This window comes from Triticum aestivum, chromosome 3B, assembly GCF_018294505.1.
Source record: "Triticum aestivum cultivar Chinese Spring chromosome 3B, IWGSC CS RefSeq v2.1, whole genome shotgun sequence".
NCBI classification, from domain to species: Eukaryota; Viridiplantae; Streptophyta; class Magnoliopsida; order Poales; family Poaceae; genus Triticum; species Triticum aestivum.
Genome location: NC_057801.1, coordinates 154,473,909 through 154,544,699, shown reverse-complemented (window position 1 = coordinate 154,544,699; position 70,791 = coordinate 154,473,909). Strand labels below are relative to the sequence as shown.

Here is a 70,791-nt window from a genome sequence, read left to right as displayed (position 1 = left end):
GGTGCGCCCTACCCCCCCAGGCGTGCCCCTGACCCTCGTGGTCCACCCCTAAGGCGGTTGACGCTCTCCTTCTGGTGCAAGAAAGCTAATTTTACAAGGAAGATCTGAGCGAAAGATTCACCCCAATCGGAGGTACGGATCTCCAGATATAAAAGAAACGGTGAAGGGGTAGAATCTGCCAACGTAGAAACAGAGAGATAGATCCAATCTCGGAGGGGCTCTCGCCCCTCCCAAGCCATGGGAGCCAAGGACCGGAGGGGAAACCCTTCTCCCATCTAGGGAGAAGGCCAAGGAAGAAGAAGAAGGGGGGCCCTCTCCCCCTTGCTTCTGGTGGCGCCGGAACGCCGCCGGGGGCCATCATCATCACCGTGATCTTCACCAACACCGCCGTCATCTTCACCAACATCTCCATCACCTTCCCCCATCTCTATGCAGCGGTGTAACCTCTCTCTTACCCGCTGTAATCTCTACTTAAACATGGTGCTCAACGCTATATATTATTTCCCAATGATGTATGGCTGTCCTATGATGTTTGAGTAGATCTATTTTGTCCTAATGGCTATTTGATGATCGTGATTGGTTTGAGTTGTATGTTTTATTATTGGTGCTGTACTATGGTGCCCTTCGTGTCGCGCAAGCGTGTGGGATCCCCGCTGTAGGGTGTTGCAATACATTCATGATTCGCTTATAGTGGGTTGGTGAGTGACTGAAACACAAACCCGAGTAAGAGGGATTGTTGCGTATGGAATAAAGGGGACTTGATGCTTTAATGCTATGGTTGGGTTTTACCTTAGTGAATCTTTAGTAGTTGCAGATGCTTGCTAGAGTTCCAATCATAAGTGCATATGATCCAAGTAGAGAAAGTATGTTAGCTTATGCCTCTCCCTCAAATAAAATTGCAATAATGATTACCGGTCTAGTTATCGATTGTCTAGGGACAAATAACTTTCTCGTGACAACAAGCTCTTTACTTTTACTAATTTAGTTGTGTCTTTATCTGAACAGCCCCTAGTTTATGTTTACGCTTCTTTATTATCTTGCAAACCTATCCTATCACACCTACAAAGTACTTCTAGTTTCATACTTGTTCTAGGTAAAGCAAACGTCAAGCGTGTGTAGAGTTGTATCGGCGGTCGATAGAACTTGAGGGAATATTTATTCTACCTTTAGCTCCTCGTTGGGTTCGACACTCTTACTTATCAAAAACTGTTGCGATCCCCTATACTTGTGGGTTATCAGATTCACGGTCCTCAAGTGTAACAAGTCTTCAGATCATGCGGACAGAAAGACTTCGGTGATGCCAAACACTCTTTGGGCTCTGGGTGGTTTGGGCTTTGTCCTCGCAAGGATTCTCTCTCGAAAGCTTCGGCGGTGTGTTGCTCTCTTACGACAAAAGCCGTGTACTAACTCTGAGCAGCCACCAGTTTATGGTGTAGGGGGTGGGCTATTTATAGCCACGGGGCAACCCGACCGGATTTGTCCGAAATAACCCTGGGTCACTAAGGAACTGACACGTGTCGCAACGGTCAGATTTCAAACACACGCGGCAACTTGACTTGGGCTACAAGTAAATCTGACTTATCCGTTATAGGATAAGATTTGCTCTCATTGTCTTTGCTCGAAGACATAGGATTTTGTTGAGCATCACTTCAGTCACTCTGACTTTGTTCACTTGGACCCCACTGAATAGTGCGGTGGTTCCTATGACTCAACAAAGAAGAAAAGGAAACAATGAAACAACTAAGTCTTCATGCTCCATAGTCTTCACTCAATGTCTTCTCGTGTCATAGTCTTCAATGTGAATATCTTCACAGACCACCATTGTCTTCAATTGTCTTCACACATTTTTGGGGGTCATCTCCGATAGGTAAACCGAATAAAGGAGGGACTACTACCTGTGTTATCCTGCAATACTCACAAACACATTAGTCCCTCAACCAGGTTTGTCGTCAATACTCCAAAACCAACTAGGGGTGGCACTAGATGCATTTACAATCTCCCCCTTTTTGGTGATTGATGACAAACTGGTTGAAGTTTTCAATAGGGATAAAAGTATGTGAAATTGTAAGGATTAAGATATTGTCTTCATAGATGGCAAAAAGGCTCCCCCTGAAGATGTGCATACAAATGTTTTGCGTTGGAATGCAAATGCACATGGCAGGTTGTACTTGTGGAGATCCTCTTCACCATATGAAGACAATACATTATGCATGAACAGATATATAGGAATAATGACATGCACAATGAAAAATGGACGTCTGCGGAATGAGTTCATGTGGGATTTATCATCGCATATGCGGAATTTATCGTCGCATCACACAGAATAGCAGAAAAAGTAGCAGACGACCATCAAGTTTAAGTGTTACAACTCAAAGAACCAAATGTAGCAAAAAGAGAGTTGTAAGCACTAGGCAAAAGTATAGCAACCACCCATCAGGACCCGCTTGAAGACTATCAACCTATGCTTCTCCCCCTTTTGTCAGTAAGGACCAAAAAGGTTTGAAGACATAGGTTATACTCGTTCCCATGAGGAGTAGGTGAAGCAGCTGGGTCATTGTTGAGGTTTGGTGGTGCAGAAGAACTCGGTGCAGTGTTGATACGCGCTGATGTCGGCGGTGGTGAAGTAGCATCATCGACTTCATCAATAACTCTGGCGTTTACTGCGGCTGCGGACGAAGAGTACTCTGAATCTTCAAGAGACGGGGTTCGACATAAAACAACATTCCAGGGAGGAGTGGAGTCAAACTTGAATCTTTCGTTGAAGCCATCGTCTTGAAAATCACTATCGGTGTCAAAACCGGCGGATCTCGGGTAGGGGGTCCCGAACTGTGCGTCTAGGCGGATGGTAACAGGAGACAAGGGACAAGATGTTTTACCCAGGTTCGGGCCCTCTTGATGGAGGTAAAACCCTACGTCCTGCTTGATTAATATTGATGATGTGTGTTACATGAGTGGATCTACCACAAGATCAAGGAGGCTAAACCCTAGAAGCTAGCCTATGGTATGATTGTTGTTCGTCCTATGGACTAAAGCCATCCGGTTTATATAGACACCGGGGAGGGCTAGGGTTACACAGAGTCGGTTACAATGGTAGGAAATCTACATATCCGTATCGCCAAGCTTGCCTTCCACGCCAAGGAAAGTCCCATCCGGACACGGGACGAAGTCTTCAATCTTGTATCTTCATAGTCTTGGAGTCCGGCCGATGATGATAGTTCGGCTATCCGGACACCTCCTAGTCCGGAACTCCCTCAGTAGCCCCTGAACCAGGCTTCAATGACGATGTGTCCGGCGCGCATGTTGTCTTCGGCATTGCAAGGCGGGTTCTTCCTCCGAATAATTTATAGAAGATTGTGAACACCAGGATAGTGTCCGGCTCTGCAAAATAAATTCCACATACCACCGTAGAGAGAATAATATTACACAAGTTCAATCTGCTGACGTATTTGTGGCGTGACGTCACACCATTACCAAGCCTTTACTCAAATTGTTTTTATTGTTCCACCTCCGCGCGTTTAGCGAGGCGGTTTCCTTGGCACGTCTTGTCGAAGCAGAGATCGTGTTCCCCTTATTCCGGGATTCCCATCAATACGGACGTGGGTAACCCAACCGCGCCATTGATTGTGACGCTTGGGAGATAAGCGAGTTTTACCAGGCCGGTGGGGACACATGTTTTTGTCCGCCCATATAAGGGGATAAAGATCCAACCCTTTTACCTGCGCCTTCTTCCTCCTTGGCTTATCCATCTCCGCGAACTCGAGCTCCAGCGCCCAAGTCCGCACTTCTCACCTCAACCTTCTCCAACTATGTCCGGAGCGGGAGGCAAGTGGATGGCCTCCTCCGTCACGGAGGGGCAGATCCAGAAGCTGCGCGACGCCGGATATTTGTCCAGCGACATCGCGCATCGGCTCCCCGACGAGGGAGAGCTCATCCCCACCCCCAGGCCCCATGAGAGGGTAGTATTTCTTCCCCATTTCCTCCGCGGACTGGGCTTCCCACTTCATCCCTTTGTCCGGGGGCTCATGTTCTACTACGGCCTAGATTTCCATGATCTGGCCCCGAATTTCATCCTCAACATCTCGGCGTTTATCGTCGTGTGCGAGGCCTTCCTCTGCATCCAGCCCCACTTCGGCTTGTGGCTCAAGACCTTCAGTGTCAAGCCGAAGGTTGTGAAGGGCAGCCAAGCGGAGTGCGGAGGCGCCATGGTGGGCAGGATGTCCCACGTTACGTGGCTGGAGGGCACTTTCGTGGAAACCATTAAGGGGTGGCAATCGGGGTGGTTCTACATCACCGAGCCGCGTGACCCTGATTGGGCAGCGGCCCCCGAATTCAGATCCGGCATCCCTACACGGCTCACCTCCTGGAAAGAGAGTGGCCGGATCTGGGGGGATTCGGAGGAGCTGACCGGACTCCAAGCCTGTATCCAGAAGCTGGTGGACAAGAAGCTCAAGCTTGTCAACGTAGTCCAGGTCATGCTCATCCGCCGGATTCTCCCGTGCCAACGACGGGGCTTCAACATGTGGGAGTTCGATCCGGCGCAGCACCAGACCTGAGCGGGCTCTTCGACACTACGTACGAAGATGTCTGGAAGGTGCTGTTCAAGGGCGCCGAGGCTCCCGCATCCGCTACCGAAGATCGCGGATTCCGCTCGCAGCGTCCAGCTGACGAGGTAAGTGATTTTGCCACTTGTTTTCCATAGTTTGACTCTATGCGGGATCTAAACTCCCTTTACCTTTGACAGGACTGGCTGGCGAAGGCCGAACGGACTATCTGTCCGGCCCCATTGCCAGAGGACCCAGCGGACGCCCGCCTAACGGGGCTGCTGGCTCCGGCACCCCACGTGGTGCCGGAGAAGAAGGCCAAGAAGAAGGCCACGGGGACTCGGAAGAGTTCCCGTTTTCAGGTGCTATCGGATGATGAATCCGAGGCCGACTCCTCCCACCAAGGCGAGGAGGAGAAGAAGAAAGCCTCTCCCCCAGCGGGGGGAGGGAAGAAAAGGAAGGCCTCCCCAACAAGGGAGGCCGAGGGGTCCAAGAAGGGAAAAACTCTTCCCCCGGACTGCTCCGCCAACGCCAGTGACGACGACGAGGACTGGCCTCCAAGGGCCAAGCCCCTGGCGAGATCGTAAGTATCCGGACTCCCGAATAACTTCAAGGTTTTTCCTTTTCGCCACATAATGTCTTTTTAATGCCGCATACAACCCTGCAGTCCGCCCAAGGATGATCTTCCCGCTTCGTCGAGCGGGTCCTTAGGTGCGTCGGATATGGATTCCCTTCCGACTGCCTCCACCCCCCGCGCCGCGGACGATGCCGAGGTGGGATCCCAGGAAGGGACCCACCAGGAGGCGGAGGCCCCGGAGGTGTCACAGGACAACCTCCCGGACTTTGCACCGGACTCAGCCCCGGAACCCACAGTGGCTCCGGAGTCCGGCGGGCGACCCCTTCGCAAGAAGGGCAAGACCGTGACGCCGGCTGCCTCCGTCCAACCGGAGGTGCCGGATAATTTGCTGGAGGCGCTCAACGGCGCCTCCATCGAAGAGGAACACCGCACTGTTATGAGTGCGGTGATTCAGAAGGTGCAGCTCGCCAAGAGCGGGCTGACCGAAGCCTGCAGGAGCCTTCTAACAGGCTTTGAGGTAAGAATTTCAATATGTATAAAATGGTACCGCATAGAAAGTAGCCCCTGATGCTCGGTTCAGTGTTCGGAAAGAAAAGCCGGACTGAGGATCTTAAAAAGATATATGCAGGAGTCATAAAAAATATGTCAATATGGGATTGCAGGCTGCGCTGCTGACCTCTGCCGCACTGACTGCGGAGGTCAATACTTTGAAGGAAAACCTCGAGCGGTCCGAGAACGAGCTCGGCCGTGCCAAGAAGCAGCTCGAGGACAAGGAAGGTGAGTAACACCTTATTAAAATTGTACCTTACAGAAAAGGATTTTGGTTGCAAAAAGAATGACAAGGATAGCGTGGGTATTGCAGGGGCCACTAACGAGGTGGCGACCCTGAAAGAGGCGGTGGCCGCGGCCGAACACAATGCGGCCGCGGAGCGCACCGAGCGAGAGAAGCAGGAGGCGCGGGTGGCGGAGGTACAGCAAGAGCTCCAGGATCTCGTGAAAAAACATGAGAGCCTGGAGCGTGACTCGAAGACTCGAGAGTCTGAGCTTGCAACGGCTCTTGAGAGTGCCAAAGCCGCTAAGGCCGAAGCCTACAAGGCCCTCCAGGAGATTGAGGCGGTGAAGAAAATAGCAGCGGGTAAGGCATTTTTCATGCAAAGTAAGCATGTGAGTGTTAATTACCTGTTGCTTACCCGAATTCGGAGCTCTCCAGGAGCGTTCGCAGATCTTCCTCGCAGCGTGTCCGATGCTGCCGCATTCTACCGGGCCGAGGAGGGGAGCTCGACGGAGAAGGTCTTCTGGTCTCAGTATGCTGAGGCCGGACATCCGGTGCCCCTTAGCGACCAGCTGAAGCAGCTGGTCGAGCTCCACAAGGCGGCCGAACAGGCCATGAAGGGCCTCATAGTTCGGCTGTGGCCTAAGGAGGCCATGCCTGGGAGCTACTTCGGCCTGGTGCGGCGGCTGGTGGATGCGTGCCCGTGGGTTGAAGTCATCAAGCACTCCGCCTGTATTGAGGGTGCCCGTCGGGCCCTTGCCCGCGCAAAGGTGCACTGGGGCAAGATGGATGCCCAGAAGCTTGTGACGGACCCGCCACCAGAGGGCAAGGAGCATCGCACGCCCGAGATGTATTATAAGAGTGTGCTGAAGGGCGCCCGCACTATTGCGGGGGAGTGCTCCAAAGATGTAATTTTTGAGTAGACTCGCATTTTGTTATCCTGTGCGCTGAAAACTTAGTTCATATGCGCTAAGCAACGCTTGTTAATTTAAAATATTACCTTCTGTGCGGCTGTTTATCAAATCTGAGAGATGGCAAGTCGTCGGCTTCAGCCCCCATGCCACGAGTGCTGGGGTGTTCGGGATAAACTTGAGCACTCTTGTTCCCATTTTTGGGTCCATCTAGGGAGGCGCTCAACACAGCGAACAAGGCAACCGGACTTATAATGCTTGAACACTCTCACTTAGCCATAGAATTCTATAATTTTAAATTTCGGCGAAGCCCCTAGTCTTCGGAAGGCCGAATTTGGGGCGCTATCCACGCCTGGGCCGGACAAGATCCGGCTCCTCGCTCTAAGCGGCATAAGTCTTTAAGGACTCGCAAAAACCTCTCGAACAGCGACCGGCTCTCGCCTCATCATGACGGTCAGTTTTAGCTTTCTCCACTGAGGCGTTAACCCAGCTCAACTGGGGCGCAATCGCAGTGGTTCTCCCAGTGCTACCTTAGCCGATACAACGGAACGTAAGGTACCAAAACATGGGAGCCGGGCAAACCCAACTATTGACCCAAGACATGATTCGGAGCCGATGCATATAATGCTATAAGTTCGGGGTGCCGCACTTGTGAAAGTGTTCGGACTTATCACACCATGATGCGGGAACATAAGCCCCTGGTGTGTTTTAGCCGTACCAAAGTGTACGGATGCGACATGTCGTAAATGAACATATGTATGAAAAAGAAATGCAATTATAAGCAAAAAGGTGCTGCATTGTTTTATTCAATAAGTGCTGCTATGAATGCAGAACGATACAAATAGTGCGATAAGCAAGGGATGGGACTGTTAAACATATCCCCCTCCAGGGGTAGGCTGCGGATTGGTGTATAAAAATGCTCGTAATGGAGACCACCTGTATATTCGTTGTAGCCTTTATCCTTCCCTGGCTGTTGCATCGTGAGTTCGGCAGGTCTGCTGCCGGACAGGGCCTCTGACGAACGGAGTCCTGTGGGTAAAAAATAAAAGGTAAAAAGAAAAAAAGAACGACACACTTGAGAGCCCCTGGTGTGGTTGAGCCGCAGTCTGGGCTTATTGTGGTCGTGCCCCTCTCCCCATGCCCATGGTATCTTCAGAGCGTAATGGTGTACGCGAAGGACCTGTTTGGACGTTTTGCAGGGGCTGGGGTTGGGGCCGCACTGCTACGCGTGCTCGGAACGTGCCAGGTGGTCTTGTTGTAGGTTACTCCGGGCGCGCTTAGCTATGTCCGGCCGCTTAACGGCCGGACTCGAGAATTGCCTTAAGAGGCTGCATTGTACTTCTGCCGCGAGAGCCGCTGTATGTTCCTCCGTTCGGAGAGAACGTTCAGTGTTTCCGTTGACCGTGATGACTCCTCTAGGGCCTGGCATCTTGAGCTTGAGGTATGCGTAGTGCGGCACCGCGTTGAACTTTGCAAACGCGGTACGTCCGAGCAAGGCATGATAGCCGCTGCGGAACGGGACTATGTCGAAGATTAACTCCTCGCTTCGGAAGTTATCCGGGGATCCGAAGACCACTTCCAGTGTAACTGAGCCTGTACAATTGGCTTCTACACCTGGTATGACGCCTTTAAAGGTCGTCTTGGTAGGTTTAATCCTTGAGGGGTCTATGCCCATTTTGCGCACTGTATCCTGATAAAGCAGGTTCAGGCTGCTGCCGCCGTCCATCAGGACTCTGGTGAGGTGAAATCCATCGACGATTGGGTCTAAGACCAATGCGGCGAATCCGCCGTGGCGGATGCTGGTGGGGTGGTCCCTTCGGTCAAAAGTGATCGGGCAGGAGGACCATGGATTGAACTTCGGGGCGACTGGCTCCATCGCGTATACATCCCTGAGTGCACGCTTCCGCTCCCTTTTGGGTATGTGCGTTGCGTATATCATGTTCACCGTCCGCACCTGTGGGGGGAAACCCTTCTGTCCTCTATTGTTCGGCGGTCGGGTCTCTTCCTCGTCATCGCTATGCAGCCCCTTGTCATTGTTTTCGGCAATTAACTTGCCTGCCTGCTTGAATACCCAACAGTCCCTATTGGTGTGGTTAGCTGGCTTTTCGGGGGTGCCGTGTATCTGGCACAAGCGGTCGAGTATTCGGTCCAAATTGGACGGACCCGGAGCAGTTCTTTTGAATGGCTTTTTCCGCTGACCGGGTTTGGAGCCTCTGAATCCGGCATTGACTGCCGTATCCTCACTATTGTCGCCGTTGATGCGACATTTGCTTTTGTTACGACGCGACCTGCCATTCCGGTCCTTGAAATCCGGACTGCCAGAATTTTTGCTGAGGTTGTTGCTGCGTGCTAGCCAGCTGTCCTCATCCGCGCAAAAGCGGGTCATGAGTGATGTAAGGGCTGCCATGGATTTCAGCTTTTCCTGTCCCAGGTGCCGGGCAAGCCACTCGTCGCGGATGTTATGCTTGAAGGCTGCGAGGGCCTCCGCATCCGGACAGTCGACGATTTGGTTTTTCTTGGTTAAGAACCGTGTCCAGAATTGTCTGGCCGATTCGTCTGGCTGCTGAATTATGTGGCTTAGGTCATCAGCGTCTGGTGGTCGCACATACGTGCCTTGGAAGTTATCGAGGAATGCGGCTTCCAGGTCTTCCCAACTACCAATTGACTCTGCTGGCAAGCTGTTAAGCCAATGCCGGGCTGGTCCTTTAAGCTTGAGGGGGAGATATTTGATGGCGTGAAGATCGTCACCGCGGGCCATGTGGATGTGAAGAAGATAGTCTTCGATCCAAACCGCGGGGTCTGTTGTGCCATCGTAAGATTCGATATTCACGGGTTTAAACCCTTCGGGGATTTGATGATCCATTACTTCATCTGTGAAGCATAGTGGGTGTGCGGCGCCTCTGTACTGGGCGATATCACGACGGAGCTCAAAAGAGCTTTGTCTATTTTGTTCGGCCCGGCCGGACTTACTGTGTCCGGCGCGACGGTTGTCGTCACGTACCGTGGGGCGCCCACGCGATCCATAGATCGATCTTGATTGTCTTGCCTTATCCTCCAATATATCTCGCAAGTCCGGAGCGTTCCCCTGTGGTCTTGTGCTTTTCGAGCGGTGCCAGGGTACGGGTCTAGTGAAGGGCCTAGAGGCCTCTCTGTCGCGACCACGGGGTGGTCGGTCAGCCGTATTGTCTCCTGGTGATGCGGGTTCATACGCTTCCTCCTCTAATCGGGGGAGCAGCTTGCGTTTAGGGTAGCTTTTGGAGGGGCGTTCGAGCTCATGCTCTTCGGCCGCGAGGACTTCAGTCCATCTGTCGGCTAGCAGATCTTGATCAGCTCTAAGCTGTTGCTGCTTTTTCTTGAGGCTGTTCGCCGTGGCCATAAGCCTGCGTTTAAAACGCTCTTGTTCGACGGGATCCTCAGGCACGACGAATTCATCGTCGTCGAGGCTTGCTTCGTCTCCGGAGGGAGGCATATAATCCTCTACCTCTTCTTCTGCCGCTCTCTCATGAGGGCTGGCGTCTCCATCCTCCTGCGCTGGATCTTGCTGGAGTGGGTTGTCTTCGGCACTGTCCGGTGTATTGTTATCTCCGGTGCCGGAATCTTCATTCTTGCTGTGGCGGGATTTAGAGCGGCGCCGCTGACGCCGGCGCTTGGGCTGTTTCTTGGAGGGGTCATCCTCCTCTGTTCCTTCGCCATTCCCATCCTTTGGGATATCCACCATGTATATGTCATATGATGAGGTGGCTTTCCAGTGCCCGGTAGGCGCTGGTTCTTGTTCGTCTCCGGCATCGTCGTCCATACCGTCGATGTCTTCGGAGTCGTAGTCTAGCATGTCGGTTAGATCGTCGACAGCGGCTACCAAGTGGGTGGTGGGTGGGCTTTGAATTTCTTCGTCGTCCGCATCCCAACCGTCCTGACCGCAGTCCGGCCAGGGCTCTCCTGATAACGAGAGATCTTTAGCGAACTCAAGATGTCGCCAAAAGGTGAGTGTTGAAAGATGTCCGCTGCGGTGAACTCCATGATCGGCGCCCAATCGGATTCGATCGGAGGGGGCGCGGGAGGTTCGGAGTCCGGCAAGGAGTCCGGCGCCTCGGAGTCACGAGCTTTATGAGGGACAAGGTCAGTGTTTGGCTCTATCGCCGTAGAGGTTGCAGCCCTCGAGGCGGTGTCTAGCCATCCGTCCTCGATCTGCGCAGCCGGCTCCGAATTGAAGATCGGAGCGAGTTCGAGTGCGGCCTCCAGGGTACTGTCCGGCTGCAGAGCTAAATCATGCTCGCCGTGACAGTGCGGCACGCTCGGCTGTGGCTCGAATCCATCGAGGATCAAGTCCCCGCGGATGTCAGCCGTGAAGTTCAAACTTCCAAATCTGACCTGACGGCCAGGGGCGTAGCTTTCGATCTGCTCCAGATGGCCAAGCGAATTGGCCCGCAGTGCAAAGCCGCCGAATACGAAGATCTGTCCGGGGAGAAAGGTCTCACCCTGGACTGCGTCATTGATGACGGTCGAAGAAGCCATCGAGCCTATCGGTGACGACATAGAGGAACTCTCAATGAAAGCACCAATGTCGGTGTCAAAACCGGCGGATCTCGGGTAGGGGGTCCCGAACTGTGCGTCTAGGCGGATGGTAACAGGAGACAAGGGACACGATGTTTTACCCAGGTTCGGGCCCTCTTGATGGAGGTAAAACCCTACGTCCTGCTTGATTAATATTGATGATGTGTGTTACAAGAGTGGATCTACCACGAGATCAAGGAGGCTAAACCCTAGAAGCTAGCCTATGGTATGATTGTTGTTCATCCTACGGACTAAAGCCATCCGGTTTATATAGACACCGGAGAGGGCTAGGGTTACACAGAGTCGGTTACAATGGTAGGAAATCTACATATCCGTATCACCAAGCTTGCCTTCCACGCCAAGGAAAGTCCCATCCGGACACGGGACGAAGTCTTCAATCTTGTATCTTCATAGTCTTGGAGTCCGGCCGATGATGATAGTTCGGCTATCCGGACACCCCCTAGTCCGGAACTCCCTTAATCACCTTCAGCACTGAGCAGTGTCACTCCCTTCCAAGTCCTCCGACAGGTTTCGTGAGAGACAAAGGCGTTCTTGGTGGCAAGATTGCGAATGCGATTTATATTCACCAAGAGGCTTTGCATTTGCCTCTTCTGCCAGTCATGATGCTTATCTTGCTTCTGATGCAAAGCCACAAGAATCTCACGGTCATTGAGCACACGGGATCGTTTGCGAGTTCTTGGAGCAATGGTGCTTTCTGTGGCTTCAGTACATGGACGGCGAGTGTTGCCGGCCAGTGGATAAACACGAGAAGCAACCTGAACACCTTCAACATGCTGGGAAAAGCTCTGATGATCTATATTGTGAAGATATAGGGCTTCCTTGGCAGGCTCTGGAAAAATAGCTTCAATGGACATATCCACCTCTGGTAAAAATATGAGATGGTTACGAGCAGAGGGTTGATAGTCAATTGTAGAGTGGAGCTTGATCAGACGCATGATCCAAGGAGCATAGAACTTCAGACCAAAAATGTCAGACCCAGATGCAGCAAACTAGCGAATGAAGAAATCTTGAGTATTGAAGCTTTTGCCATTCAGAATGTAGAAGACCAATGTCTTCATAGCACCTTCAAGCTTTGCTGAGGAGGAATGCCCCTTGATCGGCCATAGAGTTCACTGAATGATATGATAGATAGTGCGGGGCAGATACTCTAGGTCTTCAACAAGGAATTCCTTGGGATACTCAGCATCCGAGGGCAGTGGCTTCATCATACTGAGCATCTGGCTCATGTTGGGCTCAGGCTTCTGAAAGATACTCTCCAATGCATCGCGGTGAAGCTGACAACCAGGTTCATACAGTTCGCCTGGAGTGGAGAGGCCGGTAAGCTCAATGAGATCAAAGGCTTTGGCTTCATGATGAACATTGCCTGTCATCCACTCAAGGACCCATGTCGTTGTATCCCTGTTGTAGTCGCAAATGTGAAGGGTTGCATAGAATTGCAGGAGAAGCTCTTCATTCCAATGTTCCTTGTCAGTGACAAACTCTAGAAGACCAGCATCACGAAAGCAGTCGAGGGCTTCTTCAAGGCAGGGCAGACCAGCAATGGATTCAGTGTCCAGATGCATATGAGGAAATATGCGCTCCTGATTGTATAGAATGCAGGAGTAGTAGATGCACTGCTGGTAGCTCCAGAACTGATCTGATGAGATTCTTGGCTTGGAGTATGGGTTCTTGCCAGAGTAGAAAAAGGTGTTGTGTGCAATGAAGCCGTTGACATTGAATGAGCCTGGCACCGATGCAGTACCTGGGAACCTTGGCAGCCTTGGTTTTGGCTTCTAAACCTGAGGCCTGTGCTCCACATGATAGTCAAATTGAGGTCCAGGAGCAGGAGGAGGGATCAGAATTGGCCATCTTACAGGAACAAGCTCGCCTTGGTAGAATGCATGCTCAATTTTGTGGGGCCTTGGAGGTGGAACAGGAGCAGTGGCATTTGCAGAGGCTTCAGGCTGCACAATCGTTGCAGGTGCAGCATTGGCTTCATTCACATTGACAACTTGAGGCTCCACATTGTCTTCAGTCATGATAACGTCATTGGCTTCAGGGACGGTGTTGGTGGCCGCCTCAGTATTCTCAACCTACACTTGAGTAGCTGGAGGGTCGGGCACAAATACATTCTCCTCGAGAATGACTTCTTGGTTGGCAGGGGGAGGAACAACAAGCTCTTCTTGTCTTTCTCCGGCTGATGCAGCTGGAATCTCTTCAGAAGCATTAGCTTCGGATGCAGGAACCGCCACAGAAGGATTGTCTTCAGGAAACACTTGACGTGCCACTAAGCTGGATTGGTGTGAATCCTCTTCTGTGATGGTTGTCATGGAGATCGATGGCTTCTGGCCTTTGCGAAGCCGTTGGTACACGGGTGACGCTTTCGGGGATGGTGAGGTCTCCATGTAATTGTCGTCATTGACAATTGGACTGGGGCCTTGCGGTGGTGAAGGACGGGGCGTACTTGGTGAGTCTTGAATTGGGGTTGCTGGTTGGGGGCGATCAGCCCATGAGGCATCTTGTGAGTTTGGCGTCAGAGGGCGACCAATACTAATGGTTTCGTTGTTCGTGCGAACAGGCGATGATACCGTGTGGCGCTGGATCTGAGGAAGGACTTCATCATCTCCTACATTGTCTTGGTGACCAATGTCTTCAGTCGCGATGGGGTCAATGACTGGAACCTCTGGAGCTTCAGGAGCCTCTGTGAAAGCAGGCTCATGAACAATCAATCGATGCTCTTGATTTGCAGATGGAGGGGGAGCAAAAGCAATGGGTTCAACAACAAGGGACTCTTTGGGAGCAGCCCGATCTCTCTTCTTGGTCTTCCTCTTCTTGAGGGGTGGTGCATCATCTGTGGTGTTCTTGGTTTTGCGCTTTCTGGCTTTGGCTTCAGCTACCTTGGTTTTCTGCTTATCTGAAGCCACTATGGAGACCTTAGGCTTTGAGCCTGTCATGCTGGCAGGGATGACAATGTGAGGTTCTTCCTGCTGTGGAGCTGCAGTCTGGGCCACATTGTGCTTCTTCTTTTGTTTGGCGGCCATCTTGGGGTCAATGCCAGGGCGCCCAAGAGCCTTGCGCTTTTCAGCTTCATTGTAAGCCTGAACACACTTAGCAGCAAGAGTTTTCATGCTCTCTCTTGAGCCTTTGGCTTCCTCATGTTTCTTGCGAAATGCCTCCTTGAGGTCATTGAGCATCACCTTGAATTTTTGGACATCAACCACACTCGGCTTGGCGACATGCTTCTTGAACTGTTCCTTTTCAAAGTCAATCTTGTGCTTCAGTTCAACGATTCGCTGAGCCAGATCCAGCTCAGGAGCAATGGCGCCTTGGAAGGAGACGCTGATGCCAATGGGGAGTTGAAGATCATCAAAGCTGACATCTTGATTGTCAAACCATTCATCAATGAAAGTGTGCAGGATGTTCACATCGAAGAGGGGCAGATCATTGAAGATCTCCGCCTCTTGCTTGCTCTTGATCAGCTGCTCAAGGGCATCATTGCCAAATTCCTCATCTGAAGACAAATCAATGGCTTCAGATTCGTTCCTTACAACGGCAGCAGGTGTAAGTGCTTGACTCTGTCGATGAACAGGTTTCTTGTTTGGCTTCTCATGCCTCTTGGAGATGCGAGAGAGATCTTCAAAGGTGTTACTGGGAGCAGGAGGAGCAGTTGCCAATGGCTTCACACGCGAAGCTTTTGGAGCAGCAGATGACTTTGAAGCTTTAGTCTTCTTTTGCTTCTGCAGCTTTGGAGTAGGAGCTGGAGCTTCATCTGTGTCAGCATCATCATCAGAATGATCCACCTTGGCACCTTGGACAGTTATGTGGGTGATGAGGCCATCAAGGTTGTAGAAGGGGGCCGATCATGTTCTGATTGGCTTCGCGGGTGCCATCATCCCGATGTGAGGAAGGACCAGGGTTGAAGTCAAGCCCTAGAGATTTCTTGTTCTCTGCAGCTGAGTCTTTGGTGAACTGGTAGTTGCGCTTGAACAGATGATCTTCACGGCACCACAGCAGAGAAGAAGGATCAACATTCTCTAGCTGCGGTCCGCGAATCATGCACGGATAGAATTCTCGTTGGAGGGCTTCAGAAAGGGACTGGGGTTGAAGATTTTTGTACACAATATCTCCCCAGGGTCCCTTGATGGCATTTTTCTCTACATATTCTTCAGTGACGAAGCGGTATTTGAACCACTCTTCTGCCAAATATATTTGAATCCACTAGATTCGATTCTTGCGACCAGTATAGGTTTCCTCAGGATCAGTCTTGTACAGCTCGTGCAAATCTGGAGGTAAATCCTTGGAAGTGTTACCACGGTGCTGTCTGCCTCCCTTTCATGCTAACTTTTCAGTTGCCATGAAGTTTAAGCTGAAGGGCTTCAGTACGTGCAATGGCTTCAAACGGCTGGTCAGACAAGAACTGGCTTCTTGTGAGTTGATGTGACTCTGCAAGAATTCTGCAAACGAATGCAGACTATGAGAACCAAGGGATTCTCCCACGGACATGTACCCGTGACAGCATTAGAGGTGCGAGGGAAGGGGAAGAGGTCATATGCATTCTCAGAAGATTTTGAAGATAAATCAGTTTGAAGACATTGACCTCACAATGCGAAGACATTCACTTATTTAATGAGAGTTGGTTCCAGAGTTGTACAAATCCAAGAATAAGTACAAGTGAGGAATCTAACTTGTAAAGAAGCATAAGTGAATAGACTAGGCAGAATATGAGATGCAGGATGAGACAGATTCAAGTTTGAAGATCTAGAAACCACTTTTGGTAAAAACGGATGAATCTATCAGATCAAAAAGTCAGTAAAAGTAAACTTTAATTACCACACGAAGAACTGCTAGACGGAGCGAAGATGGAGGCCGAGCAGTTCAATCTCCCATGCCCTAACTTGGCGATGGAAGACACCTACGGCGACGGCTGAGAAGACGAGGTCCGCAGCCGGCGTGAGGACGGCGTCGAGGAAGTCACGGCAGCTAAGCGCTTCGTCGTCAGTGTCGTCGAGAGTTAGCGGAGGCGCTAGGGTTTGCGAGAGGTGGCGAGGAGGAAGAAGAATTTTTGACCGAGACGTGACAGGTATTTATAAGGACAGAGATGGCACAACGCAATTACGCAGGTGCCCCTGGCAGTTCACATCTGACGGACACATGGCAAGCATGCAACACCTTGGGAGTTGTTCCATGTTCCCACACACGCCTAGATTGTCGGGGTGGTCGTTCCGAATTCTCTGGGTTTCAGGCAAATTGGATAAAGCATTAAAAACAGATATAAATGTGTGTCAGATTGACTTCAGCTGACAAGGTCTCAGTGAAGACAATCGACAGTTTTCAATAGAATGCATATGACTTGGACAGATAGAGTTGAGGTAGAAGCATAGATAGGTTAGGGTCCGATCACATTCACTTAGTTCAAAAGATTCAACATGAAGCCAGAGCTATAAGTGAATGTTGTAGAGGACAGAACACAGATATATATAGTACTAGTCCAATTCAACCAATTGAAGATAAACTTTAGTATAAGCCAAGGATGAATATGAATCACATATGAAAACAATGCAAGCATAATGCCAAGAGAAACACTTCAAACAAAAATTTGTTGGTGGCGTTACCCACCGTATAGCAAGTATTAGACCCAGACACGGCGCACAATTATTGTCGCGCTCCGAAGTCAAATTCCGCATTAATGTATTCACACTTAGAGTGTATGTCTTCATTGATTGAAGATATACATTACTTCGTGTGTTGCACATCTAAGTCATCAAAATGCATAAGTGTTAGGATGTGTGTCCATTCACAAGACATTTGAGGATTCCAAGATATTTAGCTCACGCCGCAACTTGCAAAACCTTTTCTCATCCAAGGGCTTTGTGAAGATATCGGCCAACTGCTCTTCTGTCTTGACGTGAATGATATCAATATCTTCCTTCATAACATGATCTCTGAGAAAGTAATGACGAATTTCAATGTGCTTTGTCTTCGAGTGCTGAACTGGGTTGTTTGCAATCTTGATAGCACTCTCATTATCGCAGTAAAGAGGCACATACTTCAGATGGATTCCATACTCCTTGAGAGTTTGCTTCATCCAGAGAAGTTGAGCACAGCAAGATCCAGCAGCAATGTATTCAGATTCAACAGTAGAGAGAGATACACAGTTCTGCTTCTTTGAAGACCAACAGACAAGAGATCGTCCCAGAAAATGACACGTGCCTGATGTGGACTTGCGATCAAACCTGTCACCAGCATAATCAGCATATGAGAATCCAACTAGATCAAACTCTGAGCCCTTTGGATACCATAATCCTAGTGTTGGGGTGTAAGCCAAATATCAAAGAATTTGCTTCACAGCTAAGTGATGCGATTCCTTTGGTGCCGCTTGGAATCAGGCACACATGCAAACACTAAGCATTACATCTAGCCTAGATGCACATAAATAAAGCAAAGAACCAATCATGGAGCGATATACCTTTTGATCGAACTCTTTACCATTGTCGTCGGGACCCAGATGACTTTTGGTTGGCATTGGCGTCGTGTATCCTTTGCAATCTTGCATTCCAAACTTCTTCAGGCAATCTTTGAGATATTTTTCTTGTGATATGAAGATGTTGTTGTGTTGCTGACGGATTTGAAGACCCAGAAAGAACTTCAGCTCGCCCATCATGGACATTTGATATTGCTCTTGCATCATGTGACCAAATTCATCACTGTATTTCTTGTTGGTGCAGTCGAAGATAATGTCATCCACATAGATTTGACACACAAACAGTTCACCATCATATGTCTTCGTGAAGAGTGTAGGATCTAGTGAACCAGGTTTGAAGCCTTTGCTCTTCAGGAAGTCTTTGAGTGTGTCATACCAAGCACGAGGGGCTTGTTTGAGGCCATACAGTGCCTTGTTGAGCTTGTATACCATATCAGGATGTTTTGGATCTTCAAAACCTGGAGGTTGTGCGACATATACTTCTTCTTCTATCTTTCCATTGAGAAAAGCACTTTTCACATCCATTTGATACAGGAGAATGTTGTGATGATTTGCATAGGCTAGCAGTATGTGAATGGCTTCAAGTCTTGACACCGGAGCAAAGGTTTCATCAAAGTCAATTCCTTCCACTTGAGTGTAACCTTGTGCAACAAGACGAGCCTTGTTTCTGACCACTTGACCATGCTCATCTTGCTTGTTGCGATATATCCATTTGGTGCCAATGATATTGTGCTTCCGAGGATCAGGACGCTTGACCAATTCCCACTCATTATTCAGCTCTGTTGAAGCTCTTCTTGCATAGCTTGAATCCATTCAGGTTCCATGAAGACTTCATCAACTTTCTTGGGTTCAGAGATTGAGACAAATGCAAAATGTCCACAGAAGTTGGTCAGCTGTGTTGCTCTTTGGGTTGCTTTAGAACGAGTGAGTGGACCAGGTGCATTCAAGCTGTCAATTATCTTCTCAATCTGAACTTCATTTGCAACACGAGGATGAGCAGGACAAAGATTTTGCTCTTGCTGATCAATGTCATCAGTTGAGAGATTGTCTTCAAGATGAGCATTGTCTTCAGGTTGATTTGGTGCAGAAATGACAAGTTCCTCTTCAGATTGATTCTCAGAGGGTATGATATCTCCAATTCCCATCTGCTTGATAGATTCACTTGGAGGTACTTCATCTAGCACATTTGTCAAGTGCTCTCTTTGCGAGACGTTAGTTTCATCAAACCGCACATCTACAGTCTCAACCATAGTTAGGAGCTCATAGGATGTTTTCTTCAGAAGCTTGTGAAGATAAACTCGGTTGATGATGAGGCAAGCAGTGTCAATGGCTTCAGGCTAGAACTTCTGTGGAGTCTTGTACTCATCAAGCATCGTTCGGGCCATCTCAATGAGAGTTTTGTTCTTGCGCTCGGCGATGCCATTCTGCTGAGGTGTATAAGGAGCAGAGAACTCATGTGTGATGCCAAGTGTATCCATATAGAGGTCGAGACCAGTGTTCTTGAACTTAGTGCCATTGTCGCTTCTGATGTGCTTGATCTTGACGCCATAATTCGTCATGGAACGATTGGCAAATCGTCTGAAGACATCCTGCACTTTAGTCTTGTAGAGAATTATGTGCACCCAAGTATATCTAGAGTAATCATCAACAATTACGAAGCCATAAAGGCAAGCAGTAGCATTGAGAGTAGAGTAGTGAGTAGGGCCGAACAGATCCATGTGAAGTAGCTCGAAGGGCTGAGATGTAGTCATGATTGTCTTCGAGGGATGCTTCGCCCTAGTCATCTTTCCAGCTTTGCAGGCGCCACATAGATGGTCCTTCTTGAACTTGACGCCTTCGATGCCCACGACATGCTTCTTCTTCGCGAGAGTGTGCAAATTCTTCGTGCCAGCATGCCCTAGCCTTCGATGCCAGAGCCAGCATTCTAAAGCCTTTGCTAGAAGACATACGGCCATATGTGGTCCTACTGAGAAATCTACCATATAGAGATTGTCTTTCTGATACCCTTCAAAGACTAGAGACTTGTCAGATTCCATTAGTACAAGGCATCGATATTTTCCAAATAGCACAATCATGTTTAAGTCACAAAGCATTGAGACAGACATTAAGTTGAAACCAAGGGATTCAACGAGCATCACTTTATCCATGTGCTGATCCCTTGATATAGCAACTCTGCCTAGACCCAATACTTTGCTTTTACCAGTGCCAGCAAATGTGATGTGACTTTTGTCTGATGGACGTAGCGTTGAATCCATCAGAAGACTTCGATCGCCCGTCATGTGGTTAGTGCATCCACTGTCCATAATCCATTCTGAAGTACGAGGTGTCGTAGCCTACAGTGCAGTTTGGGGGATAGGCTTCACCAAGCGAGTTGTGAAGCATAAACATTTGACGAACAAGTGGAACATGAAAATTCAGATCTTGGTTAGGATAGATAGGGTGAGTATCAAGGAATCCTGGAATGAAGTACATAGTAAGACCATTTGGGCATTTTATCTTGCACCCCACAAGATGTTTAAGGTCCCCAGCATTAGTTTTGGACGCCTTTGATTTCCGGCTGGAGACCTTAACCTGCAAAAGAGAGTTAAGTTTTCTTAACCACCCACATTTTTAGGGGTGGCTTAGAAGCAATGTGTCTAAGTGCAGCATCTGAGAATTTTGGCTTTGGATCCCTAGTAAATAGCCTTGCAGGAGGTGAATAATACTCATAGGAATAAGCAGAAAAATTCTTTGTTCTGTGAACATAGTGGTTTGAAGAAACACACTCATATTCATGGGTCTGAGTATGATTTCCCTACAAAATATTGACGTTAGGGTGACTCAGATGAGTCCTCGGTCTGTATGAAGCTTTTGGACCATATGAAGCCTTTGGTATGGGGTTTGTCTTCTTCACGGGTGGTGTCATGATGACATTCACAGGAAGATTCTCAAGACAACTTTTGGGAACCCATATCTTCTTCAAAGGTGGCCCATTCCTGCAGTTAGTACCAATATACCTGGCAAACACTTCACCATTCTGATTCTTAAACAGTTTATAGTTTGCATCAAAGGATTCATCAATGATAAAGGGGTTAGCACAAGTGAAACCAGATAAGGTGGATGGATCAGCTGGAGGTTCCTTTGCAGCAACCCATGTGGTTTTGGGGTACTGCTCAGGATTCCAGTACGAATCATCAACATTCATTTTCCTCTCGAACCCAACACCCTCTTTCCTAGGGTTTCGGTTCAGAATCTGCTTTTTGAGGACATCACACAGTGTCTGATGCCCTTTGAGACTTTTGTACATCCCTGTCTCAAGAAGTGTCTTCAACCTGGCATTCTCATCAGCAATAGTAGTGGTATCCTCAGTAGAGGGGTTAGTTACCACGTCAGCAGTTGAAGATATTGCAACAGTGGCAGCGGTAGAACATTCAGCAACAGAAGCAACATTATCACGCTCAATGCATTTTGGGCATGGTGGTTCAAATCCTTCCTGAGCGGGACTGATCTGTTGGGCGCGAAGTGACTCATTTTCCTTTTGAAGATCTTCATGATCCGATCTCAATTTCTCAAGTTCCTGCTTCCTTTGAAGATAATCATAGGAAAGATTTTCATGAGTAGTTGTGAGCGATTCATGTCGACCTTCAAGTTCCTGGTACTTAATATGAAGATTTTTTATGTCTTCAATTAAGGACTGATACTTGGTCATTTTCGCGTCCAACAGGTCATCGCTTTTGTCTAACAGTTTTTGAGTATGCTCCATAGCTTTCTGTTGTTCAGTTGCAATTTTAGCAAGTGTTTTGTAACTAGGTTTGGATTCACCATCAGAGTCATCTTCACTGAATGTTTGAAAGTAAGCATCGCGTGATTTTACCTTGGCACCGTGTGCCATGAAGCAGTAGGTGGGAGGCGGGTCGTTCTCGACATTATCATCAGTATTGGTGACGGAGCTATTGTCTTCGGTGTTGAAGATGGACTTGGCGACGTAGGCCATAGCTAGAGCCAGACTTGCAACACCCGAGTCAGACTCCCCCTCGGACTCCACCTCTACCTCCTCTGAAGCTGACTCCTCCTCTGAATCCATTTCCTTGCCAACAAAAGCACGGGCCTTGTCAGATGAGCTCTTCTTGTGTGATGAAGATCTGGAAGAAGACTTGGAAGAAAACTTTGAGGATTTCTTCCTTTTCTTGTCATCAGAATCATATTCTTTGCTCTTCTTCTTCTTCTTCTTCTCATTGTCCCACTGTGGACACTCAGAGATGTAGTGACCAGGTTTCTTGCACTTGTGACAGGTTCTCTTCTTGTGATCATAGGTAGAAGCTTCATCATTCCTTGAGCTGGATCGTGAAGACTTTCTGAGGCCTTTCTTCTTGGTGAATTTCTGGAACTTCTTTACAAGCATAGCAAGCTCCTTTCCAATGTCTTCAGGATCACCAGAACTGCAGTCAGATTCTTCTTCAGATGAGGAAGCAGCAGCCTTTGCCTTCAAAGCTCGAGTACGGCCATAGTTGGGGCCATAGATATCTCGTTTCTCAAATAGCTGGTACTCATGTGTGTTGAGCCTCTCAAGTATGTCAGATGGATCGAAGTCTTGAAATCAGGGCGTTCTTGTATCATCGGGGCTAAGGTGTCAAATGAGCTGTCAAGAGATCTCAGTAGTGTCTTCTCTATCTCATGCTTCGTGATCTCAGTGGCGCCGAGTGCTTGGAGCTCATTTGTGATATCAGTGAGGCGATCAAATGTGAGCTGGACATTCTCGTTGTCATGTCTCTTGAAGCGGTTGAAGAGGTTGCGGAGAGTACTGATATGTTGATCTCGCTGAGTTGAGACGCCTTCATTGACCTTGGAAAGCCAGTCCCAGACTAGCTTCGACGTTTCCAGAGCACTCACAGGGCCATACTGTCCTTTGGTAAGGTGACCACAGATGATGTTCTTGGCAGTAGAGTCCAGTTGAATGAACTTCTTGACATCAGTAGGGGTGACGCCTTCACCCGTCTTGGGAACGCCGTTCTTGATGACATACCATAGATCGACATCAATGGCTTCAAGATGCATGCGCATCCTATTCTTCCAGTAGGCATATTCAGTGCCATCGAAGATGGGGCATGCAGTGGAGACTTTGATTAACCCTGCAGTCGACATAGCTAAACTCCAGGTGGTTAAACCGAATCACACAGAACAAGGGAGTACCTTGCTCTGATACCAATTGAAAGGGCTAGTTATCGACTAGAGGGGGGTGAATAGGCGATTTTTATGAAAATCTTCAAAACATGGGAGTTTCGAAGACAAACAATATAACCACACTAATCGAATGCAGTGGAAGGTAGACTACACTAGACAAGCCATAGTCAAGTATTCAATAGAGTGAAAGCACGAAGACAAATAGCAGCTAGGTAGTATAGATCAGGATGGAAGATAGTATGAAGTCAATCAGAACGGATAGTCACACAATGAAGTCAAATAGATAATGCAAGCAGGGAATGACTTCACAAAGACAAACTGTAACTAAGAGAGGTAAGAGATAAAACCAGTGGCTTCAGAATGACAGGGATTTGTTCGACCAGTTCCAATTGTTGTGACAACTATACGTCTGGTTAGGGAGGCTGAGATTCAACTCAAAAGACCGCGTCTTCACCTTATTCCCCTTGAGCTAAGGACACCTAGTCCCCGCCCAATCACTCTGGTAAGTCTTCAAGGTAGACTTCTGAACCTTCACAGACTGTGTTCACCGGCAATCCACAATGGCTCTTGGATGCTCAGAATGCGACGCCTAACCGGCTGGAGGATTCATAGTCCTCAAGTGTAACAAGTCTTCAGATCACGCGGACAGAAAGACTTCAGTGATGCCAAACACTCTTTGGGCTCTGGGTGGTTTGGGCTTTGTGCTCGCAAGAATTCTCTCTCGAAAGCTTCGGCGGTGGGTTGCTCTTAAACAACAAAACCCGTGTACTAACTCTGAGCAGCCACCAATTTATGGTGTAGGGGGTGGGCTATTTATATCCACAGGGCAACCCGACCGGATTTGTCCGAAATGACCCTGGGTCACTGTCGGTGTCAAAACCGGCGGATCTCGGGTAGGGGTTCCCAAGCAGTGCGTCTTAGGATCAATGGTAACAGGAGACAAGGGACACGATGTTTTACCCAGGTTCGGGCCCTCTTGATGGAGGTAAAACCCTACATCCTGCTTGATTGATATTGATAATGTGGATATTACAAGAGTAGATCTACCACGAGATCAAGGAGGCTAAACCCTAGAAGCTAGCCTATGGTATGATTGTTGTTGTATATGTCTATCGACTAGCCTAGCCCCGGTTTATATAATGCACCAGAGGCCTAGGATAACAAGAGTCCTAGCCGAATACGCCGGTGGGGAAGGAGTCCTTGTCTTGATCGCCAAGTCTTGTTGATTCTTCCTTGTATGCGGCAGCTGTCCGGACTGGCCCATGAGTATACGTCCATGGGGGTCCTCAGCCCAATCCAACTGATCGGGAGACGACGCGTTGAGTACCCCCTAGTCCAGGACACCGTCAGTAGCCCCCTGAACCGGTCTTCAAGTTGGGGGACGCTGCTCGATTCTTCCGAACTGTTCTTCATCTTCGGTCGCCGGTCTTGAAAACTGGTTCAACAAATCTTCTCATCTTCTATCTTGAGGATCGCCGAAATGCATTCGACGAGTTTACGCGTTGGGTATCGGAGGAGCCCCTTTAAGTTTACGGCCTTTATCAATGCCTTGTTATTTTTATGCCATGCCTCGAGTTTGAAGTTGTTCCCGGGTGGCAACATCCTCTTGCGTCCGAGCTCCAACGCCGGACTGCATTCGAGGTATCCTTTGCAGCCGAGCACCAATGCCGGACTGCTTCCCAGCTCTAACGCCGGACTATGTATCCGAGCTCCAACGCCAGACGGTATCCGAGCTCTAACGCCGGACTATGTATCCGAGCTCCAACGCCGAACTGTATCCAAGATGTCATAGATCATCTTGGTCCAAAAAAGTTGAAGGAGTTTAGCCGAGCTTAATGCCGGAAATGCCCTCTATGGAGCCAGCCACTAGCACCTGAGCTTTATGCCGGACTGCTTCCGAGGTGGTGCACCACCCCGAATGTGGGCCAATTTTTGTCAATATTTTTGATTGGTGCCAGTAGCCCTCAAGGTGGGTATCGGTCTAAAACCCGAGATACACATGAAGGATGACATAAGACCGCTGATCCCCGTAGCTGCTGAGACTCAGGTTGATTTGCAAAATCGGTCTGAGGATCAAGTCCTAGCTTGGCAGAATACTTCGGGACACAAAAAGCGGCGCGATCAGTTCTCGAGACTCAGGTTGGGTGCGGCCGACCAACCTGAGGATCAAAATCTCCTCGGAAACTATATTGCACTTAAAATTTTCTGCATAGAACAGGCAATGCAGTAGCCCCCGAGACACTGGCCGGGTGGCAACACCAGATCAGGGGATTGATGTGCCCCTTTAATATTTGTAAATAATAAGCCCGAAGCCCAGTAGCCCCCGAGCCTTAATGCGGGCACGGGAGGCCGAATTAAGGATCGATATCCATAGTAAAATCACAAATTATGTGTAATGACTCTATGGATCCAAGTACTTTACGTCATTAATGCTCGGATCCGCATTGTACAAAACTTTGTTGACCGACCATCGGCTTCCACCTCCTCGGCCAATAGCCGAGGAGTGTTTGTCCTTCTTTATAAAGCCTTTATGAGGGCAAAGATTTACAACAAACAAGGCAATCTGGCCATACAGTTTTATAAACAAAGGTACGCGGAGAGACATGTTATATTACTGTTTAACAGAAGAAATGTCTTCTAGAGAAAATAGTCCCGCTATCGGTTCCTTTCTTTGGGTTGTCATGCTAAGCATGATCATGAAACCTCTGCTCCAATGTAAGAGCAAAATACCGAGGATTTAGTTTGGGAGGCCAGTTAATAGCCCCCGATAGTGTTCGGCGACAGTCGAGGTCAAGCCAGAAACACTTCGGCCAATGTTATGAATGGCCCGTCATTTAATATAGTCATCGGATCGCTGACCAGTTTACACCTATTGTGACAGTCAGTTTTCGGCTTTCTCCACTGAGGTGCTTGACCATGCGAGCTGGAAGCACAATCTCAGTGGTTCTCCCTTTGCACACCTAGCCGAACAAAGCGGAACGTAGGAGGCAAGTGCGGGAGCCGGGCAACCCAACTATTGACCGAAGACACAATTCGAAGCTGATGCATATATAGCAATATCCGAGAATGTTTTTGCCGAATCTCTAAAGGTGTCCGGCGTTGCACTGCGAGACTTGTGCTGAAAACACACAAATAGTTAAAAGTGCAAAAGCTTGGAAAACCAAAAAATGTCAGTAAAAACATGACGTCCGAACAAGATCAAGTGTTCGGTGCCAATCCAAAAATTGGACTTTAGAAAAACAGTGCTTCTGCCGTGCTTTAACTTTGCAACGACTAAGAAGAAAAACACTTAGTATGAAACGGCTCAAATAAACATAAGAGCCCCCAAGCGACTTGGGTAAAAGTTGACTATAAAATGTAAGGTGACATGTAGAATGCCTTCTAGCCGGATTGTAGATCGTTCGTCGTAGCGGACCTTTTCACTTCAACCTCTGGACCCAATAGTCCGGAGTGTGTCCGAATACCCTCGCGGTTATAAAAACCGGGGCATGCGTGGAAACCAGGCATAGGGGTCATTAGTGCTTTATCAGACAAGTGCCCAACTAGTTATGTTATATTACATGGTTAGTAAGAAACATCTTCCAGGGAGAATAGTTCCGTTAGGGGTTCCTTTCCCTGGGAGGCATGCCCTAAAGTGCATGTCCGGACTGCGAAAAGAGCAGAAAAACATTTGGGGGCAGGTAAATAAATAGGTAAGAAATCATCTTTTAGTTCACCGACCGAGTATTCCCTTAAGAACGCTAGCTTTCGGCTTCACCTAGTCTGAGGTACACATCCGGCTGACCTGGCAGTAACAATCGCAGAGGTGCTCCCTTTACCACCTAGCCGAACAATCGAGAACGTAGGGGTAAGCAAAGGAGCCAGGCAACCTAGCTTGGCCAAAACTTAAGTCATATCGATGCATATAATGGTGAATAAAAGGTACATGTGGAAGTGTGACACATGTGTTGGGCATAAAGCCCGAATTAATAAGCTTCTGTTAAAGAAGCCCCCAGGTATAATGAGCGCGGGTAGCGCGTCAAGTGTGTGCGAACAAAGTTTCGACAAGGAAGATAAGCAACTTTTTCCCGAAAAAGTATAATTCTTGGTCGAACCGAACACAAGTTAGAAATTTTAAAACTTTGAGCATGAAGGCAACTTAGCTGGTTAATGTGTTCGGTATTGACGATGCAGTCCGAGCTTGATGCGGGACAAGGTTCCATCCCCCAAGCCTGTCCCGAGGTGGCGGAGCAAAGAGCTCGGCCCTGTGAAGTGGTGACATAGCATGGTCAATGCAGGACGGCAGAGTGATGCCGAAGTCCCTGGCATGGGGTAATGAAGTGTTGACGAAGCCCCCCGTCCAGCCGAGGTGACGTCAATGGATATAGTCCGGCTGGATCATTTTCCTGTGCACAAAAAATAGTGCAAACCAGAGATAATAGTAAAAAAAATCGTTGCATAATAAATAATTTATGCAAAGTGAGTAATAAAAGAAATATGGCCTGGCGCCGAAGTCGATGTCGATGCAGGTCGTCGGTGTAATGCAATAAAGGCGTGGCAAAGCCTGGATTCATAGGTCGGTCCGAGTTCCGGATGCGGCGTTCGCCGGACTATGTACGGAAACCGACCGAACCATCATGCGACCGTCAATAATGCGGCCAGTATTTGATAGACCTGTGTACATATGATGGACTAACCAGAGTAATAATTCCTTGGGAAAAATTAACCCAAACAAGCAAAAGGAAATACTAGGATTAATAGCACCTGATTTATTTGTTGTAGCAATCCAAAGGAAGGTGATTCCCAAAATTGGGACTCGATCCGCGCGCCCATTGCCTAGTCGGCTAGTGACGCCGAAGTGTCCGGAGTAGGTTGATGAAGAGATGGCGAAGCCCCCGGTCCAGCCGAGATGTCGAAGTAGGTCAGCGTGATGGACACCAGCTTGAAGAAGCAATAGTGCGGCCCTACCGATGCAGGTCGTGACGTGGTCGATGCCAGCTTGATGAAGCGACCGTGCGGCGATGCCGGTATGCCCGCTCCGTGTAATCCGTGGGGCGGCGATGTTGGTGATGATTTATCCTTCGCGATGCCGGACTCTCGTTCGGCTTGCCGAGATGATGATCCGAAGAAATTGAGCTCGGCTCAACAAAACGACGACGTGTCTAACGCAGGTCGGCCGCCGTGGAGTGATGTTGTCGGGCTGGTTTGACACCGGCGCGACGATGAAGTTCGTATTGCAAGAATACTTTCAATACTACTGGAATGTGTTTGAGAATAAAACACAACACCCCATACGAAAACTTCCTTCAAAAAGGATGTCCGAGATCCCGTTCATAAAAAAGATGAATTCGGGTCGGATTCGTTCTCGCGCAGAAAACAGATCCAAAAAGTGATGCACTAATCGGAAGTTTCCCGGAGTTTGGACGGTCGGATTGAGCTGAATTTTTGGCAGGTGGTAGATATGGGAATTCCATAGTAAATCAACGGTTGGATCCTCCAAAGGACATCCGAGCTAGATGCTGGATACCACGCCCTAAACTCGTCCGGATTCTCGTCCATATTCAACAGGGCTCCGGTATATCGGAGATTGCCGGAGATTCCTCCATCGGAACTCGACGAAATTTTTGCAGGGTTGTTGTAGACTTAATTCCGCATAATTCCACTGAAGTAATCGTTTAAGCGACACTCGAGGAGGCGGTGGCGGCGGATACAAATTTGTTGTCCAGAAAAACAGCACGGTCGCCTGAGGGCAATGTTGACGTTGAGCCCCCGAGCTCCGTGGATGACTCCTCCCTGATCTTGATAGAGATCGGAGTTGGTGTTGATGAAGGCCTTCATCCGAACATGACGATCGGAGGTAGGGCACAGTCCTTGGTCAAGCCAAGGTGACCAGCCGAGCTGGCGACGAAGAAGCCGACGTCGCAGTTGACCTGCAGTCGAGCCATTGATCCTTTCGCCGATCACACAGCGGAACTCTCAATGAAAGCACCAATGTCGGTGTCAAAACCGGCGGATCTCGGGTAGGGGTTCCCAAGCAGTGCGTCTTAGGATCAATGATAACAGGAGACAAGGGACACAATGTTTTACCCAGGTTCGGGCCCTCTTGATGGAGGTAAAACCCTACGTCCTGCTTGATTGATATTGATAATGTGGATATTACAAGAGTAGATCTACCACGAGATCAAGGAGGCTAAACCCTAGAAGCTAGCCTATGGTATGATTGTTGTTGTATATGTCTATTGACTAGCCTAGCCCCGGTTTATATAATGCACCAGAGGCCTAGGATAACAAGAGTCCTAGCCGAATACGCCGGTGGGGGAGGAGTCCTTGTCTTGATCGCCAAGTCTTGTTGATTCTTCCTTGTATGCGGCAGCTGTCCGGACTGACCCATGAGTATACGGCCATGGGGGTCCTCGGCCCAATCCAACTGATCGGGAGACGACGCGTTGAGTACCCCCTAGTCCAGGACACCGTCAGTCACTAAGGAACTGACACGTGTCGCAACGGTCAGATTTCAAACACACGCGGCAGCTTGATTTGGGCTACAAGTAAAGCTGACTTATCCGTTACAGGATAAGATTTGCTATCATTGTCTTCGCTCGAAGACATAGGATTTGGTTGAGCATCACTTCAGTCACTCTGACTTTGTTCACTTGGACCCCACTTAATAGTGCGGTGGTTCCTATGACTCAACAAAGAAGAAAAGGAAACAACGAAACAACAAGTCTTCGCGCTCCATAGTCTTCACTCAATGTCTTCTCGTGTCATAGTCTTCAATGTGAATATCTTCACAGACCATCATTGTCTTCAATTGTCTTCACACATTTTTGGGGGTCATCTCAGGTAGGTAAACCAAATCAAGGAGGGACTACTACCTGTGTTATCCTGCAATACTCACAAACACATTAGTCCCTCAACCAGGGGTGGCATTAGATGCACTTACAGCAACTACTAAAGATTCATTAAGGTAAAACCCAACCATAGCATTAAAGTATCAAGTCCCCTTTATCCCATACGCGAACAACCTACTTACTCGGGTCTGTGCTTCTGTCACTCACGCCACCCACCATAAGCAAATCATAAACATATTGCAAACTCTACAGCGGGAATCCCTCATGCTTGTGCGATACGGAGGGCACAATAGGACAGCACCAATAATAAAACATGCAACTCAAACCAATCATAGCAATTCATCAATCACCGATAGGACAACAAAAATCTACTCAGACATCATAGGATGGCAACACATCATTGGAAAATAATATGAAGCATAAAGCACCATGTTCAAGTAGAGGGTACAGCGGGTTGCGGGAGAGTGGACCACTGAATATAGAAGGGGGAAGGTGATGGAGATGTTGGTGAAGATGGCGGAGGTGTTGGTGAAGATCGCGGTGATGATGATGGCCCCCGGCAGCGTTCCGGCGCCACCGGAAGCAATGGGGAGAGAGCCCCCCTTCTTCTTCTTCTTCTTCCTTGACCTCCTCCCTAGATGGGAGAAGGGTTTCCCCTCTGGTCCTTGGCTCCCATGGCGTGGGAGGGGCGAGAGCCCCTCCGAGATTGGATCTATCTCTCTGTTTCTGCGTTCTCAGATTCTGCCCCTTCACCGTTTCTTTTATATCCGGAGATCCGTAACTCTGATTGGGGTGAATCTTTCACCAAGATCTTTCTCATAAAATTAGCTTTCTTGCGGCAAAAGAAGAGCGTCAACCGCCTTACGGGGGGCCCCGGGAGAGTCCAGGGCGCGCCTGCCTCCCTGGGGCACGCCCCCCTATCTCCTGGCCCCCTCGAGCACCGTCTCACGTTGATTTTACTTCCCAAAAATCATAAATATTCCAAAATAATTCTCCATCCGTTTTTATCCCGTTTGGACTCCGTTTGATATGGGTTTTCTGCGAAACATAAAACATGCAACAAACAGGAACTGGTACTGGGCATTGGATCAATATGTTAGTCCCAAAAATAGTATAAAAAGTTGCCAAAAGTATATGAAAGTTGAAGAAAATTGGCATGGAACAATCAAAAATTATAGATACGACGGAGACGTATCAGTATGGCACCTCCGAGTTCTGCACATGTTCAGCTCGATGACGTCCCTCGAACTCTTGATTTAGTAGAGTGCCGATGGACTCGATGAGTTCCGTCAGCACGACAGCGTGATGACAGTGTTGGTGATGTGATCCGCGTAGGGGTTCGCCTAAGCACTATGATGATACTATCGGAGGAGTAAACGATGGAGGGGGCACCGCACACGGCTAAGAGAATAACAGTTGTGCCTTTGGGGTGCCCCCCGCCCCCGTATATAAAGGAGGGGGGAGGAGGCCGGACACCAAGGGCGCACCATGAAGGGGGGAGTCCTACTAGGACTCCACTCCTAGTAGGATTCGCCCCCCCCTTTTTTCCTTCTTACAGAGGGGGAAAGGGGAAAGAGGTGGAGAGTGAGAAGGAAAGGGGGGCCGCGCCCCCCACCGGCCCCTTGTCCAATTCAGATTGGCAAGGGGGGCGCGCACCACCTCTTGTGGCTTGCCCTCTCCTCTCGACCAAGGCCCATGTGCACATTAACTTTCCCGGGGGGGGGGGGGTCCGGTAACCTCCCGGTACTCCGAAAAATCCCAGGAACTATTCGGAACAATTCCGGTGTCCGTATATAACCTTCCAATATATCAATCTTTACCTCTCGACCATTTCGAGACTCCTCGTCATGTCTGTGATCTCATTCGCGACTCCAAACAACCTTCGGTCACCAAAACACATAACTCATATAATACCAATCGTCATCGAACGTTAAGCGTGGGGACCCTACGGGTTCGAGAACTATGTAGACATGACCGAGACACCTCTCTGGTCAATAAGCAATAGCAGAACCTGGATGCTCATATTGGTTCCTACATATTCTACGAAGATCTTTATCGGTCAAACCACAATGTCAATATAGTTATTCCCTTTGTCATTGGTATGTTACTTGCCCGAGATTCAATCGTCGGTATCTTCATACCTAGTTCAATCTCGTTACCGGCAAGTCTCTTTACCGATGTGACAGCCCCGACGAGCTCTACCCGGTCCACTCCACCGCCTCCACCACCTCCGTCACCCCTGTTGCACTCGCCGCCAGTGTGGATCTCTAGCATGCTCGCTTGGGTCATCCCACCCCGCCACCCTTTGTCATATACTTCGGGGTTTTTCTTTCACATGTAATAAGATCGATGATCACCTTGTCATGCATGTCGCCTCAGCAAACATGCTCGTCTTCCTTTTAGGGCGTCTTCTCATGTTACATCGTACCCGTTTGAGTTAATTCATAGTGATGTTTGGACCTCTCCAGTTGCAAGTAATACGGGCTACCTTTATTACCTTGCTATTCGTGATGATTTTTTGCACTATGTGTGGACCTTCCCGTTGCGGCGTAAGTCCGATTTTATCTCCACTCTTGCTGCATTCTACTCCTATGTTCTCACACAGCTTGGTCGTCCCATCCTTGCGTTTCAGACAGATAACGAGAAGGAGTTCGACAACTTAACTGCTCGCACTCTCCTCACCACACATGGCATGACTTTTCGTCTCACATGCTCGTACACTTCGCAACAAAACGGTCGCGTTGAGCGCGTCCTCCGCACTCTTAATGACTGCGTTCAAACGCTTCTCTTTCATGCCTATGTGCCTCCACGTTTTTGGCCTAACGCTCTCGCCACCGCATCACTCCTCATTAACATCCGCCCCTGCCGTACTCGCGAGAACTTTGCACCTCATCATCTTCTCTTCGGTGCCACCCTCTTATGATGAGCTTTGCATTTTCGGCTGTCTCTGCTATCCTAGCATCACCGCCACTGCGCCACATAAGCTTGCACCCCGCTTCGTCGCATGCATCTTCCTCGGCTATCCACCTAACACTAAAGGCTACCACTGCTACGACCCTGTCTCACATCGAGTATTCACCTCCCGACACGTTTACTTTGATGAGAAGGTGTTTCCTTTTCAGCAGCAGGTACCTCTCATTGCCCCGTCGCCGTCAGCCATCGGCGACCCTTTGGCTACCCCGTCAGGTGGATGGCCCCGCTCAACTCTCGGACCGCCTCCCGGCTTTGGCGGTCCTCGCGCCGTGGGACGAGCTGTGCCTCGCTCCCCCACGTCGCCTTCGCCATCATCGCCAGCCTCGCCGGCGGCGCCCTCCCCTGCTGCCTTGGGCGGCGCCCTTTCGCCGGTGCCCTTGCCGGCTACCCCGCCGGCACCCTCACCGGCCGCCTCGCCAGTGCCGGCGCCCTCGGCTGATCCCTCGGGCCTCGTCCCGGAGTTTCCGTCTCGCCTCCTCACTCGGGCTTGAGCCGACGTTTATCGCCCGAGTTTGCGGTACTCCAGCGACGAGTATCTCCTCGCTGCCTCCACCACCGAGCCATCCCTGATTCATGCGTCCGCCAAAGCAGCCCTACGTGATCCTCACTGGCTTGTTGTGATGCAGGAAGAGCTCGACGCTCTTCAGCGGAACTGTACCTGGACACTAGTTCCCCGGCCTTCTCGCGCCAACGTCATTAGCGGCAAGTGGGTCTTTCGTCATAAGACCCACTTGGATGGTACACCTGAGCGCTACAAGGCTCGTTGGGTGGTCCGTGGGTTTCGGCAGCGTGCTGGTGTTGACTTCACTGGGATGTTTGCATCCTTGTCAAACCGGGCATGATCTGCACCGTCCTCCAGCTGGCGGTCTCCCGTGGCTGGCTGGTTCATCAGATGGATGTCTCCAACTCCTTACTTCATGGCCACCTTGAGAAGCAGGTTTACTGTGAGCAGCACACCGGTTTCATAGACGCCTCTCATCCTGGCCATGTGTGCTTGTTGTTCCGGTCTCTATATGGTATCAAGCAAGCACCTCGCGCCTGCTACCAGCGTATCGACGGGTTCCTTCAGACACTGGGCTTCAGTGTCACCAGCTCGGATGCCTCGTTGTTTGTCTATCACCACGGCAACACGACTGCCTACTTGCTACTCTACATCGACGACATCATCCTGACAGCCTCTTCCGCAGCCCTTCTTCAGCAAATCACTCTCCGGCTGCGTGACGAGTTTGCTATCAAGGACTTGGGCGCTCTTCATTATTTCCTTGGCATTGAGGTCGTTCGTTGACACGACGGCTTCATTCTTTATCAGCAGAAGTATGCGCATGAGCTACTTGAGAGTGTCGGCGAGCTCAATTGTCACCCTGTCGCTACTCCTGTTGACACGAAGGCCAAGGTTTTTGCTCTCGAGGGCTTGCCTGTGTTGGATGCTCCGTTCTACCGGTCCATCGTCGGTGCTCTTCAGTATCTGACACTCACCCGACCAGATCTACAGTATGTTGTTCAGCAGGTATGTCTCCACATGCACGCCCCTCGTGACTCTCATTGGACACTCGTGAAACGAATTCTCGATACATCCGTGGCACGATGTCTCTTGGACTCACTCTCACGGCGTCCACTTCTCTGGAGATGGTGGCTTATTCCGATGCTGATTGGGTTGGCTTCCCTGACACACGCCGCTCCACCTCTGGCTACTGCGTCTACCTTGGTCCTTCCCTCGTCTCGTGGTCGTACAAGCGACAACCCACAGTTTCGTGCTCCAGCTCGGAGGCCGAGTACCGATCAGTGGCTAACGCCGTCGCCGAGTGCACCTGGCTACAACAGCTACTTCAGGAGTTGCATCATGATCTCTCCAGGCTACGGTTGTGTACTGTGACAACGTCTCTGTGGTGTACCTTTCCGCCAACCCTGTCCATCATCGCCGGACCAAGCACATTGAGCTGGACATTCACTTTGTGCACGAACAGGTGGCCCTTGGACGCATTCGGGTTTTCCATGTTCCGACTGCACAACAGTTCGCCGATGTAATGACTAAGGGACTGCCTACTTCCACATTCGAGGAGTTCCGTTCCAGTCTCTGCGGCTCTGGCGACGCTTCGACTACCGGGGGAGGGGGTGTTGAATATATTGTGTGCATGTATATTGTGTTTTGGGCCCACCTCCTAATTCTCCTGTATAGTTTGAGGTTGTGGCTCTATCCTGTACATCATATATACGTGCCCTGTGCATCGATCAATGCAATTGTGTTGCACGACCTATGCTAGTCTTCTACAATCTTTAACAGAGTCAGTGAGGCAAACACAACTACTACACCTACAAATATAAAGATATATCCTGATCGCATCAACAAACATCATCTAAACCAGTGACTCAAGAAGCCCCCCGTGTGGCAAGCTGAGAGTACAACAGGTTTAAGCATCCTACAACGCGCACCGCAGGTGCACCGCCTGGCATGTGAACGATAAATTAAGGCATGGCCCTATATTTTCAAGGAAACCAAGAAGAGGGATGCTGTGAGATTGTGTGATCGTAACCGAAAATGGAGCTGACATTTGCAAGCCGCAAGCAAACCGAGCGAAGGCAACCCATCGATGACGACGCTAGACTAGTTGTGCTAGAACCTAGAACAACGCGCGCGAGCTCCATGAGCTATCACCAGCAGCTCCATATATCCTGCACGCTTTCGGCAGGCTGGGCAAACCCTTCCATGAGGATCGACAGCGCCATGGCCCTGTAGGCCTGCTGTGTGAGGTGGATGCCGTCCCAGCTCACGTGGCGTGCCGGGTCGGCGCACGTGCTCGCCCCGAGCCCGCCGCACATCATGTCCATGTCGAAGTTGTGCTCCCCGCCGGCGCCGCAGCAGGCCTTCAGCAGCGACCCCTCGTCGAACCCTGCCATGAAAGAAACACAAGGCGGCATGCACACGCCACGCCACGCGGGTCAGCTCTCAGCTCTCGTTGAGGTTCCTGACGTCTTGGGAGAACTTTGATTGGTTACCTAGGACGGAGGCGTGGTCGAGGAGGTGCAGGAAGGCGCCGTAGTAGTCGGCGTAGACAACGGAGACGTCGGCGTTGACCTTGCGGAGGTCGACGATGGCCGCCTGGAGCTGCTCGTTGTGGTACGCGGCGAAGGCGTTGTAGCTCTTGAGGCAGCCCCGTTCGTCGTGGTCCGTGGAGCCGGCGGCGGAGAAGAGGGAGAGGTAGCTCGGCGAGCACCCTATCGGGAAGTTCCCCGGGATGATGATCTGGGTCGCTCCCAGCTCGATCACCTCCTGATTATGAGCAACCAAGGAAATGCAAATGCCCGTGCGGGTTAGATCGATTGATTGCCTTTTACTTCCTCTGTAAACTAATATAAGAGTGTTTAGAATACTAAAATAGTGATCTAAACGCTTTTATATTAGTTTACGGAGGGAGTAATATCTAAGGGATGCCACTTGCCTTTGCGACGTCCATGATGCTCTTCACGACCAGTGGCACGTACGCCTTGACGGCCTCGATGGACCTCTTCTGAAAGAAGGCGTAGTTGTAGTCGTTCCCGCCGATCTCCCCGACCAAGAACAAGGCTCCGGCCAGCTTCTTCGCGCAATCTATAAACACAGCAGGAGTAAGCAGAGCAACCCCTGTTTCTGGTGCGATATGATGGTGGCCTGCTCACCTTGCTGGCACGTGTCGTTGAGGTGCGATTTGAACCAGTCGAGCTGGGAGCTGAGCGGCGTGTTCCCCGGCGGCATCACGATGGCGTTCTGCAGGAGGTACGTGCGGTCCAGCGCCGTCGCGCCGGCCACCGCGAAGTTGACGCCGCCGCTGAAGTCGGCGCTCTTGTCCAGGTACGGGTTGACCAGCGGCAGGTCGAGCGCCATGGCTGCACGCCCCGGAGAAAACTCGTCTCGTCAAGCAGAGCATGAATGAGGCTACCTCTGTCCCCCAAAGGAAGAGGAGAAGCTTGGCTCACCGAAGTAGTCGATGATGAGGAGGCCGTCGGAGCAGCGGCCGGTGGGCTTCCGGTAGGTCTGGCCGTAGGGGTAGCTGCCGATGGAGGAGAAGAAGCCCACGGGGCCCTCGCGGAGGAGGTTGCCGGTGTCGGCGATGGAGTCCCCGAAGCTGTAGATGGCGTCGATGGAGCAGGCCGGCGCGGCCGAGTCCCACAGAGCCTGCAGCAAGACCAAGGTCAGGAGGAGCTTGGCACGAGAAGATGCAGCAGCCATGCTTGGTTGCCAGAACTTCTCTAGAAGATCTGGATGTGTTGTCAGGATTGGGAGATGGAGATTGTTCTGTGTGATGGGTGGGATGATTTCTTATGTACTCAGCTGTAGGTTTTGGAGCTAAGCTTCGGCTGAATCAGGTGGACTGCTTGTCTACTCTGGTTGACTCATGAGGCCAAGAGCTTGTTGGTGAGCAGTGGGTCAACCTAACAAACAAACCATTGAGAGTATAGTTGTTGTTTTCTCAGGCGGACAGGGTGACATACTGACCATGGCACACTGCAAGACCTATATCCCTAGAGGCAAACTAAAATGAGAGAAGTCCACGTTGCAACGAATGTGAAGTTGTGTAGCCCGGGCTACATGAAGCCCTTTATTTCAAAATTTTCAAAAATGGCTTTTCCAAGTTTCAAAGAAATAAAAAAATCTATGTAAACTTATACATGTTCGCGATTGATCTGTAATTTTTCGTTCAAAAATATTATGGCTTGCAAGCTACAAAAAAAAACGTACGAACACCAAAAAATAATTGGCCCATTTTCATGTACATATTTATCTTTTTGTTTACGTCACGTATGAAAGTTAATCGTTATGATTTTTTTCTGAATGTGTTATATATGTATTTATGCCTGTAGAAAAAAAAATCATATTCCGTTACTCTCCGGAAAATGGTATTTTCAAAATGGGCTACATGTAGCTCGTCCTACACTGGGCATTTTCGACATTACATCCCTGGACTATCAAAACCGCCTAAGATTCAACCCTTCCCTCCCCTGATCCTGGTTTCTGAGTAGGCGAGGTTTGACCCGTTGACCGTCCAGTCAGCTACTCCAGTAAGCGCCCACGTCAACCTTTTATTGGCCAAATTTTGTCCTACAAATGAATGTATCCAAAAAATTGAAATAATTTTGTAAAATTAAGGTTAATATACTGATAATTCTGGGAAAGTTTCAGATATTTTTGCTCAACATATTTGAAAATACCCTGAAATTACAATTCCATGCCCTTTCTTGCCAACTTTGGCCAAAAAAGTGGAAGTAACCAGATTTTCATTGAATAAAACTGTAAAATCAATAATAATATAATGATCATTTTAGAAAAGTTGAGATGTTTTTGCCATACAAATTTGAGGCATGGGTATTGAGGCCGGAGGTCCCGGACACCTAGGCCTCCCCAATTGCAGGGAAGGGAGATCTCAGACTAGACAATCTTGCATTGTGTTTGATGATGGTGTTATTGTGGCCTCGAAGACCGTACAGCAGCGGCACACGAGTGTTGTGTGCATGCCTTCAAAGAGATGCGGCATAGCCATGACTAGGTGGGAAGCGTTGAGAGGATGGCGTTGAGTAGCACTCCTTTGCCTCCAATATTAAGCATTAGGCATGCCAACCGGCGAGGTACTCTTGTTGATCTTCGCTATGAGGGGTAAAAGTCGTAGAGGCACAACTTGAACGTGAAGAACACTAAACCTAGATACTATTGAGAGAAGGTCGCAACAGAGCAACCAAAGATGGCATTGACAACCTATGCTTGTTGTGCAGGCACATTGATAGAAACAAAGATGCACTTGTCGAAGTTGGACGCAAGGCGAGTGCTCGTGACAAAGGAGCCAAGCAACTCCTTGAGCTTGGTGACTTGGGCGATGTCGGGCGGAGAAGGTTGGTGGCTCCGTTTCGTACTAGAACGGGATAGGAGTAGGGTGTGTACATTGGTGGCTAGGCCTTGAGAAACCCGGTCCATCCCTTGAGGCATGGCGGGAGAGCTCTCTGTTGATTATAGTCATTGTAGCTATTTTTTTCGCATTGTAGCTAGTGTAGCTACAAAGCTTGCCTTGAGCATATGCTAATCCTGACGCTGCTACTGTATGTGGATGATGGGATGTTGCAGTTTTTCCTGAGTATTTAACCAAAAACTACCACAATTCACGGAACCGTGACAAAAAACTACCACTTTACGATTTTGTCCCGAAAACTACCACTTTTTTCCTAATCCGTGGCAAAAAACTACCAAGTCGCGAAATCGCTCGCTTAGCCCGTGCTAAGCACAAATCTGACCGCTTGGGCCCACCTGTCAGCATCAGTCTTCTTCCTCCTCTCTCTCTCTCATTTCCACGAACACCTTAAGTGCACTCCGCCGCTCTGCCCCCGCCGGCCGGCGATTCCCACCACCTCATCACCAGGCCGAGTCGCTGGTCACACTCCCAGATCTCGCAAGGAAGAAAACAATGGCCGACTCCTCCGCGCCGCACTCCAACGGCGGCGCCGTCGCCGTCGCCGATGCCGAGGCGGTGCCCCGCTCCCTGGCGCCGCCGCGGAGGGTGGCGCTGGTGACGGGCATCACGGGGCAGGACGGGAGCTACCTGACGGAGCTGCTCCTGTCCAAGGGATACGAGGTGCACGGCCTCATCCGCCGCTCCTCCAACTTCAACACGCAGCGCCTCGACCACATCTACCACGACCCGCACGCGACCCCCTCCGCCGCGCTGCGCCCGCCGATGCGCCTCCACTACGCCGACCTCTCCGACTCCTCCTCGCTCCGCCGCGCGCTCGACCACGTGCTCCCCGACGAGGTCTACAACCTGGCCGCGCAGTCCCACGTCGCCGTCTCCTTCGAGATCCCCGACTACACCGCCGACGTCACGGCCACGGGCGCGCTCCGCCTGCTCGAGGCCGTCCGCCTCTCCGCCAAGACCAAGCCCATGCGCTACTACCAGGCCGGGTCCTCGGAGATGTTCGGGTCCACGCCGCCGCCGCAGAGCGAGGCCACGCCCTTCCACCCGCGGTCACCCTACGCGGCCGCCAAGGTCGCCGCGCACTGGTACACCGTCAACTACCGCGAGGCGTACGGCCTCTTCGCCTGCAACGGCGTGCTCTTCAACCACGAGTCCCCCCGGCGCGGCGAGAACTTCGTCACCCGCAAGATCACCCGCGCCATCGGCCGCATCAAGGTCGGGCTCCAGACCAAGGTCTTCCTCGGCAACCTCTCCGCCGCCAGGGATTGGGGCTTCCCCCCGCTGGACCCTGTTATCTAAGCACGCTGGATCCTCATTATCCTAGGACGGAGGGCAGCGCAGGTGGTGGGACTCGTCGGCCGGCGGGGGCAGAGCGGCGGAGTGCACTTAAGGTGTTCGTGGAAATGAGAGAGAGAGAGGAGGAAGAAGATTGATGCTGACAGGTGGGCCCAAGCGGTCAGATTTGTGCTTAGCACGGGCTAAGCGAGCGATTTCGCGACGTAGTTTTTTGCCACGGATTAGGAAAAAGTGGTAATTTTCGGGACAAAATCGTAAAGTGGTAGTTTTTCGTCACGGTTCCGTGAATTGTGGTAGTTTTTGGTTAAATACTCGTTTTTCCTTCACTCCAATAGCAAGCATGAGTCCTTGCAGGACAGTTGCGTCCAATATAAATAAGCAACGAGGGTCCCATGTCGGAGCCCATGCTTTGCGGAAGTCCACTTGTCGTGGGACGCTTTTGAGAATGCCGACATAGTGGTAGGAGGCATTGAGACCTAAGACATAGTGCATCCACCGAGGTGGAGGCTTCAAGCACACGATCAAGGTTAAGCCAGGAGACGGAACTTGAAGGCTTTCAGGAAGTCAAACTTGAGTACAACTAAAGGCAACCCACGCATGTGGCTGCATTGGACTAGCTTCGCCAGAAAGATAAAATTGTCAAAAACAGAATACCCTTTTGGGAAATCTCATCTCCTCCGGGTGGTACAACAAAGGCATGAGGGCTAGGGATGTAAAGTCAAAGCCTCGAAGAGCTACTAGCTTTGAGAGAAAAACATTTATACCATGCAGGCGATATTCCATACATGGATCTACCATTCAGGGTAGCTTGAGATTCATGCTATTTTCAGAATTGACAGATTTTGTCTTGTTTCATAGTGACACTGGTTTTTCTTTTCTTGTTTCAACATGTACCGGAATGTTTCATTGTGTATCGTTGTGTACTAGTAAATCCAATCAGGAAGAAGTGCACTCTTATTTGTCTGTACACGATGAAACTTTACGAGACACTTTGGAACAAGAAAAAACACGATAAAACTTATGTAGTAACACTTTGAAATAAGACAATATTTATTTATATAAGAGTAAGAAAAGTAGCACAAGTCTTAAAGCAACGGTGGTCGACAGATCCACGGTCAAGATGTCTCTTGCAGGGTAGAGAAACCACACTCCTAGTAGCATTGACGATTGAAAGATAGGAGTATGTAACACCAAACGCTGGCGATAATTTTCCGGGACCAAACAATCGTGTCCCGCACTCTCGTCACGCCTCCCAGCGTTTGCTTTCAGGTGCATTTTTTCCATACGCGTGCCACGGAATTCCCAGCATGCAGTTCGGCCGTCTCCGACGGCGATCCGTCCCTGTCGCCACGCCACCGTCGTGTTCTTCCTGAATCTTCAGTGGTAGTACGTTCCAACGAGCTTCCAAGTGCAGCAACCCATTTCAGCAACATTCCAGTCCAGTCCCCTGCTCTCAAGTTCGGTAACGGTTGCGACTTGCGTGCCCAATGGCGTGGGGAGGAGGGCGCTACGAGACGAACAAGCCTTCAATTCGGCGGGCCGCCGCTGATGGCGATCCGCCTCTCTGACCGGTCACCAGTGACAAGACCTCTGTGTCCTCTTCTTCCTGCAATTCCTGGCCTCGCAGCTCACACCACCCCAAGGCCCCGCAGATAAGCACGACACCACGGCAGCGCACATCATCCATGGAGGATCTGGACTGCTGCTGAATCAGCTGGCCGGTAGCCGGAGCCTGGAGGTAGCGTCGCTCGTCCCTCTGTCGCTCTTCTTTGGCTCATTGTAGCTTTTCTGTGGTTCGATGTACTTCGACGGACATGTTTTCGTCTCTGCCTGTTCTGCGCATAATCTTTTGATCGTGTGTAGGTGTTGCTCTGAGTTCGCCATGGCCGCGACGGCGAGGCTCCGGCCGGCACGAGCTCGCGGCGTGCTCTGGAGCGTCTCGGTGTGGCTCGTCTGCGGCGCTGCGGCGTACGCGCCGGAGGACAACTACCTCGTCAGCTGCGGCTCCTCGCTGGACACGCCGGTGGGCCGGAGGCTCTTCCTCGCCGACGACGGCGGCTCCGGCTCCGGCTCCGGCGCGGTCACCCTGACGTCCCCTCGCAGCGCCGCGGTGAAGGCCCCGCCGGACCTGGTGTCCGGCTTCCGCGACGCCGCGCTGTACCAGAACGCCAGGGTGTTCTCCGCGCCCTCTTCCTACTCCTTCGCCATCAGGCGCCGCGGCCGGCACTTCCTCCGCCTCCATTTCTTCCCCTTCGTGTACCGGAGCTACGACCTCGCCGTGGCGGCCAGGGCGTTCAAGGTGTCCACGCAGGACGCCGTGCTGCTCGAGGACGGCGTCCCGGCGCCCGAGCCCGGCAACGCGTCGACGTCGACGTCGCCCCAGCCGGCGCGCGTGGAGTTCCTCCTGGACGTCGCGCGCGACACGCTCGTGGTCTCGTTCGTGCCGCTCGTCGACGGGGGCATCGCGTTCGTGAACGCCGTCGAGCTCGTCTCCGTGCCCGACGACCTCGTCGCCGACGCGGCGGACTCGTCGACGGGCCGGCCAGAGCCGATCCCCGCCGCGCTGCCGCTGCAGACGGCCTACCACCTCAACGTGGGCGGCCCGGCCGTCGCGCCCGACGACGACGCGCTCTGGCGAGAATGGACTACCGACCAGCCCCTCTCCGATCCTAGGGTCGACGCGGTGACTCGGGAGGTTCGTTACAACAGGACGCTGAACCGCCTGCCCGGGCAAGCGACGGCGACCGACGCGCCGGACATCGTCTACGCCACGGCGAGGGAGCTCGTGATCAACCGCAGCTCATTCGACGGGCAGAAACAGATGGCGTGGCAGTTCGACGTCGACGCGGGCTCCAGCTATTTCATCAGGTTCCACTTCTGCGACATCGTCAGCGAGGCTCCCCACCAGCTCCACATCAACGCCTACGTCGATGACGCCAGTCACGCCACCGTGCTGACGGACCTTGACCTCGCCGCCGTCGGCGATGGTGCGCTGGCGTTCCCGTACTACAAGGACTTCGTGTTGCCTGCTAGCGAAGCGTCCGGGAAACTCGCCGTCCATGTTGGCCCGTTGGCAAATAAGATCGTGATGCCCGCCGCCATCCTCAATGGGATTGAGATCATGAAGATGCACCTGAGCGCCGGCTCTGTCGTCGTCGTAGAGCCGGCGGCGGGGGCAGCCAAGTCGCGTCTCGCCGTCATTCTTGGCTCCGTGTGTGGAGCGCTCGCTTTCGTGTCCATCGCCATTGCTCTCGCCATTGTCCTTAGGAAGAAGAAGGGGGAGGGGGAGGAGGGTGTTAAGGAGCAGCCGACGCCGACGCGGAGCCAGTCGTCCACGCCATGGATGCCACTCCTCGGCCGCCTCAGCGTTCGCGGCGCCATTGCATCAGGATCGTCAAGCTTCACTACCGCCGGTAACACTCCGGGAGCGAGCCCGAGGGCTGCTGCTGCTGCCGCCGCCGCGGTGGTGCCAAGCTACCGTTTCCCGCTCGCCATGTTGCAAGACGCGACGCGCAACTTCGACGACAGCCTGATCATCGGAGAGGGAGGGTTCGGCAAGGTGTACGGCGCCGTGCTCCAGGACGGCACCAAGGTCGCCGTGAAGCGCGCGAGCCCGGAGTCGCGGCAGGGCGCGCGGGAGTTCCGCACGGAGATCGAGCTTCTGTCCGGGCTGCGCCACCGCCACCTGGTGTCGCTCGTCGGCTACTGCGACGAGCGGGAGGAGATGATCCTGCTGTACGAGTACATGGAGCACGGCTCGCTGAGGAGCCGGCTGTACGGCCGCGGCGGCGCGGCGCCGCTGAGCTGGGCGCAGCGGCTGGAGGCGTGCGCCGGCGCGGCGAGGGGCCTCCTGTACCTGCACACGGCCGTGGACAAGCCGGTGATCCACCGCGACGTCAAGTCGTCCAACATCCTGCTGGACGGCGACCTCACGGGCAAGGTGGCCGACTTCGGGCTGTCCAAGGCCGGGCCGGTGCTCGACGAGACGCACGTGAGCACGGCCGTCAAGGGCAGCTTCGGGTACGTCGACCCGGAGTACTGCCGGACGAGGCAGCTGACGGCCAAGTCCGACGTGTACTCGCTGGGCGTCGTGCTGCTGGAGGCCGTCTGCGCGCGCCCCGTCGTCGACCCGAGGCTGCCGAAGCCCATGTCGAACCTGGTGGAGTGGGGGCTGCACTGGCAGGGCAGAGGCGAGCTGGAGAAGATCGTGGACCGGCGCATCGCCGCCGTGGCGAGGCCGGCGGCGCTGAGGAAATACGGCGAGACGGTGGCCAGGTGCCTGGCGGAGCGCGGCGCCGACCGGCCGGCCATGGAAGACGTGGTGTGGAACCTGCAGTTCGTGATGCGGCTGCAGGAGGGCGACGGCCTGGACTTCTCCGACGTGAGCAGCCTCAACATGGTGACAGAGCTCACGCCGCCTCGCCGTCAGAGAAGCGCGGTCGATTGCGACGGCCTGGACTTCTCCGACGTGAGCAGCCTCAACATGGTTACAGAGCTCACGCCGCCTAAAACCGGCAGCATGGAAGGAGACGGTGTAGCCGACGATGACGATTTCACAGACGCATCCATGAGAGGGACCTTTTGGCAGATGGTCAATGTCCGCAGCAGATGAACCACATAGCTTTGTATGAGAAGATGGTTGTGTTTTTTGTACGTCCGTGAGGAAAGTGGATGCTGGAAAATATTGTTTTCCCTCCAGCTTTCAAGGACAAATACTACCAGCATTTACAACCAATGTATAGCACGGTGAAGATGAGAAATTACTAAGCACAAAAGATTATTTGATGGAATGTAGAAACTGCAAAATGATTCCATGTGCACATAGTACAACAGATATTATGGTCTGACTGGAGTGTCAATACCGAAATAGAGTACACGATAAAATCAAACTCGTACAGGCAAGTCTTTTGTTCAACATGTTTGGAGAGTTTCATAACTGTAGGAAGAATATGATCCATCTCTCGACCCTCACCAGGTGATGCTCTTCCACTGGGTGAACACTGGAAGGATTTTGATCCATAACTCAACCTCCACCAGGTGAGGCACTTCCACTGGGTGCGCGGTGGTTGCCATTGTCTTCACCATCCCTGGGGCTCGGGCTACGACCATTTGCAGCTGGGCTCATGTTATTAGGGCTGTCAGCCTTCATTGGGCTCCTGCTGTTTTCCCTTGGTGCAGGGCTCCTGCTGCCAGGAGGGGTGGGGCTCCGGGCCCTCCCCTTGACAGGTGAAGCGCTCCTCCTAGGGCTGCGGCTGTCACGGGGGCTCCTCATAGGGCTGCGACTGCCACGGGGGCTCTTCATAGGGCTGCGACTGTCTCGGGGGCTCCTCCTTGGGCTGCGACTGTCACGGGGGCTCCTCCTTGGGCTGCGACTGTCACGGGGACTCCTTGATCGCCTTTCATCCCTCCTTGGGGAAACAGAGCGGCTAAGTAAAGCAAGAGACATACAGTCAGTGTTCCATACACAAAACATGATAGAAAAAAAAGGAATTGAACCACAACACGAGTATGTTTAAAAGCAATATCAAGAAATCAACCAATTTTTTACACTGGCATATATTCATTAGTTGCAAATACAAGTATTTAGTTCAATTAAAATTTACCACATTCAGCAGGTTAGTAAAATGTACTCCCTCCGTCCGGAAATACTTGTCGGAGGAATGAATGTATCTAGATGTATTTTAGTTCTAAGATACATCCATTTTTGTTCATTTCTCCGACGAGTATTTTCGGACGGAGGGAGTATGAAGTAAACCTATGCCCACAGAATAGCAGCAGATGAAACTAAACCCATGCATAACAGGAAAACAATATGCAAAAAAGGAAATACCATAATAATTGGACAAAATAGGACTTAAGAGGCTTTAGTTTGCAAGAAAAAAGAATGACAGTACTATGATCAGAATTCAGACTAAACAGACTACCAGAACAAGGGAATCATGCCACAGAATAAGCAGAAACGGTGCCCAAATTTTGAAAACAAAATATACCTGTAGCTCCTACTGCGGCTCCTGCTGTAGCTCCTATCACGCACCCTTCCGCGGCGAGGAGATGGAGATCTGGAGTAACTCTTTCCACGCCTGTTTTCATCAACACAACTAAAGTCAGATATGCTCTACTTAGAACGGAAAAAGACAACTCGCGGGGCATACTTGAGGTTCTTAGGGCTGTTCTGGCAATCTCTTTCTATGTGGCCACTATCTCCACAACGATAGCACCTATTTTTCCAGTCGCCAGCTTTGCAGTCACGAGCCCAATGCCCATCAATCCCACAGTTAAAGCAACGGCCAGAACCAGGAGGAGGTCCCCGACCCATATATTCACGGTCACCACCACGGCCACGGTCACGGTCACCTCCTCCTCCTTGGCCACGCGGAACCTATAATGAAGATCATAATAAGGAAGGGCAAATAACAAAAGCATAAATCAACATAGAAAAATTATAGTGAGAAATATTATAATTAATTACCCCTTTAGCAAACTCAACAATCATGCGGCTTCCATCAAAGTCACGACCATCAAGGTTGTACCTTGCTTCATCAGCATCCCTGGGATCACTAAACTCCTGCAATAAGATTTATAGAAGAAAAGGAGGGGCATCAATGTGAACAGTACAAACGTGGATTAAGAAGTCAAAACAAGGCGAGGAAGAGCGGTTACTTACAACAAATGCAAACTCGTGCTTCATATCCACATGTCGCACTCTGTGGAAATGGTTTCCGGAAACAGTAACACCATCAAGACGCAAATAGAGAAATGTATCACCACGCAGAATGAACTAAACACCAGGCATGATTGTGATTTCCATTAAAACAGGCAATATATTTTTGAAAACAATCGCCAAAGTCTGCTAGAAACTTTGCGAGAATAGCCACCAATTCCACCAAGGGCACCCTCCCACCAATCCACCATGGACACCGAGGTTGGGTAAGCCCCCAAAACCTTCAACAAGATCACCCAAGTTAAAAAACATGAAGGGCTTGTGGATATATGTGATGGTACAAGAAACAATGGGGGAGAGAGAACAATGTTGAGAGACCACAGGGTGCTGGCTTAGATATCCCATATGGAATGCCATTGCCTCAGAGTAACCATGTGGATGACAACGCCATTGGGTGCAAGAAATTGAACAGGTGTGTCTCAATTTCTGCTCTTCATGTCTTCAGACAAGAGAGCAAAGCACAGGCCTATTTGACTAAAAGCTAAATCACACATAATTTGCATGGGTGACATGACATGAAACAAGTCAAAATACATCCGCTGTACAAGAAGGAACTAGTATATTTGTTCCATGGACTTGTCACTCAGAAGGCAAAAAGCTCTGGCTGAGAGGAATTCTGCTCGCTCACCTCCCATATCTGCCGAAGAGGTCTTCAAGGTCCCTTGTGCGGGTGCGCGACGGAAGACGACCCACGTACAGCCTTGTGTTGCCGCCATAACGATCACGCTCATCGTAGCGAGGCATTCTGCACCGAAACAAGCAGCAAAACGTCAGAAGTTCAAACCACTGACACCATGCAAGCAAACAGCGAAGCAGAGCAAACTCCTCCCCATAAAAAGCAGCCAATCCGGCGCAAATTCAATTAGAGCAGCCTACGGACATCTCGCGACGCAATCTATTACGCAGTAGCCTAGCTGCGACCATACTGTTTCCCCCCTTACGAATCATCAGCACCAAAACCGCACCAATCTAGAAAACCACCGCCACCTCTTCAGAATATCTAATTCTAGTTCGGATACGGCACGCCATGGATGCGGATCTATCCGTACAAGCAAGCAAATCACGGGCCGACGGAATTTCCGCGGACGAATCGAGCCGGAGCTCGGACCTAAGCGCCGGGCACCAGCGCGGCGGGCCGACGAGGCGAGGAATCGAGCGGAAGGACGGACGGGGGCGCGAGATCGGATCGGGGGTCGGGGGTCTCACCTGCGAGAGCGAAGCGGAGGAAACCCTAGCCGCGGGAGGGGACAAGACTAGAGGAAGCTGCTCGGATGTGACGGCGGCGAACTTATAGTCACGCCCGATTTGGTTTGGACGGCAGGTGTTGCGTCGGGGGAGGCATCGACGGCTGACAGGGGGAGGAGCGGGCGCTGCTGGCTGTAGTCAAATCGGCAGCCGGAACGGAAGGCCTGTTTGACGAGAGAAAAAGGAAAACAAAAGGACGCGAGGCCTTTTTTTTTTTTGAACACAAGGACGCGAGGCCTGTGATGGAAGGCGCCTAACAGTGGCCGATCTGCATGTTTAGACCCAGTTGGGCCCAAATTATACTAATAAAAACTGTTAGGCCCAAATACCCCTAAAAAACTAGTTAGGCCCAAATCTTTTATCTCAAAATAAATTAGTCCCAAATCTAGACGTGTTTGTCACTTTGTTGTGACAAAAAAAAAACAAGAGTGCGGCATTTCGGTGCCTAGACTCATCTGCACCCGGACAGAAAAAAAATCAAATCAAATATTAGAAAATTTAAAAAAATCAAAAAAAATTGTGTGCTAGATAATTTGATGCGTGAGGTTCGCTCCAATTTTTAGATCATTTGAACATCTGAGTAGCTCTTAGCAAAAAAGACAAATCGGGTCAGAACAGCGCGAACAGTTGACATTTTTACAGACCCCAAATTTGTCTTTTTTTTCCTAGAGCTGCTCAGATATTCAAATGGCTTGAAAATTGGAGCGAGCCTCACGCATGAAATTATCTACCACACAAAAAATAGAATTTTTTGAATTTGTCTAGTATTTGTTTTGATTTTTTTCGTCAGGTGCCGCTGAGCCTGAGCTTAGAAGTGGATTACCACCCTACCAACCAGCACGATGATATTCAGCCTGCCAATATCCATGGTATTGCTTTCTTATTTTTACTATTTTTGTACATTTGCCCTTTACGTAGAATTCATCTATGGTCACAAAACTTGTATGGAGATCACGCTTTAATCAATGAACTAAAGAAAGCGCAAATTATCGTATTTGACATTGTCCTGCCACACCGTCTACGTTAACTTGCTCGTTTTTTCGTATGCATTCTGCTGGCGGGGCATGCTCTGCCCAATTTTGATCGTTCAGCTCGACGTGGAAGCGATTTCGGACTTGGGGGGGCGGCTGAAAATTCATGTGACATTCATTCTGTCTCAACCCACATTCTGGCTCTGTTGTCCCTTCCTCAGCTATAGCACCATACAATGACTCCCACAAGGCGACCAGAGGGGATGGGTGGATCGTCATGGAGTAGTGACAGTGCCAGGACTACAAACCTGTGATGTCAAACCAAATTTCTCTTTAAATCTTGTACTATTTCTTGATTTTTACACATGGTATTTAATTTCTATATAAAGCTTTAGCTCAAAAGTTGTGTAGACAATTGACTACATAGCTATGATGTGGTTTCACCAATACCACGGAGGTGTTGCGAAAAGAGCAAACAACAACATGCATGCTTAGGTAGGTGGTGTCGTCAACTTCGCGCATCCAGGCGTGTAGCACCAAACCACTTTCCACAAAGCTGTGATTATGCCATGGAGCAACATGGGACATGAAGCTACATACCATCATCCTCCAAACAACTCCAATTTGGAATTTGTGGCACCATAGCCACTCGAAGCCCCTCACCGTTGTTGATGGAGTTGGTGGCGAGCGGTGGTGAGTCTCCGGAAAGCCCGTCATCCTGCAAGGGGACCTCAACATATGGGTCTTCAAAAGCGCGGTTGCTCCCTAACATGGACATGTTCTATGAGCAAATCTATTGTTGATTCACCGCCTGCGGCATGCTCTGCTCCTGCGTGCCCAAGAAGTCACTCACCCGGGCTGTGATTTTGAGGAGGCCAGGAACCACCACCGAAAGGTCATCACCAGTAACCTCTATGTCATGTTGTCTGTCACCGACGCCATAGTGGCATGCACTACTATCATATCCAATGTCCAATAGTTGCACCAGGATCATTTATTCGTGATGCTCGTGCATCAGAGTTATAGGTCAAGGACAAGAACACGTTTGGCGAGTAGCTTGCCGACTGATGATGTTCCATCCCAAGGGTTCCTTAAGTCACCGGACGTCAACCCACCAAGCCAGCCCGAGGCCCCCAAGGTCGCTTCATGACCCCGACCATCACCCCGCCTTTGTGGGCCCTTGTTGGAAATATGCCCTAGAGGCAATAATAAATAAGTTATTATTATATTTCCTCGTTCATGATAATCGTTTATTATCCATGCTATAATTGTATTGATAGGAAACTCAGATACATGTGTGGATACATAGACAACACCATGTCCCTAGTAAGCCTCTAGTTGACTAGCTCGTTGATCAATAGATGGTTACGGTTTCCTGACCATGGACATTGGATGTCATTGATAACGGGATCACATCATTAGGAGAATGATGTGATGGACAAGACCCAATCCTAAGCCTAGCATAGAGATCGTGTAGTTCGTATGCTGAAGCTTTTCTAATGTCAAGTATCTTTTCCTTAGACCATGAGATTGTGCAACTCCCGGATACCGTAGGAATGCTTTGGGTGTACCAAACGTCACAACGTAACTGGGTGGCTATAAAGGTGCACTACAGGTATCTCTGAAAGTGTCTGTTGGGTTGGCACGAATCGAGACTGGGATTTGTCACTCCGTGTAAACGGAGAGGTATCTCTAGGCCCACTCGGTAGGACATCATCATAATGTGCACAATGTGACCAAGGGGTTGATCACGGGATGATGTGTTACAGAACGAGTAAAGAGACTTGCCGGTAACGAGATTGAACAAGGTATCGGTATACCGACGATCGAATCTCGGGCAAGTACTATACCGCTAGACAAAGGGAATTGTATACGGGATTGATTGAGTCCTTGACATCGTGGTTCATCCGATGAGATCATCGTGGAACATGTGGGAGCCAACATGGGTATCCAGATCCCGCTGTTGGTTATTGACCGGAGAACGTCTCGGTCATGTCTGCATGGTTCCCGAACCCGTAGGGTCTACACACTTAAGGTTCGATGACGCTAGGGTTATAAAGGAAGTTTGTATGTGGTTACCGAATGTTGTTCGGAGTCCCGGATGAGATCCCGGACGTCACGAGGAGTTCCGGAATGGTTTGGAGGTAAATATTTATATATGGGAAGTCCTGTTTTGGTCACCGGAAAAGTTTCGGGTTTTATCGGTAACGTACCGGGACCACCGGGAGGGTCCCGGGGGTCCACCAAGTGGGGCCACCGGCCCCGGAGGGCTGCATGGGCCAAGTGTGGGAGGGGACCAGCCCCAGGTGGGCTGGTGCGCCCCCCCACAAGGGCCCAAGGCGCCTAGGGTTTGGGGAGGGGGTGCTTCCACCTAACTTGGGGGGCAAGTTTCCCCCCTCTCCCCCCTTGGCCGCCACCCTTAGATGGGATTGGGGGCAGCCGCACCCCTTGGGGTGGAAACCCTAGAGGGGGGCGCACCCCCTCCCTCTCCCCTATATATACTTGAGGGTTTTGGGGCTGCCAACACATGAGTTTTGACCTCTCCCTAGCGCAGCCCTGCCTCTCTCCCTTCTCCTCTCCCGCGGTGCTTGGCGAAGCCCTGCTGGATTGCCACGCTCCTCCATCACCACCACGCCGTTGTGCTGCTGCTGGACGGAGTCTTCCTCAACCTCTCCCTCTCTCCTTGCTGGATCAAGGCATGGGAGACGTCACCGGGATGTACGTGTGTTGAACGCGGAGGTGTCGTCCGTTCGGCACTAGGATCTCCGGTGATTTGGATCACGACGAGTACGACTCCTTCAACCCCGTTCTCTTGAACGCTTCCGCTTAGCGATCTACAAGGGTATGTAGATGCACTCTCCTTCCCCTCGTTGCTGGTTTCTCCTTAGATAGATCTTGGTGACACGTAGGAAAATTTTGAATTTCTGCTACCTTCCCCAACAGTGGCATCATGAGCTAGGTCTATTGCGTAGATTCTTTGCACGAGTAGAACACAAAGTAGTTGTGGGCGTTGTTGTTGTTCAATATGCTTACCGTTACTAGTCCAATCTTGTTTCGACGATATTGTGGGATGAAGCGGCCCGGACCGACCTTACACGTACTCTTACGTGAGACAGGTTCCACCGACTGACATGCACTTGGTGCATAAGGTGGCTAGCGGGTGCCAGTCTCTCCCACTTTAGTCGGAACGGATTCGATGAAAAGGGTCCTTATGAAGGGTAAATAGCAATTGGCATATCACGTTGTGGTTTTGCGTAGGTAAGAAAAGTTCTTGCTAGAAACCCATAGCAGCCACGTAAAACATGCAAACAACAATTAGAGGACGTCTAACTTTTTTTGCAGGGTATGCTATGTGATGTGATATGGCCAAGAAGAATGTGATGAATGATATGTGATGTATGAGATTGATCATGTTCTTGTAATAGGAATCACGACTTGCATGTCGATGAGTATGACAACCGGCAGGAGCCATAGGAGTTGTCTTAATTTATTGTATGACCTGCGTGTCATTAAACAACGCCATGTAATTACTTTACTTTATTGCTAACCGATAGCCATAGTAGTAGAAGTAATAGTTGGCGAGACAACTTCATGAAGACACGATGATGGAGATCATGATGATGGAGATCATGGTGTCATGCCGGTGACGATGATGATCATGGAGCCCCGAAGATGGAGATCAATGGAGCTATATGATATTGGCCATATCATGTCATTACTATATAATTGCATGTGATGTTTATTATGTTTATGCATCTTGTTTACTTAGAACGACTGTAGTAAATAAGATGATCCCTTACAACAATTTCAAGAAGTGTTCTCCCCTAACTGTGCACCGTTGCTAAAGTTCGTCGTTTCGAAGCACCACGTGATGATCGCGTGTGATAGATCCTTACATTCACATACAACGGGTGTAAGACAGTTTTACACATGCAAAATACTTAGGGTTAACTTGACGAGCCTAGCATGTACAGACATGGCCTCGGAACACAAGAGACCGAAAGGTCGAGCATGAGTCGTATAGTAGATACGATCAACATGAAGATGTTCATCGATGATGACTAGTCTGTCTCACGTGATGATCGGACACGGCCTAGTTGACTCGGATCATGTAATCACTTAGATGACTAGAGGGATGTCTATCTGAGTGGGAGTTCATAAGATGAACTTAATTATCCTGAACATAGTCAAAAGATCTTTGCAAATTATGTCGTAAGCTCGCGCTTTAGTTCCACTGTTTAGATATGTTCCTAGAGAAAATATAGTTGAAAGTTGATAGTAGCGATTATGCGGACAGTAGAAAGCTTATGTCCTTAATGCACCGCTCAGTGTGCTGAACCCCAAACGTTGTTTGTGGATGTCGCGAACATCGGACATACACGTTTTGATAACTACGCGATAGTTCAGTTAAATGGTTTAGAGAAGAGGCACCAAAGACGTTTTCGAAACGTCACGGAACATATGAGATGTTTCGAGGGCTGAAATTGGGATTTCAGGCTCGTGCCCACGTCAAGAGGTATGAGACCTCCGACGATTTTCTTAGCCTGCAAACTAAGGGAGAAATGCTCAATCGTTGAGCTTGTGATCAGATTGTCTGAGTACAACAATCACTTGAATCGAGTGGGAGTTGATCTTCCAGATGAGATAGTGATGTTTCTCCAAAGCCATTGCCACCAAGCTGCTAGAGCTTCGTGATGAACTATAACATATCAAGGATAGATATGATGATCCTTGAGGTATTCGCAATGTTTGACACCGCGAAAGTAGAAATCAAGAAGGAGCATCAATTGTTGATGGTTGGTGAAACCACTAGTTTCAAAAAGGGCAAGGGCAAGAAGGGATACTTCGTGAAACGGCAAATCAGCTGCTGCTCCAGTGAAGAAACCCAAGGTTGAACCTTAACCCGAGACTGAGTGCTTCTATAATAAGGGGAACAACCACTGGAGCAGAATTACCCTAGATACTTGGTAGATAAGAAGGCCGGAAAGGTCGATAGAAATATATTGGATATACATTATGTTAATGTGTACTTTACTAGTACTCCTAGTAGCACCAGGGTATTAGATACCGGTTCGGTTGCTAAGTGTTAGTAACTCGAAATAAAGAGCTACGGAATAAACGGAGACTAGCTGAAGGTGAGCTGACGATATGTGTTGGAAGTGTTTCCAAGTTTGATGTGACCAAATATCGCACGCTCCCTCTACCATCAAGATTAGTATTAAACCTGAAACGAATGGTTTATTGAATCTCGATCATAGTGATACACATTTTCATGCCAAAAGATATAAGATAGTAATGATAGTACCACTTACTTGTGGCACTGCCATGTAAGTCATATTGGTATAAAACGCATGAAGAAGCTCCATGTTGATGGATCTTTGGACTCACTCGTTTTTGAAAAGTTTGAGACATGCGAACCATGTCTATTGGTGTATACGCATGAAGAAACTCCATGCAGATGGATCGTTTGGACTCACTTGATTTTGAATCACTTGAGATATGCAAATCATACCACATGGGCAAGATGACTGAAAAGCCTCGTTTTCAGTAAGATGGAACAAGATAGCAACTTGTTGAAAGTAACACATTTTGATGTGTGCAATCCAATGAGTGCTGAGGCATGCAGTGAATATCGTTATGTTCTTACTTCACAGATGATTCGAGTAGATGTTGAGTATATTTACTTGATGAAACACATGTTGGAAATATGCCCTAGAGGCAATAATAAAAGTATTATTATATTTCAATGTTCATGATAAATGTCTTTTATTCATGCTATAACTGTATTATCCGGAAATCGTAATACACGTGTGAATACTTAGACCACAATATGTCCCTGGTGAGCCTCTAGTTGACCAGCTCGTTGTGATCAACAGATAGTCATGGTTTCCTGACTATGGACATTGGATGTCGTTGATAACGGGATCACATCATTAGGAGAATGATGTGATGGACAAGACCCAATCCTAAGCATAGCATAAAAGATCGTGTAGTTCGTTTTGCTAGAGCTTTGCCAATGTCAAGTATCTCTTCCTTAGACCATGAGATCGTGTAACTCCCGGATACCGTAAGAGTGCCTTGGGTGTATCAAACGTCACAACGTAACTAGGTGACTATAAAGGTGCATTACAGGTATCTCCGAAAGTAGCTGTTGGGTTGACACGGATCGAGACTGGGATTTGTCACTCCGTATGACGGAGAGGTATCTCTGGGCCCACTCGGTAATGCATCATCATTATGAGCTCAATGTGACCAAGGTGTTGGACACGGGATCATGCATTACGGTACGAGTAAAGTGACTTGCCGGTAACGAGACTGAACAAGGTATTGGGATACCGACGATCGAGTCTCGGGCAAGTAACGTACCGATTGACAAAGGGAAATGCATACAGGGTTTTGATCGAATCCTCGACATAGTGGTTCATCCGATGACAACATCGAGGAGCATGTGGGAGCCATCATGGGTATCCAGATCCCGCTGTTGGTTATTGACTGAGAGCGTCTCGGTCATGTCTGCATGTCTCCCGAACCCGTAGGGTCTACACACTTAAGGTTCGGTGACGCTAGGGTTATTAGGAAGACTAGTATGTGACTACCGAATGTTGTTCGGAGTCCCGGATGGGATCCTGGACGTCACGAGGAGATCCGGAATGGTCCGGAGGTAAAGATTTATATATGGGAAGTTGTCAAACGGACACCGGGAAGTTTCGGGGTCATACCGGTATTGTACCGGGGCCACCGGAAGGGTTCCGGGGGTCCACCGGGAGGGGCCACCCCTCCCGGGGGGCCACATGGGCTGCGTGGGGCAGGGAGCCAGCCCCTGGTGGGCTGGCCGCACCCCCTCCCTTGGGCCCATGCGCTTAGGGTTGAGGGGGAACCCTAGAGGGGGCGCCCCCCTTGGCTTGGGGGGCAAGCCACCCTCTCCCCTCTCCCCTAGGCCGCCGCACCCCCCCTAGATGGGTTCTAGGGGGTCGGCCCCCTTCTCCCTTCCCCCTATAAATAGAGGGGTGAGGGGAGGGCAGCCGCACCACCCTCCAAGGCGCAGCCCTCCCCTCCCCAACACCTCTCCTCCTCCGTTGTGTGCTTGGCGAAGCCCTGTCGGAGTACTGCCTCTCCACCATCACCACGCCGTCGTGCTGCCGGTGGAGCTGTCTTCCTCAACCTCTCCTTCCCCCTTGCTGGATCAAGAAGGAGGAGACGTCTCCCGTCCCGTACGTGTGTTGAACGCGGAGGTGCTGTCCGTTCAGCACTTGGTCATCGGTGATTCAAATCACGTCGAGTACGACTACATCATCACCTTGCAAGCTTCCGCACGCGATCTACAAGTGGTATGTAGATGCAAACTCTCTCCCTTGACTCGTTGCTTAGATGAACTCATAGATGGATCTTGGTGAAACCGTAGGAAAAATTTTAATTTTCTGCAACGTTCCCCAACAGTGGCATCATGAGCTAGGTCTATGCGTAGTTCTCTTTGCACGAGTAGAACACAATTTTGTTGTGGGCGTGGATTTTGTCATCTTACTTGCCTCTACTAGTCTTTTCTTGCTCAACGGTATTGTGGGATGAAGCGGCCCGGACCAACCTTACACGTACGCTTACGTGAGACCGGTTCCACCGACTGACATGCACTAGTCGCATAAGGTGGCTGGCGGGTGTCTGTCTCTCCCACTTTAGTTGGAGCGGAATCGATGAACAGGGCCCTTATGAAGGGTAAATAGAAGTTGACAAAATCACGTTGTGGTGATTCGTAGGTAAGAAAACGTTCTTGCTAGAACCCAATTGCAGCCACGTAAAAGATGCAACAACAATTAGAGGACGTCTAACTTGTTTTTGCAGCGATTGATCATGTGATGTGATATGGCCAGAAGTTGTGATGAATGATGAATTGTGATGTATGAGATCATGTTCTTTGTAATAGGATTCACGACTTGCATGTCGATGAGTATGACAACCGGCAGGAGCCATAGGAGTTGTCTTTATTTTTTGTATGACCTGCGTGTCAGTGAATAACGTCATGTAAACTACTTTACTTTATTGCTAAACGTTAGTCATAGAAGTAGAAGTAGTCGTTGGCGTGACAACTTCATGAAGACACGATGATGGAGATCATGATGATGGAGATCATGGTGTCAAGCCGGTGACAAGATGATCATGGAGCCCCGAAGATGAAGATCAATGGAGCTATATGATATTGGCCATATCATGTCACAACTATATAATTGCATGTGATGTTTATTATGTTTTGCATCTTGTTTACTTAGGACGACGGTAGTAAATAAGATGATCCCTTACAAAAATTTCAAGAAGTGTTCTCCCCTAACTGTGCACCGTTGCTACAGTTCGTCGCTTCTAAGAACCACGTGATGATCGGGTGTGATGGATTCTTACGTTCACATACAACGGGTGTAAGACAGTTTTACACAGCGAAAACACTTAGGGTTAACTTGACGAGCCTAGCATGTGCAGACATGGCCTCGGAACACGGAGACCGAAAGGTCGAACACGAATCGTATGGAAGATACGATCAACATGAGAATGTTCACCGACGATGACTAGTCCGTCTCACGTGATGATCGGACACGGGCTAGTCGACTCGGATCGTGTAACACTTAGATGACTAGAGGGATGTCTAATCTAAGTGGGAGTTCATAATTTGATTAGAACTTTATTATCATGAACTTAGTCTAAAACCTTTGCAAATATGTCTTGTAGATTAATGGCCAACGCTAGTGTCAACATGAACTTCAACGCGTTCCTAGAGAAAACCAAGCTGAAAGATGATGGCAGCAACTATACGGACTGGGTCCGGAACCTGAGGATCATCCTCATAACTGCCAGGAAACAATATGTCCTAGAAGGACCGCTAGGTGACGCTCCCGTCCCAGAGAACCAAGACATTATGAATGCTTGGCAAACTCGCGCTGATGATTACTCCCTCGTTCAGTGCGGCATGCTTTACAGCTTAGAACCGGGGCTCCAAAAGCGTTTTGAGCACCACGGAGCATATGAGATGTTCGAAGAGCTGAAACTAGTTTTTCAAGCTCATGCCCGGGTTGAGAGATATGATGTCTCCGACAAGTTCTACAGTTGTAAGATGGAGGAAAACAGTTCTATCAGTGAGCACATCCTGAAGATGTCTGGGTTGCACAACCGTATGACCCAGCTGAACATTAACCTCCCAGATGAGGTGGTCATTGACAGAATCCTCCAGTCGCTCCCACCAAGCTACAAGAGCTTTGTGATGAACTACAACATGCAGGGGATGGAAAAGACCATTCCTGAAGTGTTCTCGATGCTGAAGTCAGCAGAGGCTGAAATCAAGAAAGAACATCAAGTGTTGATGGTCAATAAGACCACTAAGTTCAAGAAGGGCAAGGGTAATAAGAACTTCAAGAAGGACGGCAAGGAGGTTGCCGCGCCTGGTAAGCCAGTTACCGGGAAGAAGTCAAAGAATGGACCTAAGCCTGAGACTGAGTGCTTTTATTGCAAGGGGAAGGGTCACTGGAAGCGGAACTGCCCCAAATACTTAGCAGATAAGAAGGCCGGCAAAACCAAAGGTATATTTGATATACATGTGTACCTTACCAGTACTCATAGTAACTCCTGGGTATTTGATACCGGTGCCGTTGCTCATATTTGTAACTCACAGCAGGAGCTGCGGAATAAACGGAGGCTGGGGAAGGACGAGGTGACGATGCGCGTCGGGAATGGTTCCAGAGTCGATGTGATCGTCGTCGGCACGCTGCCTCTACATTTACCTACGGGATTAGTTTTGAACCTTAATAATTGTTATTTAGTGCCAAGTTTGAGCATGAACATTGTATCTGGATCTCGTTTAATACGAGATGGCTACTCATTTAAGTCTGAGAATAATGGTTGTTCGATTTATATGAGAGATATGTTTTATGGTCATGCTCCGATGGTCAATGGTTTATTCTTAATGAATCTCGAGCGTAATGTTACACATGTTCATAGTGTAGATGCCAAAAGATTTAAAGTTGATAACGATAGTCCCACATACTTGTGGCACTGCCGCCTTGGTCACATTGGTGTCAAGCGCATGAAGAAGCTCCATGCCGATGGACTTTTAGAGTCTCTTGATTATGAATCGTTTGACACGTGCGAACCATGCCTTTTGGGCAAAATGACCAAGACTCCGTTCTCCGGAACAATGGAGCGAGCAACCAACTTGTTGGAAATCATACATACCGATGTGTGTGGTCCAATGAGCGTTGAGGCTCGCGGAGGATATCGTTATGTTCTCACTCTCACTGATGACTTGAGTAGATATGGGTATGTCTACTTAATGAAACACAAGTCTGAGACCTTTGAAAAGTTCAAGGAATTTCAGAATGAGGTAGAGAATCAACGTGACCGAAAGATAAAATTCTTACGATCAGATCGTGGAGGAGAATACTTAAGTCACGAATTTGGTACACACTTAAGGAAATGTGGAATCGTTTCACAGCTCACGCCGCCTGGAACACCTCAGCGAAACGGTGTGTCCGAATGTCGTAATCGCACCCTATTGGATATGGTGCAGTCTATGATGTCTCTTACCGATTTACCGCTATCATTTTGGGGATACGCTCTAGAGACAGCTACATTCACTTTAAATAGGGCACCGTCTAAATCCGTTGAGACGACACCGTATGAATTATGGTTTGGAAAGAAACCTAAGCTGTCGTTTCTAAAAGTTTGGGGATGCGATGCTTATGTCAAGAAACTTCAACCTGAAAAGCTCGAACCCAAGTCGGAAAAATGCGTATTCATAGGATACCCTAAGGAAACTGTAGGGTATACCTTCTACTTAAGATCCGAAGGCAAGATCTTTGTTGCCAAGAACGGATGCTTTCTGGAAAAAGAGTTTCTCTCGAAAGAAGTAAGTGGGAGGAAAGTAGAACTCGATGAAGTACTACCTCTTGAGCGGGAAAGTGGCGCAGCGCAGGAAACCGTTCCTGTGATGCTCACACCAACTGAAGAGGAAAACAATGATGATGATCAAGGTACTTCGGATCAAGTTACTGCTGAACTTCGTAGGTCCACAAGGACACGTTCCGCACCAGAGTGGTACGGCAACCCTGTCCTGGAAATCATGTCGTTAGACAACAATGAACCTTCGAACTATGAAGAAGCGATGGCGGGCCCGGATTCCAACAAATGGCTTGAAGCCATGAAATCCGAGATAGAATCCATGTATGAAAACAAAGTATGGACTTTGACAGACTTGCCCGATGATCGGCGAGCGATAGAAAACAAATGGATCTTTAAGAAGAAGACGGACGCGGATGGAAATGTTACCATCTATAAGGCTCGACTTGTCGCTAAGGGTTATCGACAAGTTCAAGGGATTGACTACGACGAGACTTTCTCTCCCGTAGCGAAGCTGAAGTCCGTCCGAATCATGTTAGCAATTGCCGCATACTATGATTATGAGATATGGCAAATGGACATCAAAACGGCATTCCTTAACGGACATCTTAAGGAAGAACTGTATATGATGCAGCCGGAAGGTTTTGTCGATCCTTGGAACGCTAACAAAGTATGCAAGCTCCAGCGATCCATTTATGGACTGGTGCAAGCATCTCGGAGTTGGAACATTCGCTTTGATGAGATGATCAAAGCGTTTGGGTTTATGCAGACTTATGGAGAAGCCTGCGTTTACAAGAAAGTGAGTGGGAGCTCTGTAGCATTTCTCATATTATATGTAGATGACATACTCTTGATGGGAAATAATATAGAATTTCTGGACAGCATTAAGGCCTACTTGAATAAGTGTTTTTCAATGAAGGACCTTGGAGAAGCTGCTTATATATTAGGCATCAAGATCTATAGAGATAGATCGAGACGCCTCATAGGTCTTTCACAAAGCACATACCTTGATAAGATTTTGAAGAGGTTCAAAATGGATCAGTCCAAGAAGGGGTTCTTGCCTATGTTACAAGGTGTGAGATTGAGCTCGGCTCAGTCACCGACCACGGCAAAAGATAAAGAAGAGATGAGTGTCATCCCCTATGCTTCAGCCATAGGATCTATTATGTATGCCATGCTGTGTACCAGACCCGATGTAAACCTTGCCGTAAGTTTGGTAGCAAGATACCAAAGTAATCCCGGCAAGGAACACTCGACAGCGGTCAAGAATATCCTAAAGTACCTGAAAAGGACGAAGGACATGTTTCTCGTTTATGGAAGAGCTCGTCGTAAAGGGTTACGTCGACGCTAGCTTCGACTCAGATCTGGATGACTCTAAGTCACAAACCGGATACGTGTATATGTTGAATGGTGGAGCAGTAAGCTGGTGCAGCTGCAAGCAGAGCGTCGTGGCGGGATCTACGTGTGAAGCGGAGTACATGGCAGCCTCGGAGGCAGCGCATGAAGCGATTTGGGTGAAGGAGTTCATCACCGACCTAGGAGTCATACCCAATGCGTCGGGGCCGATCAAACTCTTCTGTGACAACACTGGAGCTATTGCCCTCGCCAAGGAGCCCAGGTTTCACAAGAAGACCAGGCACATCAAGCGTCGTTTCAACTCCATCCGTGAAAATGTTCAAGATGGAGACATAGAGATTTGCAAAGTGCACTCGGATCTGAATGTCGCAGATCCACTGACTAAACCTCTCTCGCGTGCAAAACATGATCAACACCAGAACTCTATGGGTGTCCGATTCATCACAATGTAACTAGATTGGTGACTCTAGTGCAAGTGGGAGACTGTTGGAAATATGCCCTAGAGGCAATAATAAAAGTATTATTATATTTCAATGTTCATGATAAATGTCTTTTATTCATGCTATAACTGTATTATCCGGAAATCGTAATACACGTGTGAATACTTAGACCACAATATGTCCCTGGTGAGCCTCTAGTTGACCAGCTCGTTGTGATCAACAGATAGTCATGGTTTCCTGACTATGGACATTGGATGTCGTTGATAACGGGATCACATCATTAGGAGAATGATGTGATGGACAAGACCCAATCCTAAGCATAGCATAAAAGATCGTGTAGTTCGTTTTGCTAGAGCTTTGCCAATGTCAAGTATCTCTTCCTTAGACCATGAGATCGTGTAACTCCCGGATACCGTAAGAGTGCCTTGGGTGTATCAAACGTCACAACGTAACTGGGTGACTATAAAGGTGCATTACAGGTATCTCCGAAAGTAGCTGTTGGGTTGACACGGATCGAGACTGGGATTTGTCACTCCGTATGACGGAGAGGTATCTCTGGGCCCACTCGGTAATGCATCATCATTATGAGCTCAATGTGACCAAGGTGTTGGACACGGGATCATGCATTATGGTACGAGTAAAGTGACTTGCCGGTAACGAGACTGAACAAGGTATTGGGATACCGACGATCGAGTCTCGGGCAAGTAACGTACCGATTGACAAAGGGAATTGCATACAGGGTTTTGATCGAATCCTCGACATAGTGGTTCATCCGATGACAACATCGAGGAGCATGTGGGAGCCATCATGGGTATCCAAATCCCGCTGTTGGTTATTGACTGAGAGCGTCTCGGTCATGTCTGCATGTCTCCCGAACCCGTAGGGTCTACACACTTAAGGTTCGGTGACGCTAGGGTTATTAGGAAGACTAGTATGTGACTACCGAATGTTGTTCGGAGTCCCGGATGGGATCCTGGACGTCACGAGGAGATCCGGAATGGTCCGGAGGTAAAGATTTATATATGGGAAGTTGTCAAACGGACACCGGGAAGTTTCGGGGTCATACCGGTATTGTACCGGGGCCACCGGAAGGGTTCCGGGGGTCCACCGGGAGGGGCCACCCCTCCCGGGGGGCCACATGGGCTGCGTGGGGCAGGGAGCCAGCCCCTGGTGGGCTGGCCGCACCCCCCTCCCTTGGGCCCATGCGCCTAGGGTTGAGGGGGAACCCTAGAGGGGGCGCCCCCTTGGCTTGGGGGGCAAGCCACCCTCTCCCCTCTCCCCTAGGCCGCCGCACCCCCCCTAGATGGGTTCTAGGGGGCCGGCCCCCTTCTCCCTTCCCCCTATAAATAGAGGGGTGAGGGGAGGGCAGCCGCACCACCCTCCAAGGCGCAGCCCTCCCCTCCCCAACACCTCTCCTCCTCCGTTGTGTGCTTGGCGAAGCCCTGTCGGAGTACTGCCTCTCCACCATCACCACGCCGTCGTGCTGCCGGTGGAGCTGTCTTCCTCAACCTCTCCTTCCCCCTTTCTGGATCAAGAAGGAGGAGACATCTCCCGTCCCGTACGTGTGTTGAACGCGGAGGTGCTGTCCGTTCAGCACTTGGTCATCGGTGATTCAAATCACGTCGAGTACGACTACATCATCACCTTGCAAGCTTCCGCACGCGATCTACAAGTGGTATGTAGATGCAAACTCTCTCCCTTGACTCGTTGCTTAGATGAACTCATAGATGGATCTTGGTGAAACCGTAGGAAAAATTTTAATTTTCTGCAACGTTCCCCAACAACACAAGTCTGAATTATTGAATGGTTCAAGTAATTTCAGAGTGAAGTTGAAGATCATTGTGATAAGAGGATAAAATGTCTATGATATGATCATAGAGATCTGAGTCACGAGCTTTGGCACGCAATTAAAACATTGTGGAAATTGTTTCACAATTAATACCGCCTGGAACACCATAGTGTGATGGTGTGTCCGAACATCATAGTTGCACCCTATTGCATATGGTGCGTACCATGATGTCTCTTATCGAATTACCACTATCGTTCATGGGTTAGGCATTAGAGACAACCACACTCACTTTAATAGGGCACCACGTAACTCCGTTGAGACGACACCGTATGAACTATGGTTTGGAGAAACCTAAGCTGTCGTTCCTTAAAAGTTTGGGGCTGCGACGCTTATGTGAAAAAGTTTCAGGTTGATAAGCTCGAACCCAAAGCGGATAAAATGCATCTTCATAGGACACCCAAAACAGTTGGGTATACCTCCTAATTCAGATCCGAAAGCAATAGGGATTGTTTCTTGAATCGGGTCCTTTCTCGAGGAAAGGTTTCTCTCAAAAGAATTGAGTGGGAGGATGGTGGAGACTTGATGAGGTTATTGAACCGTCACTTCAACAAGTGTGTAGCAGGGCACAGGAAGTTGTTCCTGTGGCACATACACCAATTGAAGTGGAAGCTTATGATAGTGATCATGAAGCTTCGGATCAAGTCACTACCAAACCTCGTAGGACGACAAGGACGCGTACTACTTCGGAGTGGTACGGTGATCCTGTCTTGAATGTCATGTTGCTAGACAACAATGAACCTACGAGCTATGGAGAAGCGATGGTGGGCCCATATTCCGACAAATGGTTAGAAGCCATGAAATCCGAGATAGGATCCATGTATCATAACAAAGCATGGACTTTGGTGGACTTGCCCGATGATCGGCAAGCCATTGAGATAAATGGATCTTTAAGAAGAAGACGGACATGGACGGTAATGTCACCGTCTATGAAGCTCGACTTGTGGCGAAGAGTTTTTCACAAGTTCAAGGAGTTGACTACGATGAGATTTTCTCATCCGTAGCGATGCTTAAAGTCCGTCGGAATCATGTTAGCACAAGCTGCATTTATGAAATCTGGCAGATGGATGTCAAAACGAGTTTCCTTACCAGTTTTCGTAAGGAAAGGTTGTATGTGATACAATCAGAAAGGTTTTGTCGATCCTAAAGATGCTAAAAGGTATGCTAGGTCCAGCGATCCTTCTAAGGACTGGAGTAAGCATCTCGGAGTTGGAATGTACGCTTTGATGAGATGATCAAAGATTTTGGGCTTATACAAAGTTTATGAGAAACTTGTATTTCCAAAGAAGTGAGTGGGAGCACTATAGAATTTCTGATGAGTATATGTTGTTGACATGTTGATGATCAGAAATGATGTAGAATTTTCTGTAAAGCATATAGGGTTATTTGAAAAGTGTTTTTCAATAGAAAACCTGGATTAAGCTACTTGAACATTGAGCATCAAGATCTATGAGGATAGATCAAAAATGCTTAATGGTACTTTCAAATGAGCACATACCTTGACATGATCTTGAAGGTGTTCAAGATGGATCAGTCAAAGAAGGAGTTCTTCCCTGAGATGTAAGGTATGAAGTTAAGACTTAAAGCTCGACCACGGCAGAAAAGAGAGAAAGGACGAAGGTCGTCCCCTATGCTTTAGACGTAGGCTCTACAGTATGCTATGCTAAGTACCGCACCGGTTGTGTGCCTTGCTACATATCTGGCAAGAGAGTACAAAGGTGATCAAGGAGTAGATCACCAGATAGCGGTCAAAATTGTCCTTGGAGTAATAAGGACATGTTTCTCGATTATGGAGGTGATAAAGAGTTCGGCGTAAAGGGTTACGTCGATGCAAGCTTTAACACCTATCCGAATGGCTCTGAGTAGCAAACCGGATACGTATAGTGGAACAATCATTTGGAATAGCTCCAAGTGGAGCGTGGAAGCAGCATTTACAATATGACATAGAGAATTGCGAAGTACATACGGATCTGAATGTTGCAGACCCGTTGACTAAAACCTCTCTTACAAGCAAAACATGATCAAACCCCAGAACTCATTGAGTCTTAATCATATGATGATTGGAACTAGTTTAATGAAACTAGTAAACTCTTTGGATGTTGGTCACATGGCGATGTGACCTGTGAGTGTTAATCACATGGCGATGTGAACTAGATTATTGACTCTAGTGCAAGTGGGAGACTGTTGGAAATATGCCCTAGAGGCAATAATAAATAAGTTATTATTATATTTCCTCGTTCATGATAATCGTTTATTATCCATGCTATAATTGTATTGATAGGAAACACAGATACATGTGTGGATACATAGACAACACCATGTCCCTAGTAAGCCTCTAGTTGACTAGCTCGTTGATCAATAGATGGTTAAGGTTTCCTGACCATGGACATTGGATGTCATTGATAACGGGATCACATCATTAGGAGAATGATGTGATGGACAAGACCCAATCCTAAGCCTAGCATAGAGATCGTGTAGTTCGTATGCTGAAGCTTTTCTAATGTCAAGTATCTTTTCCTTAGACCATGAGATTGTGCAACTCCCGGATACCGTAGGAATGCTTTGGGTGTACCAAACGTCACAACGTAACTGGGTGGCTATAAAGGTGCACTACAGGTATCTCTGAAAGTGTCTGTTGGGTTGGCACGAATCGAGACTGGGATTTGTCACTCCGTGTAAATGGAGAGGTATCTCTGGGCCCACTCGGTAGGACATCATCATAATGTGCACAATGTGACCAAGGGGTTGATCACGGGATGATGTGTTACGGAACGAGTAAAGAGACTTGCCGGTAACGAGATTGAACAAGGTATCAGTATACCGATGATCGAATCTCGGGCAAGTACTATACCGCTAGACAAAGGGAATTGTATACGAGATTGATTGAGTCCTTGACATCGTGGTTCATCCGATGAGATCATCGTGGAACATGTGGGAGCCAACATGGGTATCCAGATCCCGCTGTTGGTTATTGACTGGAGAACGTCTCGGTCATGTCTGCATGGTTCCCGAACCCGTAGGGTCTACACACTTAAGGTTCGATGACGCTAGGGTTATAAAGGAAGTTTGTATGTGGTTACCGAATGTTGTTCGGAGTCCCGGATGAGATCCCGGACGTCACGAGGAGTTCCGGAATGGTCCGGAGGTAAAGATTTATATATGGGAAGTCCTGTTTTGGTCACCGGAAAAGTTTCGGGTTTTATCGGTAACGTACCGGGACCACCGGGAGGGTCCCGGGGGTCCACCAAGTGGGGCCACCGGCCCCGGAGGGCTGCATGGGCCAAGTGTGGGAGGGGACCAGCCCCAAGTGGGCTGGTGCTCCCCCCACAAGGGCCCAAGGCGCCTAGGGTTTGGGGAGGGGGTGCTTCCACCTAACTTGGGGGGCAAGTTTCCCCCCTCTCCCCCCTTGGCCGCCACCCTTAGATGGGATTGGGGGCAGCCGCACCCCTTGGGGTGGAAACCCTAGAGGGGGCGCACCCCCCTCCCTCTCCCCTATATATACTTGAGGGTTTTGGGGCTGCCAACACATGAGTTTTGACCTCTCCCTGGCGCAGCCCTGCCTCTCTCCCTTCTCCTCTCCCGCGGTGCTTGGCGAAGCCCTGCTGGATTGCCACGCTCCTCCATCACCACCACGCCGTTGTGCTGCTGCTGGACGGAGTCTTCCTCAACCTCTCCCTCTCTCCTTGCTAGATCAAGGCATGGGAGACGTCACCGGGCTGTACGTGTGTTGAACGCGGAGGTGCCGTCCGTTCGGCACTAGGATCTCCGGTGATTTGGATCACGACGAGTACGACTCCTTCAACCCCGTTCTCTTGAACGCTTCCTCTTAGCGATCTACAAGGGTATGTAGATGCACTCTCCTTCCCCTCGTTGCTGGTTTCTCCTTAGATAGATCTTGGTGACACGTAGGAAAATTTTGAATTTCTGCTACGTTCCCCAACAGCCCTCTGGAAGGAAGGAGCCCACATCTTTTCGTTTTCTCCCCACAATGTCTCCTAATAGTAAAGTCACCACCACTCTGTAAGGAATAGTCATATTACCAAAAAGGGAGACAAGCTTTGGGAGAAATTCCTCATGAGCAAATCCATAGACCACCAGCAACCCCCATTTAGTTTTCTTGTTGATGTCCAACATGTTAATTTGTACTGTGCACTTGCATTTCGAATAAGACCTGACCTCGGAGGTTTAATTCTTAGTACCACACAAGATGCGGCCAGGTTTGTCAATAGAAGGTAGCCAAGTCCAATTAAACATATTAAAGGGGTCTATCTTCCTAATAACCAGGCAAAATATATTTTCCTATTGTTTCCTGCAAATCCAAGAAGTTTAGGGAATGGTGAAAGTGCAACTATCCCTAGGTGGTTTTGGTAATTCCTAACAACATATAGCTCATTGAGCTAATGCTGTTTGAAGATAAATATTTCAGGAAAGCTCAATGATTGGCATGGCATGGATGAGAAAAATGGACCCCTCAAAATGCTAAGGACAAAAGGATTGGCTCAAGCTCAAAGCTCAAGACTCTACATTTATCTATTTTAGTGATCCAAGATCACATTGAGTCTATAGGAAAAGCCAATACTATGAAGGAGGGATAGGTGTTGCTTAATGAGGTTCTTGCTCAAAATGCTTAGTGATATGCTCCAAAGCCCTCAACTACTTTCTCACATCCACTATGACCTAAACCAAAAGTCAAACTCGGCCCCACCGATTCTTTCTATCCGGCGCCACCGAGTTCAGATGTCATAGCCACTGCCACAAACCCTAGGCAAATCGGTCTCACTGATAGGGATCTCAGTCTCACCGAGATGGGATTGTAATCTCTCTGTTTCCCTTCGTAATGTTCCGGTCCCACCGAGATGAGCGATCGGTCCCACCGAGATTGCAATGTAAACTCTCTGTTTCTCTTTCGTAACATTTCGGTCTCACTGAAATGAGCGAATCGGTCCCACTGAGTTTACCTGACCAACTCTCTGGTTAGCTTATTACCAAAATCGGACTCACCGAGTTTGTGTAATCGGTCTCATCGAGATTACGTTATGCCCTAACCCTAACCATATCGGTCCTACCGAGTTGCGTGTTGGTCCCACCGAAAATCCTAACATTCACTAGATTTGCTGAATCGGTCCGACCGAGTTTATCAATTCGGTCCCACCGAGATTGGCAAGTTGTGTGTAACGGTTAGATTTTGTGTGGAGGCTATATATACCCCTCCACATCCTCTTCATTCGCGGAGAGAGCCATCAGAATGAACCTACACTTCCAACTTACATTTTCTGAGAGAGAACCACCTACACTTGTGTTGAGACCAAGATATTCCATTCCTACCATATGAATCTTGATCTCTAGCCTTCCACAAATTGCTTTACACTCAAATCTTCTTTCCACCAAACCAAAATCCTGTGAGAGAGAATTGAGTGTTGGGGAGACTATCATTTGAAGCACTAGAGCAAGGAGTTCATCATCAACACACCATTTGTTACTTCTTGGAGAGTGGTGTCTCCTGGATTGGCTAGGTGTCACTTGGGAGCCTCCGACAAGATTGTGGAGTTGAACCAAGGAGTTTGTAAGGGCAAGGAGATCACCTACTTCATGAAGATCTACCGCTAGTGAGGCAAGTCCTTCGTGGGCGACGACCATGGTGGGATAGACAAGGTTGCTTCTTCATGGACCCTTCATGGGTGGAGCCCTCCGTGGATTTGTGCAGCCGTTACCCTTCATGGGTTGAAGTCTCCATCAACGTGGATATACGATAGCACCACCTATCGGAACCACAAGAAAAACATCTGTGTCTCCTATTGCGTTTGCACTCTCCAAACCCTTACCTTTACATTCTTGCAAGTTGCATGCTTTACTTTCTGATGCTCATATACTCTTTTCATGCTTGCTTGAATTGTGTTAAGATTGCTTGACTTGTCCAAAGTTGCTAAAATCTGCCAAGAACTAAAATTGGGAAAATGATAGATTTTTATTTGGTCAAGTAGTCTAATCACCCCCCTCTAGACATACTTTCGATCCTACAAGTGGTATCAGAGCTTTGGTCTCCATTTGCTTTGATTTCCATAGCTTTTGGTAGTCGTAGCCTTGGTTTCACAACCTAGGAGAGTATGGCGTCTAGCGAGGGAAATTATCACCGTAGAGGTCCTTACTTTGATGGTACTAATTTTGCTAGTTGGAAGCATAAGATGAAAATGCATATTCTTGGACATAACCCTGCCATTTGAGCTATTGTGTGTATTGGCTTGCAAGGTGAATTCTTTGATGGGAGAGAACCGAACCGTGAAGCTAGCGCGGAAGAGTTGAAGATGCTGCAATACAACGCTCAAGCTTGTGATATCCTCTTCAACGGATTGTGCCCTGAAGAATTCAACAAAATCAGCCGTCTTGAGAATGCAAAGGAAATTTGGGATACCTTGATTGATATGCACGAAGGTACCGACTCCGTCAAGGAATCCAAGTTGGATGTGCTTCAAAGTCAACTTGACAAGTTCAAAATGAAGGATGGTGAAGGCGTCGCTGAAATGTACTCTAGGCTTGCTCTTATCACAAATGAGACTGCCGGCTTAGGAAGTGAAGAGATGACCGACAAATTCATCATCATGAAGATCCTAAGAGCTTTGGACGGAAAATATGATACCGTGTGCACATTGATCCAAATGATGCCCAATTACAAAGATCTCAAGCCAATGGAAGTCATTGAAAGAATTGTTGCTCATGAGATGGCACTCAAGGATAAGGAGGAGCTCCACAACAAGTCAAGTGGTGCTTACAAAGCCTCATGTGAAGCTCCCACATCATCAAGTGAGAAACAAACCTTCAATGAAGAATTGAGCCTAATGGTGAAGAACTTCAACAAGTTCTACAAGAGTAGAAGCAAGGAAAGAAGTTCCAAGTCAAGGTCCTACAATGACAAAAGATCTTCTAGTCGAGAGCGTAATTGCTACAATTGTGGAAGACCCGGACACTATTCCAATGAGTGTACGGCTCCCTACAAGAGAAGAGAAGAATCACCTAAGAGAAGAAGTAGAAGAGAAGAATCACCATCAAGAGAGAGAAGGAGTAGTGATGATCGTTATGAACGAAGAACATCCCGGAGAAGCAAGGATTCGGAAAGGAAGGACAAGTCATCAAGGAGCTACACAAAACAAAGACATCAAGCTCATGTTGGTGAATGGGTATCCGGCTCCGACTCCGACAATCACTCCGAGAGAAGCTATCACTCCGACCCTGAATATACTCAAGATGAAGGTGTTGCCGGTCTAGCACTTGTGTCAACCAACTCCTACGACATATTTGATTCACCAAATGAAGGACTTGG

At 49.3% G+C, this 70,791-nt stretch overlaps 4 protein-coding genes across 5 annotated transcripts; 2 read left to right on the top strand and 2 right to left on the bottom strand.

The window, feature by feature from the left end:
* Positions 1-35,115: 35,115 nt before the first annotated feature.
* LOC123065090 (acetylajmalan esterase-like) lies at positions 35,116-37,095 on the bottom strand. The gene is made up of 5 exons (XM_044488456.1): positions 36,748-37,095; positions 36,451-36,657; positions 36,234-36,382; positions 35,791-36,064; positions 35,116-35,684 (listed from the first exon to the last, which is right to left on the bottom strand). Exons 1-5 carry the CDS (start codon positions 36,998-37,000, stop codon positions 35,446-35,448), a joined length of 1,122 nt encoding a protein of 373 aa, XP_044344391.1. The 5' UTR covers positions 37,001-37,095; the 3' UTR covers positions 35,116-35,445.
* Positions 37,096-39,209: 2,114 nt separating this feature from the next.
* LOC123067412 (GDP-mannose 4,6 dehydratase 2-like) lies at positions 39,210-40,028 on the top strand. The gene has a single exon (XM_044490216.1). It carries the CDS (start codon positions 39,222-39,224, stop codon positions 40,026-40,028), a length of 807 nt encoding a protein of 268 aa, XP_044346151.1. The 5' UTR covers positions 39,210-39,221.
* Positions 40,029-41,283: 1,255 nt separating this feature from the next.
* Positions 41,284-44,810, top strand: LOC123069119 (receptor-like protein kinase HERK 1). Its single transcript, XM_044491877.1, has 2 exons — positions 41,284-41,763; positions 41,889-44,810. Exon 2 carries the CDS (start codon positions 41,908-41,910, stop codon positions 44,635-44,637), a length of 2,730 nt encoding a protein of 909 aa, XP_044347812.1. The 5' UTR covers positions 41,284-41,763; positions 41,889-41,907; the 3' UTR covers positions 44,638-44,810.
* Positions 44,786-48,130, bottom strand: LOC123069120 (serine/arginine-rich splicing factor RS2Z32). 2 transcript variants are annotated; one of them, XM_044491878.1, is made up of 7 exons: positions 47,953-48,130; positions 47,375-47,491; positions 46,690-46,729; positions 46,495-46,590; positions 46,178-46,404; positions 46,016-46,105; positions 44,786-45,451 (listed from the first exon to the last, which is right to left on the bottom strand). In XM_044491878.1, exons 2-7 carry the CDS (start codon positions 47,488-47,490, stop codon positions 45,049-45,051), a joined length of 972 nt encoding a protein of 323 aa, XP_044347813.1. In that variant the 5' UTR covers position 47,491; positions 47,953-48,130; the 3' UTR covers positions 44,786-45,048. The 2 variants fall into 2 exon arrangements, with proteins under 2 accessions (XP_044347813.1, XP_044347814.1); XM_044491879.1 differs by lacking the exon at positions 47,953-48,130 and having other exon boundaries at positions 46,690-46,967.
* Between the last annotated feature and the right edge of the window lie 22,661 nt (positions 48,131-70,791).

Excerpts from the sequence above, each read along its gene's own strand:
- LOC123065090 (XM_044488456.1), bottom strand. The coding sequence starts at position 37,000 with ATGGCTGCTGCATCTTCTCGTGCCAAGCTCCTCCTGACCTTGGTCTTG. Across the intron at positions 36,658-36,747 it reads CCTCATCATCGACTACTTCG|CCATGGCGCTCGACCTGCCG; the intron begins GTGAGCCAAGCT and ends CGGGGCGTGCAG. Across the intron at positions 35,685-35,790 it reads CGACCACGCCTCCGTCCTAG|GGTTCGACGAGGGGTCGCTG; the intron begins GTAACCAATCAA and ends CTTTCATGGCAG.
- LOC123067412 (XM_044490216.1), top strand. The coding sequence starts at position 39,222 with ATGGCCGACTCCTCCGCGCCGCACTCCAACGGCGGCGCCGTCGCCGTC.
- LOC123069119 (XM_044491877.1), top strand. The coding sequence starts at position 41,908 with ATGGCCGCGACGGCGAGGCTCCGGCCGGCACGAGCTCGCGGCGTGCTC.
- LOC123069120 (XM_044491878.1), bottom strand. The coding sequence starts at position 47,490 with ATGCCTCGCTACGATGAGCGTGATCGTTATGGCGGCAACACAAGGCTG. Across the intron at positions 46,591-46,689 it reads AGCACGAGTTTGCATTTGTT|GAGTTTAGTGATCCCAGGGA; the intron begins GTAAGTAACCGC and ends ATCTTATTGCAG. Across the intron at positions 45,452-46,015 it reads AGCCGCAGTAGGAGCTACAG|CCGCTCTGTTTCCCCAAGGA; the intron begins GTATATTTTGTT and ends TGCTTTACTTAG.